The sequence below is a fragment of the Panicum virgatum genome, chromosome 3N (genome assembly GCF_016808335.1).
Source record: "Panicum virgatum strain AP13 chromosome 3N, P.virgatum_v5, whole genome shotgun sequence".
In the NCBI taxonomy this organism is placed as follows: Eukaryota; Viridiplantae; Streptophyta; class Magnoliopsida; order Poales; family Poaceae; genus Panicum; species Panicum virgatum.
The window spans coordinates 29,879,287-29,950,695 of NC_053147.1; the positions used below are offsets into that span (position 1 = coordinate 29,879,287).

Here is a 71,409-nt window from a genome sequence, read left to right on the forward strand (position 1 = left end):
TCGTGCAAAGGATCATAGTCAACATCTTCTCTATTTCTCTGATTTGTCTTGTTCTTGTCTTTAGAATGGGCAGGTGTTCTTTGACCACTAGGGTTGTAAGGAGGAAGATCTAATTGTCGAAGCCTTGCATTATTTGCCATGCATTGTTTGAGGCACAACTCTTCATACGGAAGCAGCGATGCTGGGATGAGATAAAACACGAACAGATTAGGGACCTAGTAGGAAGTGTAATGTAGCAGGAGATTAAAAATGTATGGAGACAAGCTGCAATGGAAAGATGCATGTTGCATGCGACCAAAGGCACATTGCCCAGCTTTACTAAAAGCTTAACACGAGCAGTTGGTTTTCAATGGTCGAAACATTCTGGGAGTTCCAGCTTTCCAGTTCAGCATAAGTAGAAAAAGACTACCAACCTCTAATAAGAAGGAAACACAAGCACTCTACTACCCATAGGACCAGCAATGAGAGACAACATAAAAATACAGAACTAGTCACTCTGACCAAGACTTTTTTCCCCCAGGAACCAACAATTGACCCAACAAAAGAGAGAGCTGACCACAAAAGATGCGTTCTGCATACGAGTTGCTTGTTCACAACAGTCATGACTAATTGGAACAAGATGCTATTGAATGAAAGTGACCCTCTAAATATTCTTTACTGCAAACAAAGAAAATCCCTTTTGGCATTTAACTAAAACACTTCAAGATATCCTGACTAAGCTCCAAGGAACAACATATTTTCTAAGACATGGCCACATACCTGGTCCTTTTGCTTTTTGTCCATCCTTGGTTGCCATCATGCGAAGTGGTTATGGATAGTGATGGTCCTTAGCAGTTGCGACGGCATGGTGGCGAAGGTGGTGACGCAGCGGGTCCTTGAAGTAGCTACGATGGCGTGGTGGTGGAGGTGGCGTCCGGGGAGGAGGTGGAGGAGACGATGGCGCGGCGGCCGTCGGGGGTGGAGGAGATGGAGCGCACCGACCGTCGGAGGTGGAGGAGATGGGGTGCGTCGGCTGCCAGAACTGGAGAAGGTGGGGGATGCGGCGGCTGGCGGAGGTGGAGGTGGTGGCGCGACGGCGAGTGGAACTGGAGGAGGAGATTGGTGCGCATCGGCCGATGGAGGTGGAAGAGATGGGGTGCGCCGGTCGGCGAAACTGGAGGAGGAGATGAGGACACTGAGGCCGGCGGCAGTGGCGGAGATGGGGGTGTTGCGGCGGTGGAGGAGATATGGTGGGAGATGCGGCTGACCTAGAAATTTTAGAATATTTGAGTTGTGGGATGGGAGCAATAAGTTTTACCAAGATACCCTTTAAATTTTGGTAGATGGGACTACAGAGCCTGGTAATTTTTTTGGCGGGAGATGGGTAGTAGCATCAATATGCTCTACAAATTTTTTAGGTTAGCGCCATTGCACCAAAAGGAGGAAGCGGGCTCCCTCCACTGAATTCGGCCCACACGCCATATAGCACTCATGAAGCATCTTTTTCTAATTAACAAATTAAGGCAGGTTTGTGAAGTAACTTGTCAAATAAACTATTTTAAATATGTGAAAACATTTTACTCATGTAATAGACAACATATAAGTTGTCAGGTAGGAGTTTGAAGAATTTATTAGAAGATTTGGTATTTTATATCATTTAATTGAATTTCTACTCTTGGGGTCGCCCCACCAGCTCTTGCCCTCCTCAAATCCAACTCTGCTCGACTCTTGGCTATGCGAAGGACAGGCGTAGCGAGCGGCGGCTTGTTGGCAGGTGGCGCCCACTGACGGCTTCCAGCAGCGCGGGTTGGGATCCACCGGCGATTCGTTGGCCAGCGGCGTGGGGTGGGATCCAGCGGCGGTTCGTTGGCCAGCGGCGTGGGGTGGGATCCAGCAGCGGCCGCGGGCAGCACGGTAAGTAGATGGCCGGCTTCGATGGGGAACAACCACGCGACTGAAAGGGCTGATGGTGTCGCACAAGCGCCCTCACTATGGTACACTTAGCCTTTTTGAAATTGCATTGCGGGCTACCCCTGGACTTAATTTAGTTGCAAATTTTGCACTGCAGTTAGATAGCCAGGCACCGATGTTTTCATGCTATTCTAAAGAACCCAGGAAAGCAACCGTGCATTGCAGCATATATATTACTTAATTTGTAGTTCCAATTTGTTGGTAGTATCTTCACTGAATGGTTATCCTGTTGTACAGATGACAAGGAAGTACAACATGGCTATGTCGCAACTCAATGAAGCCCAGAAAGCGAACAAGGAAATGGCCATTAAGCTATCTTGTGCAGAATCGAAGGCAACTTAGTTGGAAGCCTGTCTCAAACATGATGAAGCAACAGTAGCCAAGCTAAAAGAGAGAAGCAATTGCTTATTGCTAAACTTGATCTCGGAGAAGAAGAGAAGGCAGGCCTTGAAGTTCAACTCGAAGAAGCGGAAGAAAAAAAAGCAGTACTTAGAAACACATTGTTAGAAGCAGAATTGGAGTTAGCTAAAAAGTAGATGGATGGTTGGATGCTTAAGATTCAGTAGGTTGTGCATCCTTTTGGTGCATCCTTTTGGTTTGTGACATAACTTGTAATTGTGCAACCGGATGAAATGAACCTGTAGTGTGCAACCTGATGAAATGACTTGTGAAATGATCCTTTTGGTTTGTGAGATGACTTGTGCCTCTATCTATATGAAATTTACAAGTTGTGAAATGAACTACTTGTTGACGCAAAAATCAACACACTAGAATCCGAGGTCAAGTGTTCGCCGAGTCACGGAAAGTCAACCAAGCGTGCCAGTCAATTTGACCTGAAATTGACAAGGGAGAAAACAAAGTCAAATTCGAGAGCGTATCGGCTGGGATTCCGAATATCTCTCAGATGGGCGTATCGGCAAGCTTTGCCGATACTATAGACGACAAAAAGATATTAAATGCAAGCGCGTAGTAAAGAGCGCATCGGCAGGATCAGCCGATACACTAGACGACAAAACCGGCTTTTGGATAGCCGATCGTGTGTGTATGACAAGATCTAAGCTACGAATGTGTAACTTAGATGATGTGAAGCTAAAAACAGATCTAAACCGGCTCTTGAGATAACAAAAGTGTCACTCCAAAACCTAAATCCGATCTAGTATGTTTTTAGATGTGATAATGGCCAAAAAGCATAGGAAAAACCTACAAATCTAGCCAATATCGATAATTGGTGAATAAATCTAGACGAGATGACAGCGATGCGCCCGGAAGTCAAAGTCTAGATAAACTCGATAACTTTTGAATAGATTTGAACGAAGCCACAGCGATGCGCCCGGTAGCTAAAGCTCAAATATACTCGGTAAAACGAAAACTCACCAGCAAATCAAGTCGCTCGAATGTGAGGCGTCCTTGATCAACTTGAAAGAACTCGTCGAAAATGAAGAGAAAAGGCGAAGTCGCCGAAAAAGTGCAAATGAATTGTAAAGTTTGTTGTATTGGATGTGTATCAAGTTTTTCCGGTCCCTTACAACTGGTATATATAGCCTAGCGCTATCAAGTCCTAGCTGATTACGCCAAACATTACTTGACCCTAAAAAAGACTTATCTGAAAGATAAACTACTTTAAATATTACAACCGAATCATCAAGATTCTCGCAGAGTCCGGGTCCTCTCCTCCTTCCTTGATTTCATCGGCAACTATCTATCGGCCGAACACTAGAACGGACAAATCAGCATCTCCGTGGCATATTCCTCTGGTCCATCGGACGGATTCCCATCAGCCGATCCCAACTCTGTGCATCTTTTGGTTTCTTTTGAATCGGCCACCTTTCCTTCACCGAAATCACCTCCCTTGACACGTGTCAAAAAATGGTGTCAACACTACTGTTATGCAGGAACCAGCATCCATTTATAGTCCAATTTCATCACGCATTGTTCTCATCATCATGTAGTTGTGAAATGGGTACAAAGAGATAAATGTCATTCTCCAAAATCTGTGTACCTTACTGACTGGTACAATCTGCGTAGAATTAAAAAAAGATACAATGTCATTATCCACAAACAGAATATGGTCTCAAATAGTCATGTGAATTCCATTACATGGGTTTCATCATCACAATATTACGAATTCTGCATAGAAAACTGTCACGGGCTTTTGGGGGGTACCCACAGCCGGGTGGCGGAATGCACCTGCCTAATCCCCGAGGGGGAGTACTCGGGAGAGCGCAAGCGATTGGGCCGTTCTGACTTAAGGGCAAGAACACAAGAACACTCGGGTTTAGAGTGGTTCGGGCCGTCGGAGCGTAATACCCTACGTCCACTATGAGATGTATTGTTCTTGTGTATGAATGAGTCTATCCTCTGCCCAGCCGGGCTTTGAATGAATCTTCCTCTAGCGAGCGTCTCCCTTTTATAGACCAAGGGGACGCGTACACAGGTGTTCCGACCCCGACAGGTGGGTCTAACGTGGACGTATAGTATACTGCGCAGAAAGCTTCAATGGAGCTATAGCGGTTGAGAATCTCTTCTCGGATACGCTTCATCGCCCCCTCGACTCTCTGACCGAGGGGAGTCTTTATTTGTCCCATCGGCGAGGCGCCCGTTGGAGCAATGTAGCTTGCGGCGTAGTTTGTCGAGGCTACCGTGTAGGCGTCATAATGGGCGAAGCTGAGCCGTCGTGTCCATCTGGCATAGTAGACTGACATACACGGCGTGGGCGGCGCCAGCGACTGCACTGTGCGCCTTGGTAACACGCGACCAATAGTGCAACCTGGCAAAAGCCGCCTCGGGCTCTGCTGTGGCAGAGCGCACTTCCGCCTACCACATTGAATGCGGTAGGTAGGCGAGTCTTCCAGTGGAAGCCACGCGGCCCCGCGCACGTGCCTGCACCTGTGGACACGTGGCGGCTCCGTACTAGCCCCAGGCGGGGTGTCAGTTCCACCCCGCTGAGGGGTCCGGATAGTATATGGGGGTCCGAGACCCGGCGGGGGTCCGGGGCCCCCAGCTGTTTTGGCTGAGGGCTACGTCCTCCGGGACACGTGGCGTCACCGGACCCTCCCCAAGCGGGGAGCGGGTCCGGGGCCGTTTGCCGGGAGAGTAGGGCTCCGGACCACAGGGGTCCGGCTGCTCGGCCGTCAGGGCGTAGTTAACGATAACTACGAGACTCTTGCCTAAACACAGCAAGAGGGGGTACCCCAGTCCTGGGGTACCGACAGTGGCCCCCGGGCCCACCTCGGGCGAGGTACGAACCCGCGGGTGGTGCCACCATCATGATGTGTTTCCATGCAACTTGGCTGTGTCGGTGTGCTCATGTCGAGAACGGGTGCTCCGGACCCCTTGGAGGCCGGAACACCTGTTGCCAGGTTCAGGTACTAGAGCGCTCTCCATAGGGCGGCGAAGGTGTAGGCTTGGGGTATGGAACCAAGCCAAGCGGCTACACGGACCTCGGACCGCTCCGGGAGCGAGAATCACTTCCCTGGACCTGGCTCCTGGCGACCGTGGCGAGCGGTCTCCGCCAGAGCGGGCCACCGGAGTGGACTTGAGTCGACCGTGGCGAGCGGTCTCCGCCGGAGCGGGCCACCAGAGTGGACTTGAGTCGACCGTGGCGAGCGGTCTCCGCCGGAGCGGGCCACCGGAGTGGACTTGAGTCGACCGTGGCGAGCGGTCTCCGCCGGAGCGGGCCACCGGAGTGGACTTGAGTCGACCGTAGCGAGCGGTCTCCGCCAGAGCAGGCCACCGGAGTGGACTTGAGTCGACCGTAGCGAGCGGTCTCCGCCGGAGTGGACTTGAGTCGTTGCTGACGATCCCATGAACTATGCCACCGGTCCTTGCAGCAAGGTGTAGGAAACCAGGCCTTATACCAGAAAGGAGCCCGTGACCTCTAGGGACAGCAGTCTCGGATACTAGGGGACTCGTAACAGGGCAGTGAAGTACGTAGGCTTAGGGTACATAACCAGGCTAAGCTACGCGGAGCATCTCTACCCCAGGATACGGGCACCACTTCTCCTGAGCAGGTCCCTAGGGGTCCGAACTGCCTTCCAGCTAGAAGGGGTGTCCCCACCTGACCACAAGTCAGCAACTCAACTTGGATCGTTAGTAACTAAAGAAACGACTCCGTTTAGGAGAAAAACATAGTTAAACCAAAACGGATAAGTGTAGATAAGACTTTAGAAAGCAATTCTCCTTTATTGTGGTTATCGTGGTGTACATCAGAGGTCGGGATTATGAGGCTGGACCTCTACCGCTCTGGACCACTTGCTGGCGTTGCCTGTTTGTGCGATGAAGCCAGAGATCGGGTTTACAAGGGCGGACCTTTACTGCTCCAGACCACACGTAGGCGCCATGTTATTACAAGGATGTACTCTCTTAGTCCTATCTAGGGGTAACCTACGGCCGCCTTTTGTAAGGCATGCAGATTCCCAACCAGAGTGGAATCGCCACCCTTGAGTTCTCCACAGTCGTCGGAGGCGAAGGCATCCTGGACGTGTCTGAACTGCATCATCCAGCATCACCTCGGGAGCTCGGGGGGCCCTTCCCTGCCTAAGAACTGTCATATGCCTACGTAGCATGGAGACGAATTCTTTGGCTTTGAATGGGAGTGGCCCAGCCGCCACCGTCTGCCGCCGGAAGCCAGCCCGATGATTGCTCATCTCGAGCTGGGTGCTCATTTGGATGAGCACGGAGCGTGGAGAAGGGCGGTCGTTCGCCGGCTCGACCTTGGTGCTGACGTTAGGCCCCCGCGCCTGGTGGCGGAATCCTGTCTGCAGCAGCACCAAGAGAGACTCGGTCCTGGCGAGGAAGGAGTCGACGGTACACTTTCCCTGAGCCACAACGGTCGGCTCCAGGCTTCACATTGAGAGAAAGCCTTGAGTCGACACCATGTCGCCGCAGAGGAGTCCTGGTGGTTGCTTGAGAGAAAACCTTGAGCCGACGCGGAGGTGTTGTAGGGTGACGCACAGCGGGCGTCTCCGCTGCGCGCCACTGCGCCGGCTCTGAGGTGTCGCAGTGGCGACGCACAGCAGGCGCCGCTGCCGTGCGCCGCCGCATCGAGGGCACCACTGCCTCGGCGTTGTGGCATGCGGCGTAGGCGGCATGATGGAAAAATGCCGTGCAGGCATGCCTCTCTTCACCTTCTCGTCGCCGTTGCAGAGGATGAGCTCAGCCTCAGAAGCCTAGAGATCTAGCCAACGCTTGCACGTCCCCTCGGACGGTGCCAAATGTCGCGGGCTTTTGGGGGGTACCCACAGCCGGGTGGCGGAACGCACCCGCCTAATCCCCGAGGGGGAGTACTCGGGAGAGCGCAAGCGATTGGGCCGATCTGGCTTAAGGGCAAGAACACAAAAACACTCGGGTTTAGAGTGGTTCGGGCCGCCGGAGCGTAATACCCTACGTCCACTGTGAGATGTATTGTTCTTGTGTATGAATGAGTCTATCCTCTGCCCAGCCGGGCTTTGAATGAATCTTCCTCTAGCGAGCGTCTCCCTTTTATAGACCAAGGGGACGCGTACACGGGCGTTCCGACCCCGACAAGTGGGTCTAACGTGGACATATAGTATACTGCGCAGAAAGCTTCAATGGAGCTATAGCGGTTGAGAATCTCTTCTCGGATACGCTTCATCGCCCCCTCGACTCTCTGACCGAGGGGAGTCTTTATTTGTCTCATCGGCGAGGCGCCCGTTGGAGCAATATAGCTTGCGGCGTAGTCTGTCGAGGCTACCGTGTAAGCGTCATAATGGGCGAAGCCGAGCCGTCGTGTCCATCTGGCATAGTAGACTGACATACGCGGCGTGGGCGGCGCCAGCGACTGCGTGGTCCGGGATCCGGCGGGGGTCCGGGGCCCCCAGCTGTTTTGGCTGAGGGCTACCTCCTCCGGGACACGTGGCGTCACCGGACCCTCCCCAAGCAGGGAGCGGGTCCGGGGCCGTTTGCCGGGAGAGTAGGGCTCCGGACCACAGGGGTCCGGCTGCTCGTCCGTCAGGGCGTAGTTAAGGATAACTACGAGACTCTTGCCTAGACACAGCAAGAGGGGGTACCCCAGTCTTGGGGTACCGACAAAAACAATAATTTCTAATTGGTAGCATCTATTTATCATCACTGTCAACATCCAGTGTAGCATCTCCTTCGTCATCGCTACAATACTCCAAAGTGTGTCATTTTCTTCCTCTTCGTCAATACTCTGACGCCCTTCTTCGCCATGAGTCTGATGCCCTTTGTGACATTCTTTAACCAATCGAGTAGTATCAGCAGCATAAAAAATAGGGCCTCTTTCATCATTTCTATTCAAAGGAATATCATATGCCATGCCTATCACTGCTTCACGCCTTTCGTCCCCAACACAGCATTCATCCTCTTGATATGCAGGAGCATTATATTGTGCAGACTCGATTTCTCTTACATTGTAAAGATGTCTATGGTCATATGTCTGGACAACTTGCCATTTTTTACCCAACTTTGTGTCTGGCAAATAGAAGATCTTTCTAGCCTGAGTGGCCAAAATCAAAGAATCATCCTTATTCCACTTACTTCCAACATTGATGCTTTTAAAGAAGCCATCATATTGAAGTTCAGTATTCCTCCCATCAAGTTTAAACCAATCACATTTAAACAAATCAACTGACCTCTCTTCAGAATTATATTCTAACTCAATAATCTCTTTCAAGGTTCCATAAAAATCAATGAACTGACCATTGTGTGTACCTTGTGTCATGACTCCACTATTATGTGTTTTCTTATTCTTGTCACAGTTAATAGTGTTGAACCTCACACCATTCACTGTGCATGAGATGTATTTCTTGACTCTAAAATCAGGACCACATGCTAAGGAAAAGACATCATCAGACATCTCTTCTTGATGAGTATGCTGCAAACTTAGATCTGGCAGATGCAACACATACATATCAGAATTTGTACCAAAAAAATGAAAGAAACATATGGATGCAAACTAACATGTTTCCGGAACCAAGTTTGAAATCCTATCAGAATTTTTCTTTCAATGTTAGGCACCCCTTCTCTCTTTAATTCATCTCTGAACATTCTGCAGAAAAAAGTTGAAGTTAGCATATGTGCAACATAAAGGTGGAAAAAAAGAAGACAATAATTACAACTTACTTCACATATTTCTCAACTTGACTATAGTTATTAAGCACATACCACACCATTTGATCAAAACCATTTTCATCATATTGGAGTTCAAATGCAGAAGTAAAACGAACTCCATGCCCAAAAATGTCAACATTATATGCCTCTTCATTAGAAAAACCTTTATTCCTCGATTCCCGATTAAATCTTGTTTGTACACCATCCATGTATTTAAAGCAAAATGTTAGGCATTCATCAGCAATATATGCCTCGGCAATTGAGTCTTCTGGTCATGCCCTATTCCTCACATAGCGCTTCAAAGTGTACACCCGCCTTTCAATTGGGTACATCCAACCATATTGCACAGGACCTCGGAGTAATGCTTCATCAGGTAAATGGACAGCAAGGTGCACCATGACATCAAAGAAAGCAGGGGAAATTTCTCAAGCTTTACCAAAATAATAGGGATCTCTTTCTTCATTTCAGACAATACATCCTTGTCAAATGTTCTGCTGCACAGTTCCCTGAAAAACTTTCCTAACTCCGCTATTGCTTCATAAATGTCTTTGTCCACAAATCCTCTCATTGCAGCTGGTAAGATGTTTTGCAAAAGAATGTGACAATCATGTGTTTTTAGCCCTTGTATCTTGGTTCCATCAACATTCACACATCATGAGATGTTGGAAGCAAAGCCATTAGGAAACTTCAACTCCTATAAAAATTTACAAAATGCCTCCTTTTGTTTAGTGGACAAGGTATATCGAACACGAGGCATCTCACCATCCTCTCTAAATTGCAGCTCTTCTTTAATTCTCAAATCTTTCATATCAAACCTAGCTTTAACTATATCCTTTGTCTTCCCAACTATATTCAAAAATTGTCCCAACGAGGACCTCACATATGTTTTTCTCAATATGCATGACATCAAGATTATGTCTCAGTTTAAAATTTTTCCAATATGGTAACTGTCATAAACTAACCATCCGGCTCCAAATTCACCTCACATGACGCCCTTCCATCTCACACCGCTTCCTCTTCCCACATTCTTGTTGGTTCCCAGGTCTAACATCTTTAACTTTCTCCAATTCAACCAGCAGCTCTTTGCTTTCATGAAGTCCAACAAACTTATTGTTTATCCGCAAATGATGTTCTTTTGGTGGCTTCTTCAGCATCATGCCATCATGTTCTTTTTTAAGGCCGGCATTGTTTTGCATGATTTTCACATCTTTCCTTTTGGTGGTCCATTGTGCTTTTTTATGTCACTGCAGATTTTTAGTCCTTATGGTGTGAGGTGCGGTGTGGTCTTCTATTCTCTTTTTTTTACTCTTGTGTTTGTGTATTTGAATCGTTGGCATCTTCTGTGTGTGATGATTCTTGTATCTCTACCTTTCGAAGTTACTATAGTGCTGTAAAATTTCGGAGATCCAAACACACCCTCAGTCACGTTCGCGAAAGCAAATAGCAACCTTAACATTCTATAATCATCGATCAGATGACTCCAGTCCGTCCTCCTTCGGAATAAGGCTCCGTTTGGCCGGGCTCTGCCGAGGGCAGCTCCAGCTCCATGCTACAGTGATCAGAACTGCAGCGTTACTATTTAGCACTGTTTCGTACTATAGTGGAGCCGGCACGTTATTCAAGATCGAAAATGAACTGCGAAAAGAGGTGAAACCGCCGGAGCCCGTTTTTTCTGGCTCCCTCTTGCTACAGTACTGCTACCTCCCAAAAAGCCCTAAGAATAAACAACCGGAACGCCCCCGCCAAAGAGCTCGTCGGCTCGCCCAGCCTTCCACGCCAGCGGTGGACTCCCCCTCCGCTCCTCTCCCCACCAACCGCTCCACCCACTGGACACTCCCCCCCTCGCTGGAGTAACGCACACTCCACTCCGGCACACCCCTTCCCCGACCGACACACGCCCGCGCGCCGGCGCCTGAAGATCCCCTCCTCGCTCCCCCGCGCGGGCCGATCGCGACGCCCCACCCCACCCCACCGCGACACCGATCCCCCGCCCTCCCCTCCGCGCTGTCTGTCGGCGCCCGCCGCACCCACCCAGCCCAACCACCCCAAACCCCCCCCCCCCCCCCCCCCCCCCCGCCGATACGACGCCGCACCACACCGCGCGCGCGCCCCCCAGATCCACTCCACTCCGCGCCCGCGCCGAGGAGGAGATGCTGGTCCAGGACCGCCCGTCCCCGCACGCGGCGGCCGCAGGGCAGAAGCCGCCCACGTCCCCGCGCGGCGCGCCGGGGGCGGGCCGGCGGCACCCGCGGCCCTTCGCCAAGAACCTCGACTTCGCCACCTGGGCGTCCGAGCACTCCTCCAAGCTGCTGCTGCTCCTCTTCGCGCTCGCCTCCGCCGCCGCCGTCTTCCTCCTCCGCGGCGCCGCGCCCGACGCCGCCGCGCTGCTCTGCCTCGACCGCTCCAGCTCCTCCTCCGCGGGCCCCGCCAAGCTCCCCTACCCGGAGGTCGCCTGGTCCAAGGTGCCCCCGCTCGCGATCGCGGCGGGGGCGCCCTTCGCCTCGTTCCGCGCCGAGCGCTGGATCGTGGTCGCCGTCTCCACCCCGCCCACCGCGGCGCTGGCCGCGCTCGCGCGCGTCAAGGGCTGGCAGCTCCTCGCCGTCGGCGACTCCCACACGCCCGCCGGGTGGGAGCTCAAGGGCGCCATCTTCCTCTCCCTCGAGCTGCAGGCGCAGCTCGGCTACCGCTCCGTGGACTTCCTCCCCTACGGCTCCCACGTCCGCAAGACGGCCGGCTACCTCTTCGCCATCCAGCACGGGGCCAAGGTGATCTTTGACGCCGACGACCGCGCCGAGGTGCCCGGGAACGATCTGGGGAAGCATTTCGATGTGGATTTGGGATCTGGAGTCACCAACCACCCCGTGCTGCTCCAGTACAGCCACGCGGATCCCAATCGAACAGTGGTGAACCCCTACGTGCACTTCGGCCAGCGGTCGGTCTGGCCGCGGGGGCTGCCACTCGACAAGGTTGGAGAGGTAGCACACGAGGTCTTCTACACTGAGGTGTTCAGCGGTCGGCAGTTCATTCAGCAGGGGCTGTCAGACGGGCTGCCAGACGTGGATGCCGTGTTCTACTTCACTCGGAAGCCACCAACTTCGGCATTCGATCTGAGGTTTGATTCAGAGGCCCCAAAGGTGGCGCTACCACAGGGCATGATGGCACCAGTCAACTCGTTCAATACATTGTTCCAGTCACCAGCTTTCTGGGGGCTCATGATGCCAGTGTCTGTGAGCTCAATGGCAGCAGATGTGATCCGTGGGTACTGGGCGCAACGGATCTTGTGGGAGATTGGTGGATATGTGGCTTTCTATCCACCAACTATTTACAGGAAAGATCATATTCAGGCATACCCATTCGCGGAGGAGAAGGATCTGCACGTGAATGTTGGCCGGCTGATCAAGTTCCTGAACGAGTGGAGGTCAAACAAGAGGACACTGTTTGAGAAGATTCTTGATTTGAGCTATGCCATGGCTGAGGAAGGCTTCTGGACAGAGCAGGATGTGAGATTAACAGCTGCTTGGCTTCAGGACCTGCTTGCTGTGGGCTATCGGCAGCCTCGGCTCATGTCGTTGGAGATTGACAGGCAGCGGGCAACGATTGGAGAGGGTGACATGAAGGAGTTTGTGCCCAAGAAGCTGCCATCTGTGCACCTTGGGGTTGATGAGATTGGCACGGTGAACTATGAGATTGGAAATCTTATTAAGTGGAGAAAGAACTTTGGAAACGTTGTGATGATCATGCATGTCAGTGGGCCTGTGGATCGCACGGCACTTGAGTGGAGACTGCTTTATGGAAGGATTTTCAAGACGGTTATCATTCTTGCAGAGCAGAGCAATAAAGAACTTGCTGTTGAACGATGCACGCTGTCACATGCTTATAAGTGAGTGTTTACTAACCCCCAGTTTACTTCTTTGTGACTCTTCTGCAAACATGACTTACACTTGATAGTTGATATAAACTTAAACTGCATAGATTTTGATAGAAGATGCTAGAGCAGTCATGAGAAATAGGCTCCTAATTAGTTTCATAGAAGATTCTCAGAACCTTTTGTGAACCTTAACAAACGATTCCTGAAACTCAAACCTGTATGGTTACATTTCATAAGCTTATGTGTGTCCACATTTGGAAGGTAGTACCTTCTTTAATAACTTAATATTAAATCAGTTGATGATGAAAGTTCTGGTTCCATCGCTAATAAATGTAGAATTTGCACTAGTGTATCCTCGCTTGATGTTTGAGACCAGGCTATCTGCGTATAAAGTGATAAACTTGCTCTATTGATTTGATCTCTGATTCGTTTGAACAGATAAATATGGTACGATCATTTCATTGGATCCAAGCACAGTAAAACTTCTTTAGGCACAAATTGAAGTTAGCTGAGAGGAACAAACCTGGATTTCAATGCACATCAGTACCTTTTTTCCTTCTAAAAGGCACATTATTAAGAACTTATACTAAAATACCTGTGCTAATTGAGTAGGAGATAATCTATGAACTAATTATTCAGTAACTTAGAAGTGGACTTGTGTAAATTGTGGCGGCATCCATGTATTCTTTTTACTGCTTTTCAGGCAATTATTGACTTATTTGTGCGTTTGTGGTGAATGTAAAGCTCCCCTCCCCCCCCCCCCCCCCCCCCCTTATTTTTTTAATGGAGATAATGCTGGAGAACAGAAAAAATTATCTGTAAAACATGAAGCTGAACAGAGTCACAATGTTGTCACATTGTTCCACTCCGTTTCAATATTTTCCATGATAAACTCAATGCTATCAGTTATATTACTTGTCAAAACTCCATCCTCATAGTGTCATTGACATGTGAGCTGAACCTATGTGGGACAACAGGGGATTTGGGATGTAAGCAGTGGCATATAAGGAATCAATTGTTTGTTGAATTCTGTTTTCTGGATTGTACAGTACTGCCAAATCTGCTAATCGTACCTGGAACCCTTTTTTTTTTAACATTTCATCAGGTATTTGCCCAAGGTTTTTGAAAGATATAGTGGTGCTGATGGATTTCTCTTCCTCCAAGACCACATGATTCTTAACTACTGGAACCTGCTGCAAGCTGACAAGGAAAAACTTTGGATTACAAATAAGGTCTGTATACTGTATTTTTGCTATCACCGCCATGTATTTTTTATTGATTAATGCACGTGTTACTAAAGGATTCATGTTATACTTTCTGATTCTGCAGATTGCACATTCTTGGGTTACTATTCCATTGGAGAGCAATAAAGAGGAATGGTTTGTAAAGCAAGGCGCACTGGTGAAGCAAGTCATCGGCAATTCCCCAGTTCATTTCCAAACAAACTATAAGGAAAACATGGGCGAAGAGAAGATTGCATTCTGTGGCAGTGAACTCTTCTATATACCGCGGCGGTTTGTTGAAGACTTTGGCGATCTTGTGGGCCTTGTCGGCGATTTGGATTTGCATCACAAGATTGCGGTGCCAATGTTCTTCATGGCGATGGATTCTCCTCAAAATTTTGACTCCGAAGCTCTGGCTGGAACAGTGTTCAAGACCCAATTGCCAGCTAATGCAACGTTCAAGACTATTTATACAGCTCAAGCACCTGCTGTTTTCCCTGTGAAGGTTATGAGTGAGATTGATTTCATAAAGGTGATTCGGCTGATGTCCATAGGAGACCCGCTTCTGATGGAGTTGGTATAAAGATACAATCTTTAGTTGAAGTGCAAGTTTATCCTTGATGCCACGAGGAACAGAGTAGACAAGCATAGTTTTGTGTTTTCTGGGGGTTTCTCCATTGCTGTTGTAATTTCATTTATTCTGTTCATTCTGTAGCTGTTCATTCCTCAGCTGTTGTATATTGGTGTATCATTAGTGACAAGGACACAAGGTTACTGAGGATCAGCTTGGCCCAGCTGTCCTGCTGAAAGAAAGGACAGCCTTCCAGTTCCAGCCACGAGTTTACGGAGAAGAGCTTCAACCTGGCCAGCTGCTATTTTGCAAGATTTTTGGGGTTGCCAATAGTAAAGGTCCACACTTGAGCAATTTGTTGTACCATTGAAATTTGACAATGAAACTGATACAAACTCTTAAAGTGCAGCGTCTTGTATTCATTACAGATAGCATGATACAAAGAAAGTTGGCTGTTGTTTGCAAGTTGGAAGATAAGTCTTTTGCCAGTACCTGTATGTCAAGTGTCAATTTTTTTTGGCTATAAAGATAAGATTATTTTTTTTGTGTACTCCGCATTTCCTGTGACATGTTAGCATATTCTGCTCTACGGGTGTCTGTATTAGGATGCCCTACTGTGTGGATTTTCAGCCCAATTATGTGTCGCAAGAGGAAAACATGTCTTCCTTTCTGGAAGGAGGAACGAATTAATATACTTACAAGTACTCTGCAAGGCCCAAATGTGGAGCTCTGGAATCTTCGGCAATCTTTTGCTCCTGAACACTCTCATCAACACGGGATCTTCTGATGCTTTGCTGCATGCAGAGAGGAAACAAGGGGAACACTGCAGTGTCGAGGCAAGGCAGGTCAAATGACGGGGCATCTCTAAATACGATTCTTGCACCAAACCGGGCGAAACCATCGTGCCACGTCGCCCGCTAATCCTCTAGCCGTTGGATCTCGTGAAGTCGTAATATCAACCGTTCGATCCGGGTGGGCGCTGTCCTCACGCCCGTTAACCCACGGATCCGCGGCGCTCGCGAATCGTTGCGAACCCACTCAGCCGTCTCCGCTGGCCTCTCCGCCTGCCTCGCCGCCCGCCGCCCTTCCCCAACCGCGCCGCCTGCGCCTCCCTCCGCTTGCAACAACCGCCGTTGTCCTCCCTGCCAGGCAACCCACCGATGTCATCTTCCTGGCGCCGACTCCTTTCCCGCGGTGGCCACTAGCCCGCGCGAGGCCAGGCCGAGGCTAGTAGCGGCGCCCGCGAACCAGCGGAGGGCAGGTCCAGGCGATGCGGCCACCGCCGCCGCCGCCTCCATCGTTTGCTCCTCCCTCGACAACTCCTCTGCCGGCGTTGCCTCGGCCTCGACCTCGTCATCAGCCTCGTCCGAGCCGACGCCCAGGCGATGCCACCTAATCCTCAAGTGATGGGCGCGCGCGTGCACCATCCTCGAAGACCACGGCGGCGGCGGCGGCGGCGGCTCGCTCTGGGAGGCGCTCCCCGCCATCGCTGTCGTCGGTGGGCAGGTACGTGCTGCCGCAGCCTTCTACCTCTGCATACAGATCCACTCATCCCCTCCCTAGATCTAGCCAGCGCGCTCGCTCACTATTTGTTTGCCTTTTTTTAACATGACTCCAGAGTTCCGGGAAGTCATTGGTGCTCGAGAGCATAGTGGGGAGGGACTTCCTGCCTCGTGGATCTGGTAATGTTGTGGCTGGATCGCGTGCGTGCTCTTTCATTTCAATCTAATGCTCCGCAGGAGGACGGCGGGAGAGATGAGTAGCACAACGGCAGCCTCGACATCCAATCACTCCACCTCCACCATGGCTCCTGCGGAGAGGAAAGCGACGGAAAAGAGCAACATGGCCACCGCCTCTATCGATGGAGACGACTGCATAGGTGCGCCTCTATCCACACTCAGACTGAATCAGCTCTGATTTATGTTTATTTGTGAGCTATGTCCGCACCATGATCAGATAGCGGCAGCAGGGCTGTATGGTTCCACAATTCCATCTCCGTGCTCATGGCTATCAGGAGCCTCTCAACCCCGAAATCCAATCAGCTGTGAGAGCTAGCAACCCTCTTTCCTACCCTTTGCTTTGCTGTCAAATGTCGTATTCTGTCTTTGGTACTGGCTAATTGTCATGGTTATCCTGCTACTACTGAGAGATCATTGATTTGCTACCAATTTTATTTTCACCCATCCCTGTTTCTTAATACCTTGATCTGCGCTACCGGGAGTAGTTTCAACTACTTTGCTTGTTGTTCAGCAAAATAATCTACGTTCTAGAGTAATATGTTGGGATCAGGGGATCCGATCAACAAGAACTCAAGACTAGAACGAGAATAACAGGACTAGAGTGATTAACTGGTTAGCGATAATGATTCCACTTCCTCCAAATAGTTAAATCCCATGCTATTTATAGCCTTGGGGGGATGAGCCTGATTACATCAAGTGCCCATTACAGCTGTTACAACCTAATCTCTAAATACTATTCCTGCATCAAATCTGTTAGCGGGATCACGCCTGCAACGAGGGCGCCTGCCCTGTGCATCGGTGATGGGTTCAATCGTCTCGCACATTTACATACTGCATCTACCACGGTATTGACACCTATGATGACTGACACATACAAGCTTTCTCGCTAAGGACGCATGGACAATCAATATACGTCCATGACGGGCCTTTCGGGGGCGCCAACGGAGCATTCTGAGCACATAGTGTTAAAACTGAGTGTGCAATGGGCTAGGAGTTAGGACCGTTCAGTCTTGTTGAATGGAATTCTGGAAACTTTTCTGTGCTAGCAAAATCGCAGGAATCCTCCCATATAACCAGATAAGCATGTGTTAGATCTTTGTTGTCGCTGAAGTTTCCTGTGGTCCATCACCCATTGATTGGCTTCTAAACCTTGCCAAATGCCAGGTTTACGACTATATGACTTTCATGCATTCCAGTTCAATACAGTAGAACTGCTTTTGCATTTAAGCCGATTTCAGCTTTCTGAAGTGTGATGACCTGCTTGTGCATATACCTTTTCCTTGTTGAAATTATAGCTTCCTTGTTCCTGCATATTATTTCCTTGTTAAACCTGCCTTGCCTAAAACTTCAGCTTCTTGTTGCAAGTATCTTTAGCCTGCGAGTCTCCGGACGACTGCTTCCCGGTTGGAGAAGGTGATTGCCGGTCAGAAGAACTGAAGAAGCTCAAGTTCGCCTGGTAGTCTTGGGCCGTTGAAAATTGACCCTTCGCTTTGGCCCTTCAGCTGGTTGGCTTCGCTCGATGTCACACGCTGGTTGGCCTTCGCCCGGCAACCACCCCCAACATAGTACTATCATTAGCCGTTGACAAAGAACTATTGTTTTGCACTATATACATTACCATCAATAATAATAATTTCTCAAGGAATTGTAGACTATGAGAGGACTTGCATACATACAATCTTTTTGACTAAATGTTTCTCAGGGCTTTTAAAACAAAATTACCCTGAGTTTGGTTTCCATGGGGACTTGCCTCAAGGAGACATGCCTACTCAGATGCCTCTGCACTACAAAAGCACAGTGCCTTTCCTAAAATACTCGACAGGTACACATTTCTCACAAGTAGTTTTCTTTTTTACCTAAGCCTTTTTAGCTTTCCTCACACAACTCAAATGTCTGTCAACTGCGGGAATTGCATAGAGCAAGTATTATAATGTGTACTGTCAAAGCCATAAAAGAAATGTGTACTGCAGGTATTATAATGATCTGGTTTTGAAGCCTTTTAACATACATGCCATGACTGTCATTGAAAATGAATACGCTCCTATGATTATTATCTGAACTACATAGTCCACAGTAGATTCCAAAACTAGACCCTTGACATGCATGACATGAACATGAATTACATGACTTTAAAGGTTTGACCAAGTTAGAGAACACCATAATACACTGCTCATATGCATAGTACTAAGTTACTACACTGGACCTCTTTTGATCAAAGTTACTGCATGGTTGAGCTTCTGGACATTCTATGCATGAACTGTGAGCATATAGCTTTCACCATACATAAGAAAAGCTACATAATAATTGTCTTTCATAAGAAATGGGAATATGCCAATTTTCACATCAAAAGGATATGCCTGTGGTTGCATTACTCCATAATAATTTCCTAATCAACATGCTTAAAGCAGATTATACGGAATTCATAGAGCAAAAGCTGGATCTTATGTCTACTGTCCTTTTTTTTCTTTCCCTCACAAGGTACTCCAGAGGTTTGCAGATACTGCAATTCAAGCAAAACTAGTATTAAACTTCGTCTTCTCAAGAGCTCTGCATTAGGTCAATCTGCATAAAGGAAACTTTCTGTTATACTCACATATACACATACCACATGAAGCTGCCAAATTAGATAGTAGAGATATAATACAAACATAATGGATACATCCAAAGATTTTGAGCTAAGCAGCTCGGCCTTTCTCAAGAGTTGACAACTTTAATTTAGCCTTCAGTGACATGCTACATCATGCTAAGTAGTATTTCTTTGGTATTCCACACATAGAGGATTTCAGCCATATTTTATGGCAGGTCAAGGAAAAAGAAAAAAACATCTTCGTTCCCCTCAATTAAGCTCCAGACCAGCTTGTGATTGGTGCGTGAAAACATTAAATAAGTAAATGCACCTAGAGTGGATTTAGTAGCTATTCGGGATTTTTTTTGACAATTTACAGCATGTGGCCTGCAACACTCCTACGAGAAAACAGGAGATCCATAACCGTAGCTTCTGTTCGTTTTGTTTACAAAAAGAGTTTTACTCCACCGGAAAGATCAAGTATATAAACAGCAATGGGCTCCAAACCCCTAATTAACTACACTACGCTATAGACATGTTTATGTCAAGCAAAAATGGTGCCTGACAAGGAGACATCTAGATGGCCAACCAGGAAGATTGAGTTAAAAAAAAACAGCGACCCAATAAATGTACTCGACGGCTCGTCAACTGGTCACATGCGGCAACGCCGCATCCATTTCTAGTGTTTCACGAACCAGGAACCTCTAGGCTGGTGACCCTTCCGTGGTTGTTTGACAACTCGTTAACTCCTACCAAAAAGCACTGCAAAACTTGATTTGGGAAAAATGAATAAACTACTCCAACCGGTGACTGCAGGCTGCCTTTAAAGTTTATGAACGAGTAGACCTCAGGAAGCTGCCTGCAGGGTTCTTGACAGGATAAGGCAGGCATTCCCCTGTCCTGAACAATCCAGCCGCGTACCATCACGATCTTCCGGGATTCCCCGCCGCGATCCGGCAGCGAAATCCCTGCGTGCAGCGCGTCGCGCATGCGGAAACAGCCCGTGCCGGTGTGCCAACCGGATCGGACTGCATCACACTGCTGCAGTTTCTTCAAGCTTTGGCTCCATCATCGTCTCTTTCTCGCTCGCTGGGGCTCCGTCACACGCATGCCGGCCGCCGGGGTCTCTTCGAGCAGGTCAGCTGTCCCGTCCTGCCGGGGCACATGCCCGCCGTCATGGGGTCCGGAGGGCTCGCCGTGCCCGGCCACCCACGTCACCACGTGTCGCTGCGCACCGACATGTTTTTTTTTGGGTGTTGATCGATCGGAGTCAAAGGGGACGACGACGACCCAGATCGATAGGTAACATGTGACAACGTGCACTGTGCAGGTTTTGGCGTTTTCGACGGTGATCTCCTTCCTCCCGGCCGGAGATGTGGTCGCTGATCGCTCCGACCTGGGACTCCGGCCAGGCCCCGTCGGCGACGGGTGGCATCCTAGAACGGGGACGCGGCCACGCCGGCGAGCTCCATCATTTGATAGATCTGGGGTGGACTCGTGCTAGTTTATAAATAACTTACTGCTTCTATGTATATAGTATATATACCATCATTTTTTTAACAAGCATTTGTGTTGGGGTTGCATTATTGCGTCAGGGGTGTACTACCTACACTGCCGAGTTCTCTCGAACACTAGAGAGCACATGTACAATGCTAGCCTGTGCAAGAGCACGGACTGAATGATTAGTGGTTTGCAATTATTGGCTACTTTCGTCAACGTCATTGTATAAATGCTGATCTCGCACTGACTTATGGTAAAGTAATTTCATGAGCTAATTAACTTGCTAATGCCTAAACTCCATACATGAATGTAATTTCTACATTTTTCTACTACGTGTTTTTCCTCCATATCGAAAGGTTTCTTAATTAAGCTACAATTTAATTTGTAGATGTCCGAAGAACTCAAGGATACAATGCATGCATGATAAAAAAAAGAGTTGGTCAGTCTATATAGAAGTTACATAAAAAAATCATGAGCATCAACATATCACATCAGTAATTTTACAATTTTGCTGACTAGTAACATCATGAGGAGAGATGAGATTTAGTTTCATGAGACGAGAGATGAGTGTGATCCTTATGAAACTCATGGGCACAGTTACCAAATTATATTAGCAATCTTGGTGACTATGCAATAAAATTGTGCACCGAAACTAGCATTCCCGTTTCTGATCCAAAGACCCTTAGAACGAATTAAATTCTGGCACCATTATTCTCGAGATATTAACCCTTGCTTGAATCAATTGCCAATCATGATGCGGAATGAAATCATTGCTCTTTGATTCCAGTTTTGTTGGTACCTAGCCCTCAAAAGGAATTGGCAATACTTTAATAAGGTTGGCCTCTTAATTATGAATATGCAGTGCGCACACCACGTACGAGCTCGATTACGACCTTCCACCACCTCTTCAAGTGCACTTTGTTTAGATCCAAAAACGCAAAATACAAATTTTTTATAAATCACTTGCATGGTGTACTAAACGTAGTCAAAAAATAAATCGCATTACATAAATAGACTGTAAATCGCGAGACGAATCTAATGAGCCTAATTATAATGCGACTAGACACTAAATTGCTACAGTAATGCTACGGTAAACGTGATCTGATTATGAATTAATTAGGCTCATTAGATTCGTCTCGTAGTTTACAGACGCGATCTGTAATTAGTTTTGTGATTAATCTACATTTAATACTTCAAATATTAAAGATTCTATTCCAAAAAAGCAAAAAACGCACAATGCAAAGTGATCTAAACACACCCAGCCAATCGGACGAAGTTTGAACTCACTACCGTACACTTTCGTCTAACAAACTAATAATAAATCAATAATTCATGCAAGTACGACTAGAGTGTGATAACACAATCAATATTAATTATATTCAGGGACAGGATTCCCCCATCTTGCTGCCTGCGGCTAGCAACAGAAACACTTCAAAGATTGTTTCCTAAAGGTTGGATTCCATGGAGTCGCCGCCGCAAACATGCTAAATTCTGCTCATTCTTTTCGAATTATGTCATTGTAGTTTTTTTTACCTAAGTCATTCTTCTCTAATTTTGCTCAAAGTTATATACAAATGCACAAATATCTACAATATGTAAATAGTTTCGAAAATACAACATGTATATGTATTGATTGCGTATTTATTTGATAATGTAGAAGTTAATGCTTTTTATAAATTTGATTAAATGTTGTATATGTACTAAAATGGCCTATAATTTACTATAATGGAGGGAGTACATGTTTCTTTGCACATGGCCAATATTTTTGCCAGAGATTCAACATGCATAGGTAAAATATATGGGGCAGCACTAAACTTGTTTAGTATAAAATGCTTGATTAAGAGTGTCATCTGAGCCCTCAAATTATTAGTTTGTAGTTTTATGTCCATCAACTATATATTTAAGGTCTCATTTGGATTATCATAACTAAATTTTAGGTCACTAAACTTTATTCCATGCTTGTTTAATTCGGATTCATGGACTAACTTTAGGTTGCACACATATAGAAATATAGAAGTGTCATTTTTGCCTTTGGATGTTGTTGTTGTTGTTGTGTCTGCATGTGCACTGCATAGTAAGAGGTAGTTTCGTATTTTTCGCAGTTTGTTGGTTGGTTCGGTCCAAATTAGGTGGGTTTTGAGGACTGATGGACTAAACTTTAGCCGACATCTTTGTCCATCTATTTGGATCTTCTAATTAATTAACTAAACTTTATGCCTAAAGTTTAGTCCACACGAATAAAGTTTAGTCCAAACGAGGTCAAGCGACATTAGTCCAAACTATTGTGATGTTCAATAAATCACGGAACACGGCGGGAAATGGTCTGTTTGCAGTGTGCTAACGGCAAAGTGTTACGACACACGGCATATTTCAGCCGGCAAAGAGCATGTTTGGCGTGTGTCGTTTGTCAGGCACTCGGCAAACCTTTTGCCGAGTGCCAAAAGCGACACTCGGCAAAGATTTTTCAAAAAAATAAAAAAACAGCGGCAGCTGCCGCCGGGCTCGCCGTCGCAGCCGTAGCCCGCGCGCTCGCCGTCGTCGCCGTAGCCCGCGCTCGCCGCCGCAGCCTCGTGCGCTCGTCGTCGCAGCCGTAACCCGCGCGCTCGCCGCCGTCGCTGCAGCCCGCGCGCTCGTCGCCGCCGCCGCAACCCGTGCGCTCGCCGTCATCGCCGTAGCCCGCGCTCGCCGCTCGCCGCCGCAGCCTCGTGTGCTCGCCGTTGCACCCGTAGCCCGCGCGCTCGCGGCCGTCGCCGCAGCCGCAACCCGCACGCGCCGCCGCCGCCCGAGCTCGCCGCCGCCGCAGCCCCCGTGTGTGCTCGCCGCAGCACAAGCTTGCCCGTGCGAGTCAAGAGAGAGACATGGAGGGAGAGAGAGGTCAGGTGCCTTGTCCATCGATGGGGAGGGAGAAAAGAAGATGGATCCAGTCAAGGCCACTTGAGCCAATCAGAATCGAGTATTTTAGGCACACGGATCGCTAACGTGACGAGTTTGTTTCCTTTATGCACTTGTAACTAAAACTTGAATGGCTAAATGAACTCAGATCAAAAAGTGGTAAACTGCAAAGTTTAAGATCTCATTCAGCTCTACAAGGTTGATATACAACTTATTTACATCCGAAGTCATTTGGAAATTTCAAAAATTTAAAATTTGAATTCAGAGAACTTATAATGATATTTTGAAGTATAAAACATTGTCAAATACAAAAATATACAACTACAAAGTCTTAAATCTCGTCGAGCTCTACAATTTTAGTATAGAACTTATTTACATCCGAGATAATTTGATGAATTGATACTTCAATTTAAATGTGTATCACATTATATTATTTAACTCATAAACAATTGAAAAAATATAAAGAGGAGCAGTGATCCGAAAATTAACCAAAATTTGGCATTAAAGAAAAAAAATAGTTTTTTCAAACACAAAAAGTTTCAAAATCAAACGCCAATTCGTTCGTAACGTTCTGTCCAAATGTAAATGATTCCTTCTCAATTCCACGGATCTTCTTTGGAGATGTTTTGATTTCTAACAAACGTACATGAAAACTTTTGCAAAACGTTCCCAAAATTTTACCACAATTTTCCATGCATGAAATCATGATACCATGACAAATTTCATGATTTTCTGAATTTGTTTGCTTTTAATGGAATTTTAGAACGATTCGTTCAAACTGTTCTGAGCTTTGTTCGCCAGCAAGATCTTCGAAATCTACTTCCGTTTCAGGCTTATGTCATCACTTTGAACTCCTTACTATGAAAATCATTTTCTATCCATTATACTCCACTATTCAAAACACTTCCAGCTTAACTCCAAAAATTCGATTAATGAAATTAAATGACTAAATATAGCAAAAATAATGAGAAATATACCAAATTTTAACAAGGTGTACAATACACTGTATATGTATTGTATATGTATAGAAGAAAAAATTGAGAGTGCAGAATCTACTTTTTTTATAATTTTGTCGTGTGTAAAAATTTTGCCGTGTGTAAAAAATAAGACACACGACAAATAGTGCTTCTTTGCCGTGTGCTAAAGTTTTGCCGTGTGCTTTATTTCTCAGCACACGGCAAATCTCGACATTTGCCATAGGTTAAAGTTTTGCCGTGAGTTTTGCCGTGTGCCAAACGTTTGACGTGTGCTGGTTCTACTGGCACACGGCAAAGGACAAGTTTATCGTGTGCCCGAGTTTACGCACACAGCAAAGCCTTAGGCACATGACAACCCTGCCGTTTTGGGTAGTGACACATGCATACATGTCAAGTAAATGAGCTCATTGGTGTGGATTCGAGAGGCTCTAGAGCTCTCTCGCCTCTCGGGTGAATCACTTACCAAGTTTAGGGACATGAAAGTGTAAACTGAAAAAAAAATATAATGCCGAGTACACTCAATATTATACAGCAGGCAGATAGCACTGTAGGATACACAGTCAGTGCGATCGTATGCTCGTCCTGAAGCCAACCTGTGGAAAAGGACGCCGCGTGTACGCCGGATAGCAACATGTCACTTGCATAGGTCGGCACTCGGTCCAGCATCCTCACGAGGGGGGTGGCTGATGATCACCAACCAGTGCACCACCACACCTCACCACACTTGGTCTAGCTTGGTCGTCACGTACAGCACCATCGCTTCGGCGTACGTACACGTAGCTCAAGCCTTTTGTTTGAAATATGCGTTTAAAGATACTAGATTTCAATTCGAGACAAAATAAAAATAGCGACGCTACTGCTAACTCAAATAGGATTGAAAACTGACAGAGCAAAACAAATCGAAACATACTCATGTTAAATTCGACTACTCTTTCCAAGCAGTGCTCCGTCCTCGTGAAGAGACGATGCAGTGCAGAGTGTAGTAGTGCAGAACGTAGTCGATCGGCCTCGAGCGATTGCGCAGTTACGCTGCCAAGAAACCTTATTGCCGTCCCTCGTGCAGGCTTCACGATGGCAAAGGTTCGGAGATACCGCTCACCCTTCTCCTCAGTGCACGACAAGCGAAGGGCCGGCGAGATCCAACAGCTCAATGACACAACACAACAAGAGGTGGAAAATGGCAGAGAAAATTGGAGAGATCTTCCTGAATATTTTCAGTCCACTAATATAGGCGTGGCTGCCCTTTGTAACACCCCAGGTGTTAATCATCTGTAATTGTAACACCCCTGTATTAATCAAGGTGCTAATCATGTGTTTAACTCGCTAATCAAGGGCTTAAGCTTTTCATTAGCGTTAATTGGGTTTGCGTGTTAAACATCGACTTAGCTAAGTTTGACCGTATTTTTCTCCTTGATCCGAGCCTCAAATCAACTTTCGCCCAAAATAAAAGTTGTAGATCTTCTCTTTCTCTACAACTTTTATTTTGGCCAAATTTCAAGTCCCTATATGAAATTTTGAGTTTCGGACGGTCAAACACGAGTCAAAAATGATCAAAATGGATCACTGTGCTACACTGCTCAGCACTGTGCTCGTACGCGAGCCCATGCCGGCGACCGGTACACTGCCGGCGACTCCACGCGTCACCGCGCTGGCGATCCTTGCCCTCCGCGCACGCCGTTCTTATCCGTCCGTGGAGCCTTATCCTTTTCCTCGCCCTCTCCTTCTTCCTCAAACTCAGGCTGAACCGAGCTCGAGCAGTAGCCGCCGTCGCTCGCCGCGCCGGCCACACCTCGCCGCTCCGCTTGATTTCCTCGCGTCCCAAGCCGATTAACCTCGCCCTCCACCTCCACCACCAATCCCGAGCCCGTTCGAGCCGTCTCCCGGCCAAATCGGCTCTCCAAACCGCCGGCCGCCATTGCCATCCCCGCCGAGCTCCGCCCCCTCCGTCGAACTCCCTTGTCCGGCCGTCCTTCGCCTAAATCAAGCCCTCGGTGAGCTTCCCCACGCCGCTCTCGTGCTTCCCTACCCTTTCCCCCTCCGAATCCAGCACCACCGGCGCCGGAGCGCCGCCGCGCCGCCGTGGCTGCTCAGCTTGTGCCACCGCGCCGCCGCGGGGCCGCTCTGCGCAAGCCCGTGGGCCGCCGCAGCGCGCCCCGCCCCTCCGCCGGCCTGGGCCGCCGCCGGCGGAATGCCGCGCGCCACCGCCGCCGCCCTGCGTGCACCTCCGCCGCGCCCCACGCGCGCCCCTGCTCGGCTGCGGCCGCGCTGGCCCCTGCACGCGAGCCGCCGTGCTGCCCGCTGGCCGGCCGGTCCACGGCCGCTGCGCGCGTCGCCGGCGTACGTGGCCGGGCAGGGCAGGCAGAGCAGAGGAGCTGCGCCCCCTCTCTCTCCCTGTCCTACTGACGGGTGGGGCCCGTTGGTCAGGGGAGGGGAGGGATTAAGGGTGGAATTTGTTGTTTTTATTTATTTCGGCTGATATTTCATAAATGCATAACAAATCACAGAAGAATGTGAAAAATGCAAACTAAATTTTGTTGGGTTTCTTAAGTTAAGATCTTCAGAGCAAAAATACACATGTACGTGAAATGTCACTTTTTCCCCTGCTAAAAATTTTGTTTGTGCTTAATTTAGTTTATTTAATACCGGTTGTTCTATTGCTCTAAAAATTATGGAATTTATGTAGTACATTACTCTTTATGTGTGTAGTTCACTGTAAAATTTTCAGGTGCATAGCCTATGTGCATGTTTGTGGATCTATTGTTGTCCAGTTTATTTTGCTAAGGCAAAAAAATAAATGTTTTCTTTTTGCAATAAAGTTAATAATTTTTTCTTGCATGTAATATCAATGTATCTTCATGCTATTAAATTGTGTGGCTTTATTCCTATCTGCAAGTTAAGTTCTTGCGCGTGTTTTGCTCCTAGCCGCAGTTTTTCCTTGTTCGGTAATATCATTGCATCATGAACACTCATATCATTTCATTGCACCATTTTAATTATTGCATGGCATCCTTTTTCATATGTGTAGACGCCGCGAACGAAGCCGTCTACGAGCTAGTTGCTGAGCCGGTCCAGGAGCCGCAAGCAGAAGAGTAGCAGGAGGAAACCGTTGAGCACGCTTCAGAAGAAGTTGCTAACCCCGCTGACCTATGGCTCTGATACCACCTGAAACGTCCCCTCATAAGAGAGAACTTAAATGTGATACAAACATCAGTCCCAAGAGGCCGATGCCACATTTATTACATCAGATGGTCCATTACCGTACAAACCTCCGAGGAGGACACTCGATACAGATGATAATAATAAGTAACCAAGCTACGACATAACACCAGAGCGCGACCCACATGGGATCCAGCTCGGGCTCAGAGTACTGCGTCAGCGAAAACATCTTGAACAGGGCCGGTTTCACAGGCAAGGTTGGGTGTAGAACGATGACCCTACTCGGCGTCGTCTGGTACGAAGTCTGGGTCTTCTTCTGTAAAAGTAAGAACGGGGTGAGTACAAACATACTCAGCAAGTCCAACCACACCCACAGAGGGGGTTTATATCAGAATAACATGCTCAGGTAAAACAAGGATAAGGTTACGGTTTAATTTGCGGAAAGCTAAATTTTATGCAAGGGTTCGTTTAGCCGAACACATTTCAGAAACCAGTTTTTTTTTGTATTGAGTAACACGGAGTTCAAGTTTTAAACTGCTACCGGACTCCCCGTCCGTCGTAGCACACGGCACAACTGCCGGACACAATTCCAAAACAACTCACGCTAGCCCAACCCAAGATAAACACTAGTTGAGAGACCACACCGTAACTCGCCCAGTACCGTGGGCACGGCTATTCGAATAGATTCTTAACTCTGCAGAGGTGTGCAACTTTACCCACAAGTGGGTACCACAACACGAGCACCGTAGTGTCGGTGTAGATCCCGACATAGCCATTACCCACCTTAGCTAGACCTGATTCGCCATCGCGGGATTCACCAAGGGGCCATCGACCTAACTCTGAGGTATAACCGGGGTATAAGTCACACTGAGCTTATCCCTTCTCCTTGGTCACCCGTTGCTCTCAGCCCTTCTGATGGCTATCACAACAACTAGTGGGATTTATGCTAAGCCGTTGCCCATTCAACGGTCGAGTGGTTTGCACGATAGTGGAGTCAGGTGAGATGTAACACCAGCTCGGTCCTTAGGGGTGACAAGATGGGTATCTCCCTTCCTTGCCCTGCCATGCCGGCACGAGTACACCGAACGGCAAATCACACTGAAATGCCATCCATCTCGTCGAGACTTGTCTTTCGAAAATCCACTTTTATCCCTTCCCACACACGCACACCTTTTCTTTGTAAAACAAGTCGTATAAAGTAGCAGGTCCTAAGCGTCCTAGTATCGATTAACGTCCAAGCAAAAATCAGACATTAATCTAGGTGATCAAGGAATGGTTATCACAAATCCAGGGGTGGCTATCCAACCATGTTTTCATGCAAGCAAAACATATGCAATTTTGTAAAACAGGCCAATAGGTTGTGTTTATAAAAACTAGGACACAAGCATGCATCAAAGGATGGGATTGAACTTGCCGTCTTCGAAGCCTTCGGGGAGGTCCTGGTCGAAGCACTATCCTTCGGGCTCGGGGTCGCGGAACTGGTCCTCGTTCGTGGGCTCGCAGTACTGCTCGTCAACGGGCTCTCCTTCATTCGCACCGTGGTCTGTGACACATACAAACAAACACACAGTCAAGAAAAAGAAATAGGAGTTGTATCATTGAGCTCGAATCGGAAACAATAAAGATATAGAGTTCAGAGTAACATTTTGGGGCGGTTTCCTAATGACATGGACAACATTATGTCATGAGGGGCGTGGTAAAATTTTAGGTAGATCCGAGATCGTTTGGCGCATGAAATGATAGGTCATACACAGGTTCATGGGTTAAATAAGGGTCCAGGGACTTGTTTGTAATTATATTTGAGGAGGCAGGGGCTTAGTTTGTATTTTAGAATTTATCTGGGTTAATATGGAAAAGGTCATGGGTTTATTTATTATTGGATTTATAAGTTGGAGGGCTTGTTTGTAAAATAAGAAAACAGGAAGGGCTTCTTAGGAAAAAGGTTAAAAGGGTGGGGGTTTCTTTCACAAAAACAGGGAAGGCTAGGGGGTTTTGGGCATAACTGCCTTGTCCTCTCCCTCCCCTCGCGCTGGGAAACAGGGGAGGGGCGGTGCCCGCCGGTGGCAGTCGATTCCGGTGGCCCGGGCGATGGTGGCGGCTCTGGGGTGAGGGAAAAGAGAGAGGAAGGAGGGAGGGTTCGATTCCCGGCCGTGGCTCGGCCAGAGGCGGCCCGAGGTGGCCTAGCCACGACGGCCGGCGGCAGCGGGCGGCGGTGGTGCTGGGTCGGCGGCTCAGAGGTGTGGTGGCGGTCATGGAGGTGGGGGAGAGCACCGGGGAGCTCCGGGGAGTCGATTACCCCGCTCACCTTGGGCAGGGGTGACGCGCAGAGGCGGGCGACAATGGCGGGTGGTGGTGCTAGGAGGCAATGGGCGGTGGCGGCCGGGGATGCGAGGTTCAGGGGTGACGCCGAGCCCCCTTTTATAGTGGGAGTATGGCGGTGGAGGTGGGAGCGTGGGGTAGGCGGCGCTGTGCCAAGGTCGCCGGCGTCGAGCGTGCACAGGGCGACGGCGCGTGCGGCGAGGCGGGATGGGACACGTCGGGCAGGCGGCGACCGGCGTAGGCGGCGCTGTGCGGGCGTCAACGGCGGTGGCGTGTCTGCGCAGCTGGGCTCGCTTCACGTGGCTGGGTCGGGCGCAAGCGGCGAGGAGCGGCGCTGCCGGTGAGCGCGTGCGCACGGGCTGGCGGCCGGTGTCGCGGCTCGGTGAGCTCGGGCGCGTGCGCGTGCGTGCGGGTGTGAGGAGCGGCGTGCGTTCCGGGCTCGGCGTGGGCGTGTGGGCGGAGCGGAGAGCGCGCGCGGCGGTGGTGGCGCACGGGCCCGGTGTCGTGGCGAGCCCGAGCGTGTGTTCGTGCGTGCGCGCGCGACGTCGCGGCGTTTTGCACGGCGGTGCACGAGCGGGGCAGTGGCGCGGCGGAGACCGTGGGCCAGGGGCGTGCGGAGCAGGGGTAGGCCGGGGCGTGGCCGGCGCGCGCGGTGGCGAGCAGCCCAGCAGCGCGTGCGGGCAGGAGAGAGGGGCGCGCGCGGGAGCGGCGGTGCGGGCAGGAAGCGAGAGAGGGGGGCCAGGCCAAGCGCGCGGCAGAGGGAAGGAGAGAGAAAAGGAAGGAGGTAGGAAAGGAAAAGAAGAAAAGAAAAGAAAATGGAAAATGGAAAAAGAAAAGGAGGAGAGAGAGAAAGGAGAGAGAGGTGGAGGGATTCGCGCCGCGGTCACGGCGCCCGGTCGGCCACGCGCGGCGTCATGCACGCGCGCGCGGTCGGGCGCGTCACGCGGGTCGAGGGTGAACAACGTGATGGATTCGGATGTCGGGGTCGGGTCTTTCGGAGATCGGGAGATCAGGCGGGAAAGAGGTTTGAGCTCAACGACGAAAGACTTTTTAAACCATTTTATCGCGTGAATTAATTCGGTGGATTTTGGGATGTTACAGGTAAGTCTTGCTGATTTTTAGTATACTCAGGGTTGTTATTGTAACCCTTCTGAGCAGGTTATGTCCCCGCGGACTTCGAGGAGGTCTGTGCATCCTGGATTGGACAACTGCTTCCTCCTGGTTGGACCGTCGAGTGGCCCCGTCTTCCCCGTGAAGATCGGGCAGGTTGGCCTCACATTGGTGGGCAGGATGTGGAGCTCACCTTGTATCGTCGTTCGTAGTTACCGTATTATACTTCAAACTCCGTTTTAAACTTTCGCTGTGTGTTTGAACTCTGTAGTTTGTATTTGAAACTTTTTTGAAAAATTCGTGTTGTAAATTAATTTGAGAATGTTTGTATGCTTGTATCACCTGTGCTCGTCTTCGTGCGAGTCTTCTAGTGCAATTCTGATCCTGGAGTACAGTAGTTTAATCGAGAATTACCCGACGGACTGCCGGATTACACCGTTTTAAGTGCGTGGAAACTTGATTATTCAGTAAGATGATAGTTAGCGCACTTAAGCCGGTTTAATTTGGGCGGACCTACTATAGTAATTAAAATTAATCGCATAGTTAGTATGATCGTTAGTGTTAAACTTGCATTAGTAAAATCCATCAACTAAATTTTTCGAGTCCTTTCAACAGATGTGATGATTAATTTTATTTTAAAACACTATGATTTTTGTAAGTAAAAATAGAAATTCAAATTCACAAAAAATTAACAAATATTGTTCAAATTTGGGTTGGGTCAGTCCGGACCGAGGATGCTAGTCTCTAGATCAATAAACATTGCTGGGCGTTTGGTGGTTGAAATCTACTCGAAGTGGTCGAAGAGGTATAACATTGCTAGCTGATTTGCTAATTCCGTACTCGATATGGTTCATGAAGACACAAGTTCCTTAACAACCCGACTGTCATTACCTAATTGTTGATTAACTGTGCCACTATGGAAACTAGTCAATTGTTTTTTCACACTAAAAAGCTCCAGGGCTTCAGCTTTTGCAGAAAGTAATTGTGGATAATATATGTGGACACAATCACCATCAAAGTCAGTTGAAAAGGGACCGATTGACTAGCTCCTCCCTTGATCCCCCAACCCGGTCGGCCAAATCCCTCGCCGGAACAACTTCCCCGACGACACAGAACCACCTATGAACAGTAGATCCGCCCCTAGGTTTCACAATTTTTATACTAACAGATTTGCAGAAACTAATTAAACGAGTCTAAGCTCCAATTAGAGTCTAGTGGGGCAAAAAGGTCATTTCATGAGAATTAATATTTTTCTCTTGGAGATATAAATCTAAACATTCAAACAAAACTGATCTTATATTTTTAGAATTTTTCTGCCCATAGTGTCGCGACGGAATCTAGGGCCTCGTATGGACGCATACAACTGTGTCACTAGGAGCGCGCTGGTCGGACCGGCTGTTACTACCGGTCAGACCGGTCCTAACCGAACCAGGGCCAGCACAGGGCCATGGCCGACAGCGCGGCGAGCTACTCTCGCCGGCAACAAGGATGGTCGGCGCGAGGCAAGGCGGCGTAGCGGTTAGCGCGGCTCGGCGAAGGTGACACACGCAGCGGCACGACGCAGGAGCGGCGCAGGGACAGCCCGCGGTGGCGAAAGCTTAGCGGCGGAGGTGATGCTCAGAACGAGCACGGAAGCTCGCGGAACGCGCAAGAACAAGGAGAGCACGAGCATCAGCATCTCACCTAGGTTTGATTTGAGCCTCCGGACAATGGAAACGGTGGCCGGTCGATAGAGTTCCACGGCACGTATTAGCCCCGTCGGACCATACGGATCAACCATTCTCCTCCCCGCCTCGAACTACAGGACCGCCCACCATCATATGTTTAGCCGAACCCCACAGAGACCACCAAAAATAAATACATGCATCTCCGTTTCTCTGCGACCACACGACTACCCCAGGAGGTGAGTTGAAGTCCTGTACTTTCGAAAAAAAGGCAGTACTAGGCTTACCGGTTTCGACTACCTCCTCCTCCCGGCATGCGGTTAGTACAGTTCAATCCCCGATCAGCAAAGCCAACAACGGTACGGTCTTTAATCGACCCAGACGGGGCTAAGACACCTAGGAACCTTGTCCTGCTGCCATACCTACATCTCATCGTCATTCTCCGTCCGGTCTCCAATTTCCATTCATTCCATCTTCAATGTAATAACATATTCTGAAATATAAAGACATCCTATATATGTCTCGCGAGTAACCGAGAATTACTCGACTTCTAAAACATCACATATCTCGCGAGTGACAGGAAATCACTCGACTTCTACCAAGACCTATTAAGCATAGCAGTGCTACCGACTTACTCATACTAGTATAAGACCAAGAGAACCTAGGAATCATACAACTAAGTTTTTCAAACAGTTCCTGAAGACGTAATGCACAAGTAATAAATATATAAAAATTCATAATTTAAAATAGTAGGTTATGCACCGGGGCTTGCCTACTAGTGATGTTTCGATCGGTCTGTGGGTTGGAAACAGACTGTCAGGTTACACTTAATTAAACTAATGCGCCTGATGTGTTCAAATGATGGTCATTACGCTTAATTAAGCCGTTTAAGTTAACTTGACGGTTCTGTCACACCCTCAAGGAGCCGTTATCACTTTGATGACGCTCATAAAAGACACTAAAACTCATTTAGGATGGTCATGACAATTTACTGGGTATTAAGGAATTAACCGGCCATTAATTAGCGCCTAATAATTGCACAATGATTCAAATATGAGAGACACAAGTGGCAAAATACTGGCTGAATTACAGTCACACAACCGCACGTCACTAGTCACGCGGATATACAAGCGTGGCGCGTGCGCACGCGTGCGCGCGCGTGCGTGCGTTGGTGTGTGTTTAGCAAAGATTTACACACCCCATCTCTTGACTGCTCCATTCAACGTATGAAAAGTGCTATAATATTTAGAGTCTGTTTAGATGAAACGCAAAAACTTTTTGTGTTGGAATCTTGCTAATTTGAAGTACTAAATAAAGTCTATTTACAAAACTTTTTGCACAGATGAGTTGTAAATCGCGAGACGAATCTAATGATGCTAATTAATCCATGATTAATCAATAATTAGCAGATGGTTACTGTAGTACCACTGTTGCAAAATATGGATTAAGTAGGCTCATTAGATTCGTCTCACGATTTACAGCCCATCTATGCAAAAAGTTTTGTAAATAGACTTCATTTAGTACTCCATGCATCTGTCGAAATATTCGATGTGACGGCTTTTTTGCGTTTACGGGGTTTATGGGGTGGAAACTAAACGGTGCCTTAAATGAGTGTCCACTTGCTTGCACTAACCAGTCACATGTTGCTTTGGAATTTTCTTGAATGGGTCATAAATGGACCAAATTCCAACACCTTTCCTCAAGATCGACCCTTTGTCGTCTAGATCTCTTGAAAGGGGATCTTGCTGTATTTTAATTTTAGAATGAAACGATCTAACTCGAGGTGTCATCCAGATCTCTTATCTTTCAAAATACACATTCAGGTTCTTAACTTGCCATACCATATGAGATCCAAAACACTATTGCTTAATCTAAAACTTTAGCTATATAATTTATTCTAAAACGTAATTATATACAAAATGTATATATACAATAAAAAATTACTTGTACAAATATATTAAAATACAAAGATCATATACAACATTTGTATGAAAACAAAACTCATATGGTTAAATTGATAAAAAAATTAGAAAACCAAAAAGGGATAAATTTTGGAGGAAAATTTGAGAAAATTTCAGCCATGAAATTTTAAAATAAGATTTCAGCGAAACTTTAGAAACTATAAGAGTTTAACACAATAAATCAGAAATAAAATTTCAGCCCACATGTATGCTCCACATCAAAAAAAAATATTTTAGCTTTAATCCAAAATAATGGTGATTGAACCTTACGTGATAGGATAGCAAGTTTGAGAATATGAAAGTGTACTTTGAAAGTTTGGGAATCCAAATATTACTATGAGCCAAGTTCGAGTACCGCCAATACATTTTAGGCCCTGTTTAATTTCTAAAAAGTTTTGCACAGTACCCATCACATCGGATTTTCGGACATATGCATGGAGCATTAAATACAGTTAAAATAAATAACTAATTACACAGTCTAACTGATTAGCGCGAGCTAAATCTTTTAAGTCTAATTAGTCCATAAGTAAATATTATTTGTTAAATAATAACAAAATGTGCTACAGTACCAAAATCTAAACTTTTTCAACAAGTAAACACACCCTTACTTGCACCATTGTGTAGTTTCTGCCGCAAACATATCTACACGTGGCAGTGTGCAGTTAGCTGCAAAAATGCACGGTAAAAGTGGTCACAGAAAGAGTTTGTACAGAACTTTATGAATACTGACATCGGAATGCAGGTCTCACGAAAAGAACTGGGCTCTTTACGCGCGCTATAAAAAAAATCGTCCATACATGAAATACTAAATGAAGTTTATTTGCAAAAATTTTTCAATAGGTGCAACTTTATGTGCGGTCAAAGATCTCATTCTCTAATTGTGCGGTCAAAGATCTAATTGTGCGGTCAAAGATTATTTACAATCTTTCTCTAATAATAATAATTAATTAATAATTGGCTACAGTGATGCTACAGTAAGTATTTTCTAATTGTGCGGTCAAAAATCTCATTAGATCCGTCTCGCGAAGTAGCGCAGGGGTTGAGGGGTTAGTTTTGTAAACTGACTTTATTTAATACCTCTAATTATCGATTAAAATTTGTACTAGTTATGCTACTGATCAAACCAAACAAAATCTGAAAAACTTAAAAAGAAATGAAAAGACAACAGGAACAGCGACCACAGACCCGGCAGGCCATGGATCTTCATGGAGGATCCGGAGCGAGGTCGTGGGCACAGCGCGCGAGTCAAGGAGACAGGCAACATGGACGGCGACCCCTCCACATGTTGGCTGCTGTTGTTGCCCGGCGCGGCGCAGAGCCCAGAGCAGGAGCTGGGAACTACTGTACGCGAGCCAGCAATATTCACCGCAAAAATAAATGAACACAATGTGCAAGAGTTTATGGAGGGGGGCGTAGATGCCCCTACCCGTAAATATAAATGAACGGGAAAGAAAATAATCCTGCACGTACGGGTAAATCTACAGTTGTTTCACTTAAGGCGCTATTTAGTTTCCAAAAATTTCTACATTATCGTCATATTAACATATACAAGAAGCATTAAATATAATTGAAAAAATAACTAATTACACAATTTAATTGTTCATACGAGATGAATCTTTTAATTTTAATTAGTTTATAATTAAACATGATTTTTAAAATAACAACGAAATGTGCTACAATACTAAAATCTAATTTTTTTACAAACTAAGCACAACCTAAATCCCCATTAACAAATGTAGGATAAATGTACCAGATGCCAAAATCTGTCCAAGTAAAAAAAAAGAGAGAAGATGCTACACTTGAAGATACGGTAAATGCAAATGTACCACGTACCCCCAAATCCTTGATCGATCCATCTCGAAGAAAAGCAAAAAAAAAAAAACTGGTCTACAAAAATAAAATTAAGTAAATAAAATGCAGAGAAGCTCCTGTCCACATGCACTGTGAGATCCAGTCAGCCAGCCAGTCGATCAGTTTATTGACCGAGGGGACAAAACAACTGTTTCCGGAATATTGAAAAGCCAAGCCACCCGATCGTGATCCCGACGCGATCCGACGGCCGCGGAGGCCGCCCCCTCCTCACATGCGCTCGCGGCGTGGCATGGGCACCGTCCCCGCCGGCATCTCCTCGGGCGCAGCTGCGACCTGGCTCCCTCCCCCTCATAAAGGCGTCAGGCTCGTCGCCCCCGAAAAGTTTTTACCTTTCCTCCCTGTCTCGGCGTCTCCAGTCGCCATGCTGGCCGCCCCCACCGCAGCTCTCTCCATCCGCACTCCCCCGGCGCCATGAGCCTGTAGCGTAGCGGCGGTAGCGAAGCCACCATGGGCAGGTCGAGAGGCAGCAAGGGCGCCGGCGACGCGGGCGGCGCGAAGTCGTCGTCGTTCCCGTCGCCGGCGTCGTCCTCGGCGTCCTCGTCGGAGTTCGAGTTCACGGTCACGCTGTCGCCGGCGTCCAAGCAGCGCTCGGCGGCGCAGCTGTGCCCGGCCGACGAGCTCTTCTACAAGGGCCAGCTCCTGCCGCTGCAGCTGTCGCCGCGCATCTCCATGGTGCGCACGCTGCTGCTGTCCTCGGCGTCCACATCCTCCGCCTCCGACTCCACCTCCACGTCCAACTCCTCCCGCGACTCCAACGGCAGCACCTCCTCGTCCTTCTCCGCCGACTGCGCCGCGCTCCTGCTCCCGGACTCCGCGGCCTCCTCGTCGCGCCCCAGCTCCGCCACCGAGGACGACCGCCACCTGCACCCGCTACCGGCGGCCGCCTCGTTCGCCGGGCTGCCACCGGCCAAGCGCACCGGGAAGCAGTACCTCTCGTCCTTCGCCACCCGCTTCTCCTCCGTCTTCCACCGTGGCGGCGCGCCGGCCGCCAAGAAGCAGCCGTCCAAGTCGCTCGCCAAGGAGGTGATCAAGAAGTACGCCAAGAAGGTGAAGCCGCTGTACGAGAAGCTCTCCCAGATCCCCAAGAACCAGAGCAACGTCAACGGCGGCGGCGTCGCCGCCAACAACCAGCCGCAGCAGGGGTCCAAGAAGCCGTTCACCTTCTCCATCCGCAAGAAGCGGGCCGACGACGACCACGCCGTCCCGGCTGCGGCAGCGGTGGACGCTGACGTCATCGGCGGCGGCATGTACGCGCACTCCAACTCCTTCTCCGGGAACCTCCGGTTCCCGCGCCAGAAGCGGTGCGCCGCGAGCTGCCCGTCGTCGATGCGGTCGTCGCCTAGCCACTCAGGCCTGCTCACCTTCGGCGGGGCCGGCGGCGTAGGCTTCCCCGACGTGCCGGCCGCCGCGGCCGCGGCCGCCGCGGGCGGCATTGGCGTCGGGCCGGTGTCGCTGTCGACGGCGTCGTCGATGGAGGAGCTCCAGAGCGCCATCGAGGGCGCCATCGCGCACTGCAAGAACACGATGGGTGGCGCCGTTCCGGTGTGCCCCCGCAAGGCGGCGGCTTCCGACGAGATCTGCGCGCTCTGAGCGCGAGCGCACTGGGATTCGGGCAGGGAGCTAAGTAATGCTGTTTAATCGTTAGCAGTACTTATCTGTTAATCTTAATTTCATTCGTCTCCTTTTGGTAAGACTCTATGATAATGGTGGTAAATAAGGGTAGTTGAAGGGTTAAAATGATAATCGGAGCCTTTGAATCTCTCCCTTTTCTTGGTTTGGAATTTGCATTGGTGCCCTCCAAACTTTAGCTCTAGTTGCATCTACCCCACCCAACTAAACAAAATGGTTAATTTCTACTGTCAACCTTAGAATAATTCTATATAAAGTCACAAAAGAACCCTCGATCTTGATGCTTCCAATGCAAACGTTAAATTTTGAAGGGTTGATGAGCATGCAAACATCTTCAATGCAATGAATGCATTTGAAAGGTTATGGATGGGGTTGTGGCCTGCATTTTTCAAGTTGGATTTTACCTCCTATTAGAACCCTCAAAAGCAGTTGGCATGGGTATATTTCACTCTAAATGTTTTTTTTAAAAAAACAATGGAGTAGAGTTCCCAACTTAATGATGGAGGGTGTTGATGCAAATTTCAGTTCCTAGAGAAGGTTTGCCAAAGCTCCTTTAGTTCATTAGGATGAGGTTTTGGACTCTGATGTAGCTGTACGTCTGAGCTAATGGTGTCAATTTTTGCTGTGATTTTGTTCCAAGACAAGTGTTTAATATTAAGCTAATCCTAATATAGTTTGGCCTTTAATCTGTACTGGCATGATTGGTTCAAAAAGTTCTTGTTGTCTGCTCCCTGCCGCTCAATGTACTATTTGTTCTGTTTGATTGTCATTTGTCAAGCAAGCAGCATCTTTTATTCCTACTGCCGTTGATGAAAGAGAGCGCATTTGTTCGTTTGCATGACTCCGGTTTCGGTAACTGTTGCTGATGCAGAAAATCAGATAAAACACATGTTTAAAATATAGAGATAGTTTAATCAGGTTTGTTGGTTCCTTGGAGCTCATCATAATTTCAGTTTTTTTTTCTTTTTGCAAGAGCTAGCAAAGGTACTAAAAGTTCTGCACCTCCTTTCCCATTACCTTTGATTTACTATAAAGTACTTTCTTTCATCGATCAGAAACTATAAAGTTTAGGCCATGTCTGGTCTAGACTCTAGAACGTGGATTTTTTTTATCGAAATGTAATTACATTTCCAGAGGATACGAATCAGAGAAGGAAAAATTGTCGCACTCTGAAATCTGATTGTGGCCTCCCTTGTCCTTGTGTGTGATCCGTCCTCGAAAAGTGAGTGGTTCAACCCCACCGCATGCAAACACGCACAAGGAGTTAAAAGTGGTTGCAACGGCTTGGCCCTGGCTAGATCTGGTTGGCACACACAAGCATAGATGCTGTACTACGTTCCACATGCTCATTTGCCCTTAGAAAAAAAAAATAATGTACATTACTTTCCCTGAAACTTTTTAGCTTCTTCTAGCTAGCACTAGACACTAGTAGCTCGACTGGCTGTTTGAACAGGGGCAAGATGGCGTCGAGTAGGTGGAATCACTAGCTAGGGTTCGTTCCCATGATTATCGATCCACGCCACGCGGCATCGAGGACGTACAGGCAGACAAGGCAACTACTGACTGCCGTGCTCACGTGGATCAGTTTCCTTCTTGCTTGCTTGCACGCACAGGTCATGTGCCAACTGCAGGGCGGGCGATGTGCAGTCCAATCGACCAATCCCCTGCGCAGCGGCGCTCGTCGACAGATCGATACGGCCCGGCCGCGGCTGTGAGCCTGTGACCCGGACGAGAGCGCTGCACCTGTTGGTTAGGTTGGCTTGAGGCGCCCGTTGGGAGTCATGTGGATGCGGGGGTGTGATTAGGGCGTCTGTTACCGGGGGATTAAACTACCGGTAGACACGGAGCCCGGCCACGTGGCCGAGCGGCGGGGCGGAGAGATTCCTTGCCTTCCCGCGGACAGAGACGACGGGGGCGCGCCGCGCGCGCGCGGCTGCCGAAGCGGAGCCGGCACTGTTAGAATTGCTCTCCACTAGTTGGCCCAACGGCCAACTAATTCCTTGACCAAGTGTCCTGATCGGGGCCAGCCCAAGATAAGGCTGGTGGCCCCCGTCGCACAGCCCTATAAAGGAGGTGGAGACTGCCAGCTCATGACACGAGGTTCACTGCTGCCGCTAGAACTCCCCACCTAGAAACCCTAATCCGATCAGAGAGGGTGGGCTGCAGCGGTGGAAAGCGCCACCACCGATGCTCTCTACTCCGACCCACGGTTGCCGTCGGCCACGCCGCCGCCATGTGCCTCTGCGACACCTTCTTCAACCACTGCGTCGCGCCTCTATCGCTCCTGCGTCACACCGCGCCGTCTCGACGGGGACACGCCATGGAGGGGCTACGAGCAAGATAATTTCACCAACAGAGAACACTTTAACCACTCGATCTACTCCTAGACGATTCAATTGTTCTAACAGCCACATGCTGCCGCGCAGGCTGCTGCTGGTGCACTTGGTGCTGGAGGAGCTCGTGGAGGCCCAACAGTTAATGGTGCTGTGCTGACGCTGCAATAGTTTATATGGAGGAGCGGCCGGGTGAGAACGACCGGTCGGTATTGAATCCCCTCACCTCGATGGGGAATTGGAGACGGAGGACGAGAGGAGGACTGGAGGAGTGGAAGCAACCTCCGGGGGTCAGTCCTCCCTGGCGAATTGAAGCCGCCGGCGTCGGGAGGGATCGCAGTTCAGCTGCAAGTGTGGCCGGATCTTCTTCAGACATGGCCATGCCTGAGCACGCACTGAGCAGAGGCTGGTTCGGCTGGCACTGGTACTTGGCAGCGTGCGTGCATGCAAGAACGTGCTGCTGCAAGTGATGGGTTGCTGGGCTCGGATGACTTGTCCATGCATCAACCTTTCCATGGCGCAAAATGACCAGAGAGTCAGTGGCAGTGCGTGCCAGCTTCGTAAAGCGCAGCACCTTTGCTTGCTACGCTGGCCTTTTCTTCAAACCGCCGGTTCCTTTGGCGAAAGGGGTGCACTCGATAACGCTAATCACCCACCTATCGCAACAAAAGTTGAGAGGGGAAAAAGGGCGAGCTTTGTTCTTGCTTGTCTTTTCATGAGTACTAGTCTATAAACAAAGCGAAGCTCGTGGATAACATTGCTTAGTGCTTTATCTCTCATTTGACTAATAACCGATGGATAGTGAAGTCGCTGCGATGCCCATGGAATTGATCAATCTGCCACTGACGTACTGAGGCTGTCCGCACTGGGGGACGCAAACAACGCCTTGCAGTTGTTTCTCTGCACGCATTTCGCTCACGCCCAGTGTTCAGTTCTGTTCTATACACTACGGTGTCAGAACAGTGGCTCTATACACTCCTGACACGATTGTTTATTACAACCTCTCCCCGCATGGTAAAGATTTTGAAAAGGCATCTTTCTACATTTAAAGTACTAAACATAGACATCTTTCTACATTTAAAGTACTAAATATAGACTAATCACAAAAATAATTACAGAACTCATCTGTAAATCGCGAGACGAATCTAATGAGCCTAATTAATTCGGCATTAGATGTTTTTACTGTAGCATTACTGTAGCAATTTAGCATCTAATTACATCCTAATTAGGTTCATTAGATTCGTCTCGCCATTTACAGACAGCAGTCGCAATGCGTTTTTTATTTCGTCTAGATTTAAGTCTTCATGCAGGTGCCGGAAATTTTTTTTGGAATTTGGAATTTTGCATCCAAACCACTGAATGCTCCAGTACTACCTCTGCCCAGCCCCCTCGCTCGCTTTATTGCAGGTATTATAAGAGACTGCAAGCCGGCTGGGATCCGACGTGGGGAGGAGAGAGAGCATGAACGGACGGCTGTCGAATCGCCCGCTGAGAGCCAGCGAAGACGCTCGCGCTCTCACTGCAACGCATTAAAAACGAGCGCTGCGACCTGCTGAGCGCGGGCTCCTAGCCGGCAGCCAGCTGGGACCATAAAACTTGCTCTTACCACTTTGCCTTGGCCTTGTTTGGTTTGGTTCTGGTTAGTGAATAATGACACTTTGATCGCTAATTACGGTGTCAAACAAAAATAATTTACAAAACCAACTTCAGAACCCCCGCGCTAGTGACTCTGAAGAATCTAATAAGACATTTGACCGTGCGATTAGATGATGATACTGTAGCATCATTGTAGTAAATCATCGATTAATTACCGTCATTAGATTCGTCGCAAAAAGTTACATCCATCCCTAAAAAGATTTTGCAAATAGAATTCATTTCGCAAAAAGTTACACACATTCCTAAAAAATTTTGCAAATAGAATTCATTTAGTACTTCATGTATGCGAGATTTTTTTTTTCGAGAAACGTGCGTGCTAGTTTTTTCGCGGATCCAAACCAGGCCAATTGCATGGGGCACCAAACGATGAGGCCGTAGTAGCTAAGGGCACTAGTCCACCACGTAGGAGAGAGAGTAGAAGAGAGAGAAGGAGCTGCCGATACACCCATCGACACTCTACAGCAAAAATTCAAGGAACGTGGCAAGCCCCACGAACACAGCGTGCGGTGATAGGCTAGAGGCGCGGCCGGCAGGAAGAAATTTTGAGAGAAAGAAAGAGGAGATACCCCCACATAATTAGAAAATTGTAGCACTATAGATAGTTCCGTGGACAAGTATGCTATAATACATGCTATATATTATGTGAATCCTATGTGTACCTTTTTATAGTAAGTTGTTTACTATAACCACTGTGGGTTGATGAGCCCAAGGTTCATCAAGTTAATTCAGATATGGACGCCAAAATTATTTTTGATGATTCAAATATTAGAGCTGGCAATATTTTGAAGTATCCTGATATATTCAGTTTGGAACACTTTGTTCCGATGAAATACATTGCAAGAAACAAGAAGGACTATTTTCTATTGGATGCCAGCAAACTAAAGAAATTTTTATGGGTTCTAATTTCCTCACGAAAGGAGAGAAGATGAAGACAGGAAAATATGTCAATATTGGCTCCCGGCATGTCAACATCACAGGTGCAGATCCAACTTAATTATGGGCGCTATATCTATATTTGCTTTGAAGTGGTGCAAGGATATCACCTCATTAGCCATCTGGCCGGTATATTATATTTTTATGGGTTCATCACGCAGGTGCTAGTTAGTTTAATTATGGAAGTGTAGTCCGAATATGTTAGGTGCCTGCGTGCACCTGTGCTTGTGGGACCTGAGTCAAGGGCCTGCGTGCCTTTCTAATAGGGCTGGTTTGGCCATGTAGGAGATTAGATTGGATTTTATTTGTGTCTCTCGTCTAGAGTTTCTCCTATAAACAGCGAGACGCTATCCGATCTCATCTACTTTGCCGATTCTCCTCGGATTGTGTGGAGCACGTGATCGAGCTGCCGCAGTTTGGTCGTGCCTCGGATTTCCGTCGGAATTCTCCTTTTCTGATCGTGCTCCTTCGAGTGCGCGGGTGGAAAAGATCTTTAGGATTTTGGTTTGCATCTGCTATAAGCCGATTCCTATATATTTATCTATTGTTGCTGCTGCTTGAGTTTGGATTTATCAATCGGAATTGCCTTGTCTATACACGTTGTACATCTGGTTTGGGAATTGGGCCGGTATTCTTGCCGCTCGGTTTCATTGTGTAACAACGAGATCGTTTCTGATATTTAATCAAGGTCCGGCTGTGTTACTAGTTCTTGACCCAAGAAATATTCCTATTGGCTGGTGATTCTGGTTGATCGTTTGGCTGATTATTATAGGTCTGCTTACTTCTACTGAAATCAGGTTGTCTCTTTAAACTACTATATAGTATTGCTACCTGGAAGCTGCTTGGAGTCGAGGGAATTAGAAGTTCATAGAAGTATAATTTAATTATTTATCCTCGAGTTCAGTTTAGTACCGTGAAAAATTGAGACATATCTCGGGCATCATAGACATGTCCTTATCATGGGTGCCCTAATCTGTCGCGTCGTTTAGATAATATAAAGGCGGAGCGTTTTGTTTTTGTCTCGTTTACCCTCAGCGTGCGCGTCATTACCGAGGAACGCTGCCTGTGCTTCCTGGGTCGCTAGGCTTTGACGTTGCCACGTTGGTGAGCCAGCGAGGCTTGCATTGGTCGCTTGGACCGAGCGCGAATCTATCGGTGGCTCGGTCCGGTCAGCGAGAGGGAGTTGCCGTGGTTTGCAAGCTGGGGAAGGAGGATAACCTCGTCCTCGTAGTGCATCCTCGTGTTTTTTTTTTTGAAAAAAGGTGCATCCTCGTGTTTTGGAACTCGTACCAGGAGTCCAGGACTTTTACTTCAAAAAAAAAAAGAGTCCAGGACGGGATGGGCCGGGCACTCCATGGCGCTTTGTTTAGGATGGTGCATGGGCACAGTGGCGGAGGCAAAAGGTGGCGTGGCCCCCTCAACAATGCAGCGCAAATTTTGCAAAGTTTTTCACCCCTACTTTCGATATGATCCGATACAGTTGTTGTATTAAGCTCTTACCTGCTAACTGACTCTAGTAAAATCAGGATCTACGTCACGTTTACATGTAAGTATAACAGACAAGCTAATGCTTATCGCTAACATTGATATAGTTGTCGTGTTAGTGCAAATGGACCAGAGGATCAATGGTTGTTTACATGGACCTCGCCATGGCTATATATGAGCGCCATGGCCTGTCTTTCCTTTCGTTCAAGAGCGCACACGATCCCAATCACAAATGCAATTCTAGTTCGTCTCGTCTCGTCACGTTAGCTTCACTTTGCTCCGGTGATCGGCCTTCAGACTTATGAAAATTTGACTTAGATAATCTAAGAACTCTCCAGCCACAGGTTCTCTAACAGTGGCGAATTAGAACTTCAAGATAGGATGGTCCAATAAAACAAGGTTTATTATATTTTAGTGAATAAGTAAATCTAATCTTATAAAGATGCAATTTCTCACTTTTCACTTTTTCAATTTAAGTATCAATTGCTATACATAAGATTGTTACTTTATATTTGAGTCTCACTTCTCACTTAGAATAAAGTAAATTACTTTTCATTCCGGCAGGTAGTATTGTTACTTGCGAGATGCCTCTACGGCTCTACCTGCCGGAGTGCCGGATCGAGCTTAGCACTGGCAGCAGCGGGCGAGACGCGAGCAGCGCCTCGTGGGCCATGGCTGGCACGCTCGTGAGGAAAACGGCAGCAACTGGGCAAGCAAGCAGCAACAAGGCCACTGCCCCCGTGCCGTTCCCTCGTGCGCCACGCGGCTCTTCTTCCAGTAGCCCAGCAGCAAGCAAGCCGCAAGCGGGGGTGTACGCGGCTGGCTCGCGGTCTCGTGGAAACCATCGATCAGACGCGCGCCTGGATGGGATCGGAGAGCGTCGGCGGGCCGGGGGTGTGGATGGGATGGAGACGGCCAGATGGGGAATGTTAATAACGTGCCTGGCGCGGGGAGCCGCGCGCCGAACCGGCCGGGCCGGGGTAGGTTGGTGGGTGGTGCGTGGCAGCGCGACTGGGTAGCGCGCGGCCGCGCGCCGCCGGAACGACGACGGGCCCGCGAGCGCCAAGGAGAAGACACGGGCACGCCGCCGGCTGCTGGATCGCCCAAGGCAGTCCATCGCGTCGGATCGCCAACCTCGGCGCCGTACGCCTCGGTCTCCGGTGGGTGATCCGGTACGACGTTTACGGCCATGATATCATCACAGGAGACGCGACACATACATGGCGCCGGCCGCAACTAACAAAGCTCCCAGGATTCTCTCCTCAAATCTCCTGACTGCTCCTACCCGAAATCTAATTGCTCCTACACGAAAATACTCCTACACTACTCATCCGGCATGTGCTGCCATGCCATGCTTGTAGTTGTAGCGCGCACAACGTGATGACGCTCTCTCCCGGTCTCCCCCGGCCTCCGTCTGTCGCCGCGCGCGGCATGGTCCAAGCATCCGAGGCGACGCCGGCCACCATCCTGCTGTACCGCTGTACGTACCAACTAACATACCAGCATCTCGTCAGTGGCTCGCCCGGATCACCCACCCGTCGACTCGAGACTCGAGAAGGAACAAAACGGAGGACCCGGCCGGGTAACGTGGAAGCACCAGCCAAAATGCGCCTCGGATGCCTTCCCCCGAGGGCCGAGGCGCCATCCGATGGAGCCGGCGGACTAGGTTCGCGCGCCGGTCGCCTTGGCCGCGCCGAACGGCCCGCGACGCGCGCGACACGCGAGACTTCTGGCCGTCGAGGAGCCCTCCGCCAAAGAACGCGGGCGCGGCCGCCGAGATGCTGGGCAGAGGCGGCAGCCGCGCATGTGCCGGCCGGGGCGGGCGGGCACATGACATATGCGCGTGTGCGGGCGCGGCGAGCTCACGAGCGCGCACGCGGCGGGAGGGGGAAGGGAGCAGGGGGCGGCGTCCGGAGCCCGGAGGCCGCGGCGAGGCTGGGGTCGGGCCGACGGGACGCAGCGGCTGTGCGGCTGTGCCGGATGCCGATCCATGTGCGATCATTTTGGCCTCTCCGTCCAAGAAAGGCCATTGTGGAGCGGACAGGAGGGGACTCGCTCGGATTGGATTGGACTTCCGATGTTGCATTGTTGCATGTGGCTTCTGTTGAATTTACTGTGCTCCTTTCTCCGCGCGCTTGATAATGAGCTATCGACCATGCTTTTAATTTTAGGTGAACATGTTTCATTAAAAAAAAGGTGAACATGGGTTCTTATCAAAATTGTTACTGCAAGTCACGGTTTAAATGCTCAGACTCATGCAGCCCCCCTGCTTAGGACGACAATTCTGTGTGGATGTTTAGGGTGTGTTTAGTTGGTGAAAAAAGTTTGGATTTTGATACTGTAACATATTTCGTTATTACTTGATAAATAATATCTAATTATATATTAATTAGACTTAAAAGATTCAGCTCGTACTAATCAGTTAGACTGTGTAATTAATTATTTTTCAATTGTATTTAATACTTCATGTATGTGTTCGAAGATTCAATGTAATAGGTACTGTGTAAAATTTTTTAGGAACTAAACGCGGCCTTAGAAATGCGGCATTGCACTTAAAATGCGAGTAGAATTACTTGACACAGGAGCAATTTTGTAAGTACTACCTTTACGATTTAATGATGGGACGTCAGGTCTAGAAAAGTGTTCGGGATAATGCGAGTTTGTCGTCATCATCACACAAAAATCACGGGAAAAGCAGAAGGGAGAATCATTCTCGCACCTCTGACGACAAGATGAAGTGCCTGAATCTACGAGCCTATAAAATCACGGGAAAAGCAGAAGGGAGAATCATTCTCGCACCTCTGACAACAAGATGAAGTGCCTGAATCTACGAGCCTATAATGAAAGGACCTGCGAGTCTATTCGTATACTCCATCTCTTCCTAAATAACTGTCGCTTTTGTTTTCCGAGAAATAACTTTAATTAATTTTATATAAAATATATTAATATTTATGCTACATAATTAATATTATTATATAAATATTTTAATTTATTTTTTTAATAAATTTATTTAGAGATATAAATGTTGTACGTTTTTTCTACAAATCGAGTTAAATTTATGGCACACACCAACGACCAACGACCAACGACAACACTTAAAAAAAGACGGAGGAAGTAGCACCAACGACGACACTTTAAAAAAAAGACGGAGGGAGTAGCACCAACGACGACACTTGAAAAAGACGGAGGGAGTAGCATCATTCAACATCAGGGCGTCGGCAGTGGTCTGACGATTTAGGCTAGCTATTTGGAGGAGAGAGAGAGAGGAGGGCAACAGCTGCTTGGGAAGGAAGCGCGTGAGAGCAAACTGCATCGGCGACTGTGCGAGGCTGCGAGCTAGCAACGGAAAAAAGTGCTAGTGAGCACTGTGCAGCAACTGTTCATCTAATAAAAAAATCAAATAGCTGGCCAAATGGCCCACCACTGCGGACGCCCTCATGTGCGGTGTATGAACACATCAAAGCAACCTTCAGCTGAACTTTTTCCAGTGAAGAATAATCATTCATTCATCTGGACCATTTGCAATCACAGAGTCCGTTTGCGATTACTAAAAGATAATGTTGTTCAATTGGGAGCCAGTACCTGCAGTAGCAGGTAAAGCTACAATCGTTTCCAAGCATATATTTGCTAGAATTATGCCATAATAACGACATCAATTTTTTCGCTTAAAACTCCTATAGTGTTATTGTACGACAAGTCATATGGCCGGAGCCCAGTCCGCATCTCAGGTCAGCATCAAAATTTCACGTCGACCAGATTTAAATTTAACATCCTGGACCTGCACGAGCGGGTAATAAAAGCAATCTCCGCGGTCCGTCCCCACAATCATGCACGCCTTCACTGTATGTCAGACAACTTTCGAGCCCTACAGAGCTTCCGAGTCAGCAGGGCCTGTAGCAGTAGTTGCCACAGCGTCTTCTTTGGCGTCATCCTTCTTCTGGTGGCCGTCTACATCATTTCCATCTTGATTGTTGCTCGTTTCCTTCTGGCCAGCTACGTCATTTTCTTCTTTTCTATCGTTGATCGTTTCCTTCTCGCCAGCTACAGCATTTTCTTCTTTATCTTTGCTCGTTTCATTCTGGCCAGTCGCAGCATTCACTTTATCTCTGCTCTTTACCTTCGGGGGAACGACAGGAAAATCTTCCTCAAGTTGTCGGTGCCATCGGAAATTGGCGGCTTCAATCCAGCGCGGGTGGACCAAAAACTTCTTGTTGCCTACAGCCCAGCGGGCCTTCTCTGTTCCCAGATCCACAGCCACGACGTGGGTCACTGTGGAATCCACGTCTGTAGAGCAAACGGCACCCAGATGCTCGGCCATCTTCCACATCATCTGCTCCTGTGGGCGAGCATTGTTGGGGAACACCCGACTGAAGACTAGTTTGCAGCCTTTCAGTACTTCTTTCCGTACCGTCTTGATCACCTGCATTCGGAACACAAACACAAGAAGCAACCAATTACAGATCAAATCTGCAAGACATGGTATGGTACACGATTTGTTAAAGAAGTTGTAGTTCAGTCATTTTAAAACTGATAACCACAACTGTATTTGTTAGTGATTATGTCCACAATCCACAAAATGGTGATGGCAACTAGGTGCAAGTTAAAGAACAATGAGTTATTTGTAAATATCATAATACACAAAGGGTGACTGTACGTTTAGTGGCCTACCTGTCTTACATCCTGTGAAGAAAGATCAGTTTCAGCAGCCTACAGGAGAGAAGTGCAAGGACAAATGGTTAGACATAAAACATACTTTTGTGCTAACAGATTCAGGTCTACTGTCAGGAGGAGACTAAAGAAAGAGGAATAAAATGTCATACAACTATGTACTTAAGCCACAAACCGTGTCAAAGAAAATCGCATGTATGCGCTTCAAGACATCTAAAACCGTAGCCAAAGCGCCATCACTCTCCCTTTCATCTTGCATAGACTCTGACAAAGATCTAACACCAAAACCAAACTCGCGGCAGCTTGAAGCAAAGTAATGATATCTCTCCATCAGAATTAGATTTCCTTTATGCTTCTGCCAGACCTGGGGAAAAATCATTTTGAAGCTGGCTAAATATAAAATGACAAATTACAGCACAAGCAAGATATTATCACTCCAACCAAGGATTAAAAGGTACCTACCAGCTTCTAGATACTGAAAAGCGAAATCATTATGGTTTGATAAATGTGCACGGATGTTTCTACTGTTAGGTTTATATGTTTGAAGAAAACAGTAAACACTGCATAGCTACCCAGGAAAACTAAACAGCAACCAGAGTATTTTACGAGATATTAAGATGTAGCCTGACCACTTATGAAAAAACAAATGAATTGATTTGAATTTTTTATACATGGATTAAAGTTGTTCCAAATTGGGTGTCCTGTTGTATAGAAAATGCATATAGTTGCTGACCATGTTTTCAAATCGTCTAGTCGGACCTAGTCGCCATGGGACCGATCAGACGACTAGTCGCGATTAGTCGTCGATCAGGCCGATTAGTCGAGCCTAGTCGGTCCTAGTCGTCTGCCTAGTCGTCCTATGTGTCCCAGGACCAATATGATATATGTACTGCATATTACTTAATAAAAAGCAAGCATGAAGGCAACAATGATGGCCGATTTTTCACTTACTTGTGAGAGATGATTTGTGAACTGTCCAGAACTCTGTCTCAGCCTCTATATACCAAAAACCTAATGGGCCACCTTGCTAACCGTCACCGGCCCAGGCCCACAACTCAAATAGCCCACAAAACAATCTCAAGTCCAATCGTTTTCCAACCTGATCGGCGCGACTAATCGCGACTAGTCGACGACTAGTCGGACGACTAGAAAACTAGTCGCCCAAACCTACTCGGTGTCCCTTATCGGGGTCACCGGACCGATAAGCCCGACTAATCGCGACTAATCGCGATTAGTCGGACGACTAGATAACATGGGTTGCTGAAAATAGCCTTTTAACAATAGCACTTACATATTCAGTGTCATCAAGAATCACTGCAACACTTTCAGCCCCAAGAATCACATCAAGACCTTTCTGATGTCGCTGAGTGCAATCCGAGTTCGAAATCACTTTTGAAGGAAAATAGACATTAGTGGGGTCAAGAAGCTTTGCTATTTCAATTGCATAATCTTTGTCACCCATGGTGTATATATACATTTCAAACATATTGCTTGCTTCTTTCAAAAATTTACGGACAAATGGTCTCAACTTTGTCAGCATCTGCATTGAATCTAGCATGAAGATGCTTCTGTCCGGATCATCTGCATTTAGCACATGTACATGAGGGTTACATGTTATGTATTCATGGATAAGCAACAGCAGTTTCAGAAAAGGATCAAAGGGAATGAAACAAAGACCGGGAAGATAGTGATCATTAACCATTAAAAAATCTAGCATGCATTACAACTTAGTAATCATATGAAATATGTTGATCATTATTAGTAGTCTGCTAAATGGGATCAAAGTTAGAAATGACTTACCAAATAATTCTAACTGCACCAAGCCAGAAAAAATGTGTCTAATGACAAATAATTTAGGTACTAGAGGGGCATAGAGTCCTCAATAACATCAATCTACCTAAAATCACATTGTGCAGGAGATAACAAAAGCATACAGACTGCCATGAGTAGTGGCATTTAACTTTATTTTCTAGAATGATGTGCTATTCTTATGTAACCGCACTGGCTCTGCATGAATACATAATATACATTCCAGTCCAAATTCAGACATGCAAGCCATATTTTCCTTTTTACTGAACCAACATTGACCAGTATTTTCAAACACAATTATGTAAACAATACAGACTGCATATCAAGTGTAAGAGAATATATTTACTCATGCCATTCCCCTATGGATTCTAATACTTTCAAGTAAATTAGTGTAAAAATGAAGTCGACTAAATATATCATAACAGCGTACTAGCATATCTATAATTGGCATCAGAGGTGGTACCTTATGGTAATAAAATATACACTTACAAAAGAAACTACATGTTCTCGAAACTAGTCCATTACCTTTTAGAGCAGCTGTCCGAATACCCAACTCATTTTCAGCAGAAGAAATATGTTGGAGTTTGGTCGAGTTGATCAGTGTATGATCCAGGTCTAAAATAAGCACTAATTTTCTTTCACGCAGCAGATTCTTCAAATTAGAGCCACGTAATCTGTCGATCTCTGAAGTACCTAGCCTCAAGCCCTGCATTTTTAGAATACTCCTAAACTTATACAACTGTTTGGAGACAGAGCACTATGCAAGTGCAACTGGAAATGAAAAATAAATGGGAAGACAGTGCTAACGATAGTCCAAGAATGTGCATTATAAGCCAGGCGCAATAATGAAACATCACACTTCTGAAATCTATGCTAAAATATTCCTAAAATTGTTTGTTGCATCTGGATTGACAGTACCTTGTGGATGTAACCAAAAGCAACTCCTGAAACATCTTCCTCATCTTGTGGCTTGCCACATCTAAAGCAAAGTCCACCAAAATATCCAGGATGTGGACATAACTCAACTTGAACGTTTTTAGATGGGCCTGATAAAATATATATTCAATAATTCAACATGCCGTCTATCAAATATGGACAACTGTACATTCATTATTCAATAAATGATGAACTAAGCGTAAGGCAATTGTAACAGAATAAAGAAAGAAAGAAAGATACTGAAAATTTTGAGGATATCATGAAAAATATAATAGTCACCACAGCCGGATAATTTGGTGTAAGAAAATCAGAAGTATAAATGACTGATTGTGAGTTGTACTGTACAACTCTGAACAAAAATGTGAAATGGCAGCCATTTGTACCATTAGTGCATTCAATACAAAAGGATAGCCAGCCAATATGTAACACAATGCAGCCTAAAGTGAAAAGTATATCCTGAAACACCACATTTAAAGTACGTAAATATGTCCTCTTTAGCTGCTAAACATACAAACAGATTTGCAAAAGTGAGGCTAACAAGCATACCAGTTGCAATTTTGTCAGGCCTAATTGGCATTCCTTGATCTTGGCATTGTTCCTCCACTCTACGCCTTTTAGCACTGCATTTTGCATGCAGTTGACAGCAATCAGATACACATTACAAAATCTACAAAAAAAGTCGCGATTAGTTCTCACTTAACACAACTTCATCCCATGAACTTCTTCCCTTTTTCCCGAATACTAGGATGCTCTCCCCATCACCCACCACCATCCTCAATGATAACTGAACACTCTTACTACCCAGCATGGAAGACCATCATACTTCATACAAGTTGTATTGGAGACTTGCAGTTAAACATCTGAGGCGGAACTTTTACAGGTGCATGGTTTTTTATGCCATAAACAAAACCTCCATGATACTGTAACTGCTCATTTATGGTTCTGTTTCACATAACATTTGTTTTTAACATCAGAAATTTGAATTTCACGCGAACTAGTGATCGAACAAGCAACAACCATTTGGGTGGATTTTGAACAACAGAAAATCAAGCACAAACCAGCAAAGGGTAGACGCCTAGCCTGCCTAGTCACTGGTACAATGAGCAACCAGTGCCTAACTTCTAGAAAACTGACAAGAATTCAGTGATTCTACCCGGGCCTATTTGGATTAGAAGGGATGGACAAGGACTTAAGACTATTAAACTAAATCCTAACTCATAAGTAGGTGTCTTCGTACTCCAGCACATGCCAAATTTACAACTATCAGGCCCCAAACCAAAAACAAGGGAAGGGGTCTCTGAAGTAACACGACTTTAGAGCAAAACCCAAGAAAATCATGCATAGCTGACACCTGAAATTTAAGGAAACGATGGACCAGGCAGTGGCTAGGTATAGGAACACCGGAAGGTATGTTTGCAAATGGAATTCAATTCGGATTCACATTTCATACTGAGATTTTCTCCCCCTCCCCCTCTTTGAGATAGAAGATTAAATAGGCCTTGCAGCAACAAAGCACATGGGAGTTCTATGATTTACCTCATAGATAGGATGAAATTGTTGTCAGTAAACAGAACAAAGTTCAGTAAGCAGCTGAAATTTTTTGTTAGCTCGAAGTTTCTCCAAATGATAATATCATAAAAGGCTTACCTAACAAACTTCCCCAAAAGTCCCCAGGTTACATTTATTTGGAAGATTTCTGGTGGAAGGATGGCAACACATGCTAGTATGCCTTGTCCTAGTTTCAGGTTGCGATAGCATAAGCTGAAGATGCAACCAAAACTAATACATCAAACTTGCATACCACAAGAGGACCAATGTCTTTACAGTACCCGCACATGGGATTGTAAGACAGATCAATGCTATCAAATCAACTGGTTACACGAATTTCAGATTCCACATTTCACATACTATAAAGTTCGACTGAATACTCAATATGATTCAGTGCGCTCAGTACAGGAGCAATATGAACTCTAGTAAACCCTAGCGGGGGATAAAAAGCTCTGAGATCCACCTAGTCTATGTCTAACACACCACGATGCAAGTAATAAGGAAACAAAAACCCTCAATCATATGCTTACGACTTTACCCAATCAAGCACGGAACCCTAATAAGCTCAAATGTAGGAAAATCTGCTCTTCCCTACTCCAGCAGAGAAGACGATCATCTGACCCAAAATGCGCGTGGAATCAAAGGCGGCAATCGCGCAGCCGGAGCTGCCAAACCCATGGGGCCGTCAAGTGGTGAGGTGAGAAGAGGGAGGGGTAGCGGGTAGGCGGCGCGTACCCGTTCTGTTCTGGGACTTCAACTTCCACCTCCTCCTCTGAATCCTCCTCCTCGCCCTCGTCGTCGGTGGCGGGCGAGGCGGAGGAGGGGTCGCCGGGGAAGGCGGAGTCGGCGCCGGAGGCGTGCTCGAGCTCGGCGTCGAGGATGGCGGCGAAGTCGTCGCTTCCGCTCGACGACGATGGGGACGGCGACGGCGCCTCAGCGAGGCTCATGGCGCGGCGCCGAGGGCACAAGGGAAGGAGGTCGCTGGGGAGGGTGGGTGGGGAACGGAGGCCGAAGAGGCGGAGAAACAACAGGACTAGTAGAGGAAGCGAGGTGGGCTTTTCTTTTTCTGTTCAGAGGACTAGGAGTGAGGCGGCAAGCAAATTACTTGGGCTTTCCCCAAAACAAGCCCCAACGGCGGGCCGTGATCGAGGAGCGGCGCGGCCGTGGGCGAGGAGTAACGGCGCCGGATGGGCCGCGGTCAAGGAGGGGCGGAGCCAGGCCGCGGCCAGCGGCCGCTGGTCAAGGAGATGCCTGCTTGCTCCGAAAGCACACCAGTGTCCAGTCATTATTTAAAAGAAAACACACGTTTTCTTCTATGTCAAACACACACACACGGCTCCCTCCACGAATTTATCGTAGTGTGTGTGTGAAGAGATCAAACCGAGAAGAGATCGGAACCAAAATTTTATTTGTTATTATTTGAAAATGATTAAAATCTACTCCTTTCATTTCAAATTATAAGTCATTTCGATTTTTCTAGAAAGTCAAAATATTTCAAATTTGATCGAATTTGTATAATAAAATACTAATATTTGTGATACCAAATAAGTATCATTATATTTTTCATTAAATATATTTTTATAGTATATATTTTTGGTGCTATAATTTTTATAGTTATTTCTATAATTTTGATCAAACACAATAATAGTTTGACTCTTTAAAAAAGATAAAATAACTTACAGTTTGAAATGGAGGGAGTACCTTGGACCGTGAAATGATCAGACATTATGATTGATAAGTCCGTTGGCACGGGGACAGGGGAACCGAATGGATCGCACGAGGCCTGTAAACATGCATGCGTTGGTTGGAATTGATGATGCCCGTCGTGTGTGGGCACGGAAGCTCGGTCACCATTTGCCTGTTCGCGTGTTCCTTTCGTTGCTCGTTGGCGTCGCCAGCGTTGCGCAAAGTCGATAAGGACACGGGGTAGTCCCGAACGTCGTCATCCCATCCCTTAGGCAAGATTGTTGGTCTTTTCTGCTGCGAGAGGAAGCAAATAAGTAGTAGATCAATCTGTTGACAGTCAAATTTGGCACCTGCCGAGGCCGACCGGTTAGACCGATCTGGTCTATACAGTCCAAGTAGAATTATGTTTTTTTAAAGAGTACTCATGTAATCCTACTCCTGAAGGGGTACGTCTTCCCCGGCCTATAAATATAAAGGCTAAGGCCGATTGAGCTAATTCCAATCGAATCAATACAAAAATCGCATTACTTTTTATCTCTCAAACCCTAGCCTTTTCCAACCCTAGATTGCTTTCTTCCTTCGTCTCGACGGCGTTTGAAGACATTCTGAGTGGCCTGCCGACCTCAGAGCAACCCTACGTCCACAAGCTCCGACGGGGTCCCTCCCGAGCTCGATGTTCTAGGTTTCTGGCGACTCCCTGCTTGCACCGGTCAGACCGGTCGGCGGCACCGGTCAGACCGGCCTGCCTAGGGTTTCGCGGGTGTTGATCGTTTTGACGATCGTCCACGCGTTCTAGCGCATTCGAGTGTGTTGGCGCGATTCTGCGTCAACATACTTTTTGGCGACTCCGCTGGGGAAAAGATTAATCTGGTTTTAAAAACCGATCTAATCTAACTTCTCTGGAAAGATGGGTACTCATGGTGAAATTCACAACGACAATTTCATCAAGGCGACTATGGAAGAACTCACTGAAGACGAGCGCAGGGCCTACCTCGTCGCTGAAGAGCACCTGAAAGAACAGTTCCTTCAAGCATTCAAGAAGGAGCGAGGAGGCCTATTCAAGAGGGTCGGGGAGTTCGTGATGCCATCATTCAAGCTGAACCAAGACAAGGTCGAGGTACTTCCTAATGATCCCTCTGAATTAGTCAAGCAATTCTCTCTTATGGTAGATTCGAAAATATCCGCCACGCAAGTAGCTGCAGGAGAGAGTTTTGCTGGGCTCAATGATCAGATTGAGGCACTTAAAAAGGGCAAAAGTGTCGACGATGGCACTTATATTCCAGAAGCGAATTCGGCTGGTACATCTGCTACCCAGGATCAATTCTTTGGGATGCCGCCGAACTCGTTCCCAGGGCAAACACCGTTGCCATCTACTGTCCACACGCCACCGGTCCCACCGGTCTCCTCGACCGGTCAGACCGGTGCGGGCGGTCAGACTAGTTACACGATCGGTCAGACCGGTCCAACGGGACAGTGTCCAGTGCCCTCTGCACCGCACACTTCTATTCCCGGTTCGGCCGTCCCTAGCCGAACCAATGAGATAGTGATGCATGCCGGGCCTCATACTACATCACAGCAGGGATCTGGACCTCACTGAGGGCCGATTCCTAACACAAACATGACTTACACCGGTCCTACCACGCAACGTGTTTCGCCCTCTTCGCATGCATCGGCCAGCGGTACTTATCAAGCCGATTTCAACAGGTTTAAAGAGGATTTGGCCGGTGTGCTTAAATCTAAACTTGGGATTGAAATGGGTGGGTCGTGTTTGTATCAAAAGCTGTATCCTCCAGAGTTTGATTTCGTTTCATATCCTGCTGGTTGGCGCATTCCCGAGTTTGTGAAATTTAATGGTGAAGATTCTCGTACGACTTGGGAGCATGTTAGCCAATATGTCTTGCAATTGGGAGAAGCGGGTCTTAACGATGCTTTGCGCGTTCGCTTATTTGCTTTATCTTTGACCGGAACTGCTTTCTCTTGGTTTTCCTCGCTTGCGCCGGGATCGATTTTAAATTGGAATCAATTAGAACTCAAATTTCATGATCACTTCTTTAGTGGGGAAGCCGAAGTTAGATTGTTAGACTTAACATCGGTTAGACAAAACCGAGATGAATCGGTTTTGGATTATTTCCAAAGGTTTAAAGCTTTGAAAAACCGTTGTTTCAATTCGTCTCTTTCGGAAAAAGATTTGGCGGATTTGGCATTTAATGGCTTGCGTTCTTATTTGAAAGAGAAACTTGAAGGTTTTGATTTCATTACGGTTAATCATTTGCAAATGCGAGCTGTTGGTGTCGAATTTAAGTAAAAAATTCTAAAAATTCCTTTAAGCCTAATCGGTCTAACACACATATTGTTGAGAATGATTCCGACTGTTCGGACCATGAGGAAAAGGGAGTGTACGCCGCTGAATTTGTTTGGCCGTCAAAGGACAAACCTTCTATGTGTCCTTCGCTTAAACCGGTTCAAAAGAATCGGCAAAATGAGATGAAATTTACTTTTGATGTTTCCAAGTGCGATAGAATTTTTGATGAATTACTTAAACATGGAAACATTCGTTTGTTTCATGCTATATCGTCGCCGGAAGAACTAAAAATGAATGCATATTGTAAATGGCATAATTCTTTCTCACATGCTACTAATGATTGTAATGTTTTTCGTCGACTGATCCAATCGGCTATAGATGAAAGACGGTTGGTGCTTTCTGAGATGCAAGTAGACAAGACTCCCTTACCTATCCATACTTTGGAACTAAATAATCCAAAGGTTCTCCTTCGGCCGGAGCAAACCAAAGGGGCTCAAGGGAAGAATGTGGTGATTGGAGATCCGAGGCCGATGAATGCAAATGGCAAGATTCTGGCCCGAGAAGTCGTTGCTGAGAAGACTCCAGATGGGAAGTCGACTTTGAGGATTTTTGTTAATGCTTCTAAGCTCGGGGGGCAAGCAAGTTCCTCCAGTCAGCCTGTTGTCCAGGAGCAACCGGTCAGACCGGTAGCATCAACCGGTCAGACCGGGTATAACGACCGGTCAGACTGGCCTAGGGAACAGCCCCGAACTTTCAAGCCGAAACGTCCGGAAGAGGGTACTTGGAAAAAAATGTGTCAAAACTACAGGGTAGACGTACAAATCAGGGACCTACCTTTGGGCAGTTATTGAACAAGTACACTAAGGCTGTTCAACAAGATCAGCCATTAAAAATGAGACCTCATTCACCACCGCATCGGGGCAATGCTTCGCCTCCAAGCAGGGAATTCATCAGGCACAGGAGTGATTATCCTTAGTTTCCTCCACACAAGGTGTATGCTACTATGCCTTGGTCCCTACCGGCATCAAATGCAGTTAATCTAGGGTGGGAACGTGAGGGGATTTGGCTCCAGTGCTTTCCAATGCCATATCCACCACCATATCAGAGGAAGGAAAGATCAAGGATGACAGTACACGACCGATAGGGAGCACACCAGTCTGGTTCAGCTCAGCAGGTGCCACCGGTCAGACCGGTCCCCTATGACCGGTCAGACCGGTCTCAGCAGAGACCGGCGCGATTTGTTCCTCCGCAGGTTGAATACCGCGTGAAGGAAAAGAAATTAGAGGTGCAATCAGAAGCTATTCCATAGAAAGCTAAAGTCGATACTATTGTTCAGATCGGCGAGACTAAAGTGGTTGTGCAAGATAAGGGTAAGGAGCCGATGGTGATTGATAAATTGGCTACTTCTTCTGTTCCTTCTGTCCAGAAACCTTTTACTGCTAACAATCATGAGGCTGGTAGCAGCAAGGTGGCGGACAAATACCATCAACCCCGTTGGTGTCCCGAGGGATTGACGCATACCCAGAAGAGGAAGCTCCAACGTCTTCGCAATAAGGAAAAGAGGGAGCAGGAGGCAGAGAAGGCGAGGGATGAGTACTTCAACAAGTACAGGCCCATGATTCCTCAAGGCAAAGTATGGTAGGCCAAGACGATTGACCAGCCATCAGAAGAACCGGTCAAACCGACCACAGCGACCGGTTAGACCGGTTTTCTCGACCGGTCAGACCGTCCTGAGCCACCGTTCAGGCCGGTTGAGCCCAGTGCAGAGAGTACAGCCAAATCAGCGGTGCCTGTTTTGGTTTCTCGGGTTGATGAAGTGGAACCAGCTCCTCCAATAACAGAAGAAGAAGAATTGGTGAATTATGAGGCGTCCCCGGAGCGCAACAATTTGGAGATCAACGTTGTGCATATGTCTTCGGATTATCTCATAATTTCTGAAGAGGAAGTGGCTCATCTTTAATTTGGGCCTCGTGATGTTGTGTTCCAGAAGCCCAAGGAATCGAATAACCACTTGAAAGCTCTCTACATGAGGGGACATCTTAATGGAAAGCCGATTTCTCGCATTTTAGTGAATGGTGGGGCTATTGTAAATCTTATGCTCTACTCATTGTATAAGAAGCTTGGCGGGAAGGACAAAGAGCTGATCAAGACCAACATGACGGTTAGCGGTGTAGGCGGAGGTGATCCCATTGGTGCCAAGGCAGTTGCGTCCATGGAGTTGACCGTAGGAAATAAGACGCTTGCCACAGCCTTCTTCGTCTCGGAAGTGCAAGGTAACTTTAGTTTAATACTTGGGCATGATTGGATTCATGCCAATCAATGTGTTCCGTCTACCTTGCATCAATTTCTTATTCAGTGGATCGGTGATGAGGTTGAGATAGTGCCTGGTGACACTTCTTCCTTCATAGCTACCGCCGATTCCAATTTTATTGGTGCCAATGACAACGTCAAGTGCTTATCGGGCTTGGATCTGTTCGATTATGAGCTTATCAATTGCACCAAGGAGGGTTTCATTCCTGCAACTTTAAAGTCGATGGAAAATCGGCAAAATCACTTAATGCTGTAAAGATGAGTCCAACAGGCGACTCAGGTGCAACCGGTCAGACCGGGTCCCATGACCGGTCAGACCAGTCCTCTTCGGATCGGCCATCAGAGCCGATCGGTCAGACCGGTGGGTTAGACCGGTCAGACCGGTCCAACGCAGAGTGGCTCCAGCAACGCATTGAGCACTATCGGGCGCGTACGAATGATATGTGCGAAACTATTAAAGAATCAGAAGACATGGACAAGCTGGGCCAAGGTTTTATGTCAGCTGATCCTTTAGAAAAGGTAGATTTAGGTGATGGAACTATTCCTAGGCCGACTTTTGTAAACAAGAATTTATCGGTTGAGTTTAAAGCCGATTTGATAAAGTTATTAAAAGAATATATTGATTGTTTTGCTTGGGAGTATTCTGAAATGCCGGGATTGAGTCGTGATCTTGTTGAACATCGCTTACCAATCAAAGCTGGTTTTAAACCTTATAAACAACCGGCTAGACATTTCAATCCTAATATTTATGACCGAATTAAAAAGGAGATTAATCGATTATTAGATGCTGATTTTATTCGGTCTTGTCGTTATGCGGATTGGATCTCTAATATTGTGCCTGTTGAAAAGAAAGATTCAGGCAAGATTCGTGTTTGCATTGATTTTAGAGATCTCAATAAAGCTACTCCCAATGATGAATATCCTATGCCTATAGCCGATATGCTAATTAATAAAGCATCGGGACATCGTGTTATTAGCTTTCTTGATGGTAACACGGGTTATAATCAAATATTCATGGCCGAGGAAGATACGTCTAAAACGGCCTTTGTGTGTTCCGGATTTGTTGGTTTGTTTGAGTGGGTGGTTATGACTTTTGGCTTAAAGAACGCTGGTGCAACTTATCAGAGGGCTATGAATTTAATCTTTCATGATTTGTTTGGTGTTATCTTGGAAGTGTACATTGATGATATTGTTATTAAATCGGCTAGTTTGGATTCTCATTTAGCCGATTTAAGACTTGCTCTTGAAAGGATGCGTTGGTATGGTTTGAAGATGAATCCACTCAAATGTGCTTTTGGAGTATCGGCTGGAAAATTCTTGGTTTCATCATTCATGAGAAGGGCATAGAGATTTATCCTAAAAGAATTGAAGCTATGAGGAAAGTTGAGGCTCCTACTTGCATGAAAGACTTGCAAAAGTTTCTGAGCAAGGTAAATTATTTGAGAAGATTTATTTCTAATTTGTCCAGAAAGATTGATGCTTTTACTCCTATTCTTCGGTTAAAGAATAAAGCCGAATTTACTTGGGGGGCAAAACAGCAAGAGGCATTTGAGAAAATTAAATACTATTTGTCTTCGCCGCCGGTTCTTAAAGCATCGAGGAGAGGTGTTCCTTTTAAATTTTATATAGCGGTCGAAGATAAAGTTATTGTAGCTGTTTTGACTCAAGAGACCGAAGGAAAGGAGTATGTTGTTACTTATATTGGCCGACGACTTATTGATGCGGAAACAAGGTATACTTTTATTGAAAAGTTGTGCTTGTCTTTATATCATGCTTGTACTAAATTGCGACACTATCTACTATCTAGTACATGCATAGTAGTATGTCAAACTGATGTGATAAAACATATGTTGCAAAAGCCGATTTTGAGTGGTAGAATCGGCAAGTGGGCATATGCTTTGATAGAATATGATTTGGCTTGTGAACCTTTGAAATCTATAAAAGGCCAAATTGCAGCGGATTTCATTGTTGAGCATCGGATTAATGATGAGCATGATTTAGAAATCGGCCATATTTTTTGCACACCATGGAAGCTTTATTTTGATGGATCGGTTTGTGATGATGGGAGAGGGATTGGTGATATTCTTATATCTCCAAGTGGTGCTGTTTTTGAGTTCTCAAACCGATTAGAAGAATATTGCACAAATAACCAAGTGAGTATGAAGCATTATTATTCGGCTTGGAAATTTTACAATCCATGGGCGTGAAGCATGCTGAAGTTTTTGGTGATTCACTTCTCGTTGTGCGGCAAGTATTCAAGGTATGCCAATGTTATAATGGTTCATTAAATACATATCTTGATAAGTGCCTTGAAATTATTTCTTCTTTTGATGAATTCGTTATAAGACGTTTGCCAAGAGAATGGACAGCCTAACGCTCTGGCTCAGCAAGCATCTAGTTATAACGTTAGAAAAGAAAAATTTAACATTAGAAAACCGATGCAGATGATAGCCGGGTTGCAGTTTCTGGATGAACCGGTCAAACCGGTTGACACGACCGGTCTAACCGCCCAGACCGGTCCGGAGACCGGTCTAACCGATCAGACAGCAGAAAACACTGATTCGGCCATGAAAAAAGCCAAAGATAAGGATTGAAGAGTTCCTATAATCTCCTATCTTAAAGATCCTGGTCATGGTGCAGAGAGAAATATTCGGCGTGCAGCGTTTAAGTATATTTTAATTGATGAAGAGCTTTATCGTAGAACCGCCGAAGATTTGCTTCTCAAGTGTTTGGACTCGGATCGGGCTAAAGTTGCTATGGGAGAAGTTCATGAAGGCATCTGTGGTACTCATCAATCGGCTCCTAAAATGAAGTGGTTGCTTAGGAGAGCCAGTTTCTATTGGCCTTCCATGATTTCGGATTGTTTCAAGTATTATAAGGGATGTGAAGAATGTCAACGGTTTGGAGATTTGCAATTGGTACCTGCTGCATCATTGCATCCTATCATTAAACCATGGCCATTCAGAGGTTGGGGGTTGGATTTTATTGGATAAATTAATCCTACATCTTTAAAGGGGCATCGCTTCGTGTTGGTTGCTACGGATTATTTTACTAAGTGGACCGAAACGGTTCCTTTGAAGAATATGACACATAAAGAGGTGATTGAGTTTATAACTGAGCATATTATTCATAGATTCGGTATTCCTCAAACTTTGACTACGGATCAAGGCTCTTCATTTATATCAAAAGAGGTACGCACATTTATCGAATCTTACAAGATCAAGTTGCTCAATTCATCTCCATATTATGCTCAGGCCAATGGACAGGCCGAGTCAAGTAACAAGATTTTGATCAAGCTTATTAAGAAGAAAATAGAAGAAAATCCTAAGAGGTGGCATGAAGTATTATCCGAAGCATTATGGGCTCATCGTATATCTCGTCATGGTGCTACCAAGGTTACTCCTTTTGAGCTTGTGTATGGTCAAGAGGCCGTTTTACCCGTTGAGGTAAATCTGGACGCTTATAGATTGGCTAAGCAAAATGATATTTCTTGTGGCGGAACCACCCAAAACTACTGGGCCCGGGTGCACTGATCTTTGTTGCTAAGCAACTCTGACCCAATTTGGCACTCTCCGGTAGTTCCTCGAGTGAAGCCTCGATAAAAGCCACGCTATTCCAGGATCAGCAGACAACACTCACACGAAGGTGAGCCCAGAGATTACAACACAAACCAATTCATACATCTCAGAGTGATTGCAGCGGAAAGAAATTTTATTACAAACCATGTTCAGAGTAGCAAGTACTGCGGAGTTACAACTACTCAATTATTTAAGTCTCATGTTCAGCGAAAGTAGTAAAGATAACTAGCGAGATAACGTGACGCATCGGTAAAGCCCGTACGAATGCGTCACTCAGCGGGAGGGTGATTAGCACCAGCTGAAGGGCCATCCCACTCAACAGACCAACCCGGAGGCAGAGTACAAGGCCAAGTAAGACTCGCAAACAGATCTTCAAAGTTAGTACCTGAAAAACAGTGCCACAAGCAAGGCTGAGTATACTAATACTCAGCAAGACTGACCCGTCTCCGGATATAACATAGTCCGATAACTAGACATGTAAGGCTTTTTGGTTGGTAGGGTTTGCTTGCCAAAAATGCCGCTAAGTGTTGATCCTTACTTTCAGGTTTTACTTAGCCAGATTCTAGTGGAATTAACCATTCTAAATTTGCAACTAACTCTACTCAAACATGGTAGAGCAACCATTTAATCAACCAGCAGTATTTTCATCATCATATTCCACTTGTTACTCTATGTGACCGAAATCATTAAGCAATCTCATGCCGTGAGAGGCGGACGATTCCGAATCGAATTTCTACCTGGCCAGGGGAACCTAGACCACACGCATGGGGATTGACTTCGCTCCCGCCCACGCTACTTTTCCCCTTTCTTTCCAGTCCGTGGATCCGGAACACCCTCCCCGACTACAGAGTCCGACCACTCTGCACCCGTACGTCGCGACATAAAAATAAACCCTACTTCTACCAGGAGGGTGCGAGATCGTTCCACTCGCCGGTCCAATCATGTACTTAAGCTTACCGATTACCATATTTCTCGGTATGTGGCTAGTACTTTCAAACGTTTAACGAAATGAGCCACACACCTCGACCTTAGCCATTTTTGACTACACCGGCGGGGTATCACAACTACACAACCCCGCCCGTTGTCCTTACATTTCAACAGGAATTAAAGTCAGTACAATTCCTATTTGCTCGCGAGAGGCAGAAAACCACTCGACTTCTACCGTACCTATTTAGCATGGCAACTAGTCGATAGAGAGATCCGGTATCAAACATAGGTTCCTATGGATCATGCATCTAGGGTTTTCGATCAACGCCTAGAGAACTTAAATGCAGAAAACCAACTATTACCATACATTAATAAATAGATAGCAGAATGATAATTCGGAAAAATACTGGGATTATGCTCCGGGGCTTGCCTTCTTGGGCACTGTCAGGCAGAAAAGCTTCTGGGGCTTGGCCCAGGTCTTGAGACAAGTTAGTACAGTTCCAGGAGACCTCCTGATCCACACGAGAGTCCGCGGGCACCAACTCGTAGTCACCGTCCGCGAGATTAACCGTTTCTATATGCAATGCAAGATTATGAGTTATTCATGGATAACAATTTCTTTCCTTCACGATAAAGTTGTAGTCCAATGAAAGTCAATTTAGTGACGATTTCACATTTCAAAGCATGGGCAAACGTTTATAGAGTAGTAAACATAACTACGTTTATTCATGAATGAGTGGGGTTTTGGGTTTTCATTTTTAATTTCAATACATAGCATGCTTTCATTCTTTCTTAACAACACAACTACTAAAGAGCTAGTGATGAAACACTAAAGTAACTCAGATCCAAACTTGAACATTCATGGTATAAATTTCAGCATCTACCATAGAGCAAAAACTATAACTATTCATGCAAATGGATTACTCTAGTTGCTTCATCTTTTTGTACAGAATGTTAAACATGGGTTCTGGTGCTGCAAATTTTATGGGAGCAACTTCACAGCATATACTCAGCACTGAAATTTTTCCAGATTTTATACACTTATACAGCAGAGGTGATAAAAAGAATAAAAACAGTAATCCATTAACAAAGATTAATTCTACAGAAAGTTTTACTAAGGATTTGGTTCTCAAATTTTTACCAGAGACTAGTCCTGAGTTAAACATACTCCGGAAAATTTTTCAAGATTTAACTCACTATGATAAATTAGTTATTCAGTTAACTTAACATGAGTTTGCATAAATTTCTCAAGATGCATTTGACCAGTATTGCATCTGAACTTTTTATCACAGGTAGAACATACTCTAAACAAGATCATGCCCAAAAATAATGATCAGAAATATTGTAGATTACTCAGAACCAAAATAGTAAATCTAGCCCTAAGATGCTAAGCATGATTATTCGACAAAGCCAAACTCAGTAACTGCAGCTCAAATTTTTTTGGCAGGAACACAGAGCTTAAAAGAGACTCCAGAAATAAATATGGATTTTTCTGAGCATAAAAACTATATATGAGGAATTAAGTTGATTAAACAAGCATAAATCATGGTATATAGCAAATGAACTCTAATAAATCTGAAATTTAGGTATTAACAGTGTTTTAGTTTTACATGCACGCAGTAAAAATTCCAGGGCAAGTTCATGTGCATATTTTCCAGAATTAAATCGAGAAAGCTAACAACAGAATAGAGAATCTTGATTGTTCCAACATGATAACTGTTTTGGGTTGGTGTCATCTTTTTATTGTGATCTTAAAATTCCATTAGTGATAACATATCCAGAAATCAAGGTCATTTGATGAGCAGAACATCATGAACATGCATAAGGTGGTTTTCTTAATCTTTTCCCTAGATTAAACTCGGTTGAGTTTATGCAAATGTGCATGTTACAAAATTTGCAGATCTTGTTACAAGGAATCCAGATCAGTTGAGTTTGCATTTTTCCAATTTTTCTGTGATTTGTTTCGCATTTTAGGAGTTCACTGGTATACACTGAAAAACTTGCAGAAACACCCTTAAACGAAAAAAACAAATTACAACCGGGTCCTTCGCCGGCCTTCTCCGCCGTGGCATCTTGCCGGTGGTGTTCTGCGGTGCAGGGCTTACCGGGGCTGCCACGGGGAGGCGCGTGGGAGAGAAAGGTTCGAGGAACACCTACCCTGGTCGACGTTCGAGCGTTTGGTGCACGGGTTCAAGCTCGTCGGCGTTGATGCCGGGTCGGTTGTTCGGTTCGCCGGCGCTGGAGGCGAAGGAGGGCTCGGGGTAGGGGAACAAGGCGCGCACGAGCACCGCGTGAGCTCGTGGATGCTTCTGGGGTAGCTGTCGGGCTCGGTCTCCTTCGGAGCTGGCCGGTCCGCGGTGAGCCCGAGCTCGCCGGCGGCGGCGCAAGAGGGGAACGGCGTCGGGAGGGGGTTTGGGTTCGATTCCGCGCGCGTGGAGCGTAACTAGGAGGTGGAGAAGCTTCTGCGGTGGTCGGAGGGGGCAATGTGGGGCTGGGCTAGCCGGTCCGCGAGAGCTGGATCTCGGCGGCCATGGCGGAGCGGCGGGAGGAGGAAGAAGAGGGAGAAGGGGCGCGACTGTGGGGTGCTGGGGGTCTTTATAGGCCAAGGAGCTCCTGGGGGAGGAATGCAGTGACTGGGGGCGGTCGATTTGGCCCTGGGCGACTCGACGGCGAGCGGGCGGAGCGGCAGCGGCGCGGCGCATGGCGGAGGGTGTCGTGGCGGCACGGGGAGCGGCCTGGGACGCGTGTGCGCGCGAGGAGATGCCAAGGGGCGGGCCAGGTGGCGCTGAGAGACTCCCTGGGTCCATTTGGCCGCGGGTGCGCGGTGGACGAAGTCCACCGGCGGCGTACGGCGGGCGGCGGGCGAAACAGAGCCAGCCGGGAGAGAGAGATGGAGATGGGGGCTCTTTTGCGATTTCTGAAATTTCCAGGGACCTCTCGGTAAACTAAAATTATCTCCTAATTCGAGGGCTCAAATGGAAAAGTGTTGAATACCACTTTTGCATAACTTTTCAAGATCTACAACTTTTGTGTTATGCAAATTTTCGTTTGAAACTCACATTTTGAACTATTGGTACATTTGCATATTTGCACAAAAGGACTTTAGTTTTATTCAGTTTTTGACTTGATTTTGGCTGAAGTTCAATTGAGCACATGTCAATTGAAACACCTCTCATGAGCCAACAAAAATTTTGTGCACATTTTTGAATTAAATTTTGAGAAGCTTTTCACTCCTTTCTCTTTTTCCTTTAATTTCTTTTGTATGATTTGTATTTTATTTGGTCCTTTCTCTTTGAATTAATTTCTCAAATTTTTATTTTAACTTTAACTAAGGTACATTGATTGTATTTAAAAGTACTGACACCTGAGGTGTCACATTTCTGCTGTTGATTATTATAATTCAATGATGGATAATATTGATGAGGTGACCGATAAGCGTATGAAGGCTTTAAAAGAGATTGAAAGGGACAAGCTTCGGGTTGCTATAGCTTATAACAAGAAGGTAAAAGATAAATCTTTTCAGGTTGGGGATTTAGTTTGGAAGACAATATTACCTCTTGGGATGAAAGACAATAAGTTTGGTAAGTGGTCGCCAAGTTGGGAGGGTCCATATAGAGTTGTTAAAGTTATCTTCCGGAATTCCTACATGATGGAGACGCTGCAAGGAGATTGACTACCTAGAGCTATTAATGGAAAGTACTTGAAGAAATTTTACCCAAGCGTGTGGCAAGATGCATTAAGAAAGATGGCCAGTTTATGAGAATCCTCCTTAGCAGTATTTTTTAGGCCCTAGTATTGTATAGAATACTTCTGTTTTACTTTTTAGCTTGTAAACTCACTAAAAAGCAGGGGACATATGTTGACAGCCAAATTTGGCACCTGCCGAGCCCGACCGGTCTGACCGATCGGGTCGACTGGTTAGACTGGTCTGGTCTGTACAGTCCGAGTAGAATTAGGTTTTTTTGTAAAGAGTCCTCATGTAATCCTACTTGTGAAGGGGTACGTCTTCCCCGGCCTATAAATATAAAGGCTAAGGCCGATTGAGGTAATTCCAATCGAATAAATACAAAAATCGCATTACTTTTTATTTCTCAAACCCTAGTCTTTTCCAACCCTAGATTGCTTTCTTCTTTCGTCTCGACGGCTTTTGAAGACGTTCTGAGTGGCCTGCCGACCTCAGAGCAACCCTACGTTCACGAGCTCCGACGGGGTCCCTCCGGAGCTCGCTATTCTAGGTTTCCGGCGACGCCCTGCTTGCACCGGTCAGACCGGTCAGCAGCACCGGTCAGACCGGTCAGCAGCACCGGTCAGACCGGCCTGCCCAGGGTTTCGCGGGTGTTGATCGTTTTGACGATCGTCCGCGCATTCGAGTGTGTTGGCGCGATTCTACGTCAACACAATCATTAGTACTGGAGGTGACTGCACAAACACCATTGTCCTCCAGAGTGCAGGCATGATGTATCGTGCTGTCTTACACTTCAAACCTGATGCTCTGAGCACTTGGGAAAATGAGATAAAGGAAAAGAGAATGCTGCTCTAAGCATGTGGTAGAATATAACTAACCCACAGGAAGCAATAGGCAACTAGCTAGCTAGCCACAAAAATGCATAACGATTCGCTTGGATAAATTTTCCTTGCTTTTTTTTGGTTCTCTAAGAGGGTAATCTGATCCAAAAGTTAATTCTCTTGGCCTCATTTCGTTGCAGACTGTTCAAACTTTTTCACAGGTCAGCAGGATTAGGCCACGCTTTAGCACTTCATATTTTGTCCACATAGTAGTATGTAGCTAGCTGCCTGCCCTCAAGCAATTGCCCCATGCAGGTGATAGCACTGAGATCGTGTTCGTGGCCACCATGAAATATTCTCATTCGAGCACGGCGACATCACTAATACTGCACCTCTCTTGTACCACAGATTAACTAACTGCAGCTGCTCAAAATGAGGGGTACAAATTCTAACGCAAGTTGAAACGTCGGGCCCTGCTTTTGTTTGGAATATAATAGCACGGAAGAACATTCCTTGAGTTAATTTTTGGAAGAAAAAAACAAACATACAAGCAGGATCAAAGGTTATGGATTTTACTTCTTTTTAAATACTAATTAATTAACACTCGATTTTTACAAAATTAAACTCCAGAACCACAAAATCACACAAATATAGCTACATCATCGGGTGGTTAGGCGTAAGTGATTTTTGTGGGACCGAAGCCGGCGACCAGAGGGGGGTGAATGGGAGCCGATCAAAATTTCTTCCGGAATTCAAACCGTCGGCTTATATTCCGAAAATCACCCGAGCCCTCAAGCGTTCTGGCCAAAGTTTGGAATAGCTATGGAAAAGCTAAACCAACACAAAAGGCCTCGAACGAGCGAGCGAAACCACGAAGCAAATCGGAAGCGAATTGGGAAAACTGCAGAACTGATCTGACAGGACCGGTCTGACCGGTGCGCTGGACCGGTCTGACCGGTCGTGCCTACCAGTCTGACCGGTAGCACCCAGAAAACACCCGAGAAATTGGATTCAAACGGTGAATCTCGAACAAACGACCATGAAAATCGGTGAAACTTGGGGGATTGCTTCGCCCCTACCCCGTGAACATATCCCCAAAAGATCTCGTCCTAAAGATCATCGAATCTTGAGAATTATGGAGGAGATCAAAGGGGATGGGGTTTTCTCTAGAACTCAAGAAATCGAATTCGAATGAGCTGGTGATTCCAGAGGGTTTAGGACAGGGCTAGAAGCACGGAAATCACAGCAAAGAACTCGTAGCCTCCTCTCAATCAAGTGAGCCAAAAACGAAATCGAAAATCCATTGCACAAGGCACAAAACCAGGGGATTGAATCGAATCAAAAGCCCAGAGGGCACGAGGAGGATAGGGCCTCCTTTCCCAATCAAATCCCTTACAAGGTTTCAACAATCCATGGACATAATCAACTCAAACGAGAGGAACAGAGGGAGGGAGACGCAGGGGCGGCGGCCTGGGGAAACAGAGAACTCACGGACAAGTTCTAAAAGCCGCAATTAACCTAACACAAGTGAAGGGGTATTTATACCCGCGGGACCGGTCAGACCGGTACGCTGGACCGGTCAGACCAGTTGGTTAGACCGGTCAGACCGGTGCCAGGGACCGGTCAGACCGGTTGGCCTGCAACACCCCATGTACACGATCTCATCCGACGGCTGAGGTTCTTTCTTCGAAACAAAGTCTTCTCCACGATGCTGCCGTCTTGATGAAGATCCAGTCCGCGGTTTTGGAGGGTCCGAGAAACCCGGGTAGATGGCCGGTTTTGAGAAAACCGCCAAAACCTCACGCGCGGGAAGATTCCCGGCTCCACGCCGTGGCCCTAGACGCCGTTCCCGCCTCGACCTTCTGACAGCCCTAGACGCCGCCCGACGCCCGTCACCTCCTCGCCCGCAGCGAGGCCCTAGACGCCGTCGACGCCCATAGCCTCCGTCAGTCCCGAGACCGACGCCCGTGCCTCCACGACTTGGCGTCTTCAACCGCCATCCGCCTCCTTGGTTTTGTGGCGCAAACCAAGAAACCCGCCTTCCGTCGCCGCTTGCGCCCTCGATCCAGGAGTGGACGCCACAGCTGCCGCCCGGTCCGAGCTCCGGTCCCGGCTGCCCTTCACCGCCGTCCACCGCACGGTCCATCGGCCACAGCACCTCCACGGCAGCTCCCCGTCGACACTCGACGCCCGTGTTCCTGCAATCCAAAGACCAAGCGCACGATCATACCTCACGGTTGACAATTCACTCATCACAGGCAGGATAGAGTACTCTCGTTCCTCAATCTCCCCCTTGATGAGTGCATTGTCAACACACCACAAACGAACCAAGAGAAGTGAAAAGAAGAGAAACAAGAAGGCGAAGAACTCAAGCAAGTGACACAAAACTCAGAAAAGTAGAAACAGTCACTTACTCAAGCAGAGATCGATCCCCTAAGACAAGGGCAAAGGCTCGACGCAATCGATCAAAAGCCAAAACATGACTTCTCAAAGACAGAGGTAACGCTCGACGCAGTCATGCAAGAAGCAGAGGGAAAACGAGGAAAACCCGGAGCCAAGAACAAAGCAGAAACTCCTCAAGCAAAGCTTTTCCTTCTCACAAGTGCAACTCTCCCAAAATGATGCACTCTCAAAGCCCTGTGC

The 71,409-nt window shown here is 47.0% G+C and overlaps 3 protein-coding genes and 1 long non-coding RNA gene across 5 annotated transcripts; 3 read left to right on the top strand and 1 right to left on the bottom strand.

Moving 5' to 3' along the window:
* Positions 1-11,117: 11,117 nt before the first annotated feature.
* LOC120665615 (probable glycosyltransferase STELLO2) lies at positions 11,118-15,254 on the top strand. Its single transcript, XM_039945217.1, has 3 exons — positions 11,118-12,922; positions 14,016-14,142; positions 14,240-15,254. Exons 1-3 carry the CDS (start codon positions 11,193-11,195, stop codon positions 14,714-14,716), a joined length of 2,334 nt encoding a protein of 777 aa, XP_039801151.1. The 5' UTR covers positions 11,118-11,192; the 3' UTR covers positions 14,717-15,254.
* Positions 15,255-15,723: 469 nt separating this feature from the next.
* On the top strand, positions 15,724-18,098 carry LOC120665616. Its single transcript, XR_005671240.1, has 4 exons — positions 15,724-16,210; positions 16,323-16,583; positions 16,661-16,748; positions 17,809-18,098. It is a non-coding gene; the product is annotated as an uncharacterized LOC120665616 (long non-coding RNA).
* An 18,617-nt stretch (positions 18,099-36,715) lies between these two features.
* Positions 36,716-38,831, top strand: LOC120665617 (probable membrane-associated kinase regulator 1). Its single transcript, XM_039945218.1, has one exon. It carries the CDS (start codon positions 36,908-36,910, stop codon positions 38,048-38,050), a length of 1,143 nt encoding a protein of 380 aa, XP_039801152.1. The 5' UTR covers positions 36,716-36,907; the 3' UTR covers positions 38,051-38,831.
* Positions 38,832-48,014: 9,183 nt separating this feature from the next.
* On the bottom strand, positions 48,015-54,489 carry LOC120665618 (RNA polymerase II C-terminal domain phosphatase-like 4). 2 transcript variants are annotated; one of them, XM_039945220.1, is made up of 8 exons: positions 54,193-54,489; positions 52,456-52,529; positions 51,892-52,019; positions 51,499-51,679; positions 50,456-50,745; positions 49,340-49,528; positions 49,165-49,203; positions 48,015-48,916 (listed from the first exon to the last, which is right to left on the bottom strand). In XM_039945220.1, exons 1-8 carry the CDS (start codon positions 54,402-54,404, stop codon positions 48,362-48,364), a joined length of 1,668 nt encoding a protein of 555 aa, XP_039801154.1. In that variant the 5' UTR covers positions 54,405-54,489; the 3' UTR covers positions 48,015-48,361. The 2 variants fall into 2 exon arrangements, with proteins under 2 accessions (XP_039801154.1, XP_039801155.1); XM_039945221.1 differs by having other exon boundaries at positions 52,456-52,576; positions 54,193-54,329.
* Between the last annotated feature and the right edge of the window lie 16,920 nt (positions 54,490-71,409).

Excerpts from the sequence above, each read along its gene's own strand:
- LOC120665618 (XM_039945220.1), bottom strand. The coding sequence starts at position 54,404 with ATGAGCCTCGCTGAGGCGCCGTCGCCGTCCCCATCGTCGTCGAGCGGA. Across the intron at positions 49,529-50,455 it reads TTCTTGATGACACTGAATAT|GTCTGGCAGAAGCATAAAGG; the intron begins GTAAGTGCTATT and ends ATTTTTCCCCAG. Across the intron at positions 48,917-49,164 it reads CTTCACAGGATGTAAGACAG|GTGATCAAGACGGTACGGAA; the intron begins GTAGGCCACTAA and ends TTCCGAATGCAG.
- LOC120665615 (XM_039945217.1), top strand. The coding sequence starts at position 11,193 with ATGCTGGTCCAGGACCGCCCGTCCCCGCACGCGGCGGCCGCAGGGCAG. Across the intron at positions 12,923-14,015 it reads ACGCTGTCACATGCTTATAA|GTATTTGCCCAAGGTTTTTG; the intron begins GTGAGTGTTTAC and ends ACATTTCATCAG. Across the intron at positions 14,143-14,239 it reads AACTTTGGATTACAAATAAG|ATTGCACATTCTTGGGTTAC; the intron begins GTCTGTATACTG and ends CTGATTCTGCAG.
- LOC120665617 (XM_039945218.1), top strand. The coding sequence starts at position 36,908 with ATGGGCAGGTCGAGAGGCAGCAAGGGCGCCGGCGACGCGGGCGGCGCG.